Source organism: Cupressus sempervirens, chromosome 1 (assembly GCF_028749045.1).
Source record: "Cupressus sempervirens isolate cs-2001-9-10 chromosome 1, ASM2874904v1, whole genome shotgun sequence".
NCBI classification, from domain to species: Eukaryota; Viridiplantae; Streptophyta; class Pinopsida; order Cupressales; family Cupressaceae; genus Cupressus; species Cupressus sempervirens.
In genome coordinates, this window is record NC_143118.1 from 832,897,300 (window position 1) to 832,969,388 (window position 72,089).

Consider the following 72,089-nt stretch of genomic DNA (forward strand, 5'->3'; position numbering starts at 1 on the left):
ATTTGTGGAAACTTATTATTTTTAGTAAGTGGGTCATACAATCTTGAAATGTTTTGAATTCATAGGTGGACGTTCATCTTAAATCATACCAACCTGCATGTGATGTTGCATTGTCATACCATATGTATTACACAAGTTATTAAGGTTTTTGGGTAGAAAACCTTTGAATTTAGATTATAAGGTCTAAGAGGCTCCAAAATGAGGTTTTTCCTAGGTTGACTAGTGCTTACACATGTCAAAAGTTATAGTTCAGAATCTAACAATTCTAAAAATTTCTTATATTTGAAAATTAGACACATGGTTTGAAAGTTACGACCTCCAAAAGTTAGGGTACCTAAAAACATAATATTGGTCAACCCTATGCAGTACATTAGGAAATAATTTTTAATTAGAGTTTTGTCGACATCAAGGGCTAGAGTTAATGTCTAGAACCTTCTCAATAGGTGAAAATTTTCCTATATGAGGAAGGCATGTAGTGATATTTAGGCACTTTTGGGTGATAGTCAAAGCTCTATTTTACAAACTATAGTAAGGAAGGCGCCCATGTGGGTTTGCATATTGTAATTTGTAAATTCGCATTTGCAGCGACAACAAAAAGCCCATATTTTTTTCTCTCAAATTGTGTTGTTTCTTTTTTTTTTTGTTGTGTGTTGTGGTATTAAGGAGAGAACCATTAATCAATATGTAGCTACCTAATGCATTTTGTGTAATTACGTTCGATATCTTCTAAGGAGAATTTTTGTGTTAGATATTTCCAAAATCCTTTATTGTTGTAATATTTGTTAAGGAGCATTCGGTCAAGGATTGTATTGTAAAAAATGTTGTTGCTAATAATCTAATTGAGTCTAGTTTTTGGAGGTTGAGAAAAAAAATTTGTGAAATGATTTTCTCATATATGTCTAGTGCTATGAGTTTATTTTCTTAAATATAATTTTGTATGGGTTTACAATAGTTTAAGGGTTTGTAAGAAATTTCGACATCATCTCTCCTATTAGATTCAACATTTGAAAGCATTATTTTGTGCTTTGGCTTCCTTTCACATACCAATGATGACTATTACTTGATTTTATGGGTTGTTAAGAAGCCTTGCATGTCTTTAAATTTGAAATCAATGCCTACTGGATGTGAATCTTTGGGAAGAAGACTAGTTCTCTTCAATGGTATAGATGCCTCTGGGATTTTTATATCCACTTCACATATCTTGGAAATCTCTAAAGTGTATTTCCAACCTTTTGTTTCATAGCAAAGGCAATCTTTGAACATGTCTCCAAATTAATCCTAAATTGAAGTGAATAAGAAATCAAGAGTTTAAGTTCTATATGAAGCTCGGGTGTAGGGAGAAAATCATAATGCAGTGAAAGAGAACAACTAATTTTAAATAAAATTAAAACTAATTTAAAACCCAAAAAAACCATAGTAACAAATAGTGAAGCTCTACTTATTAGATGTGTTGAATTTTTTGCCAAAGAAGAGTAGAGGGTTGATCTTCATTCATCCATCTTCTCTTTGTTGATTCTCTCCTTTTTTTCATTCTTAGAAAATGCATCTTTATAATAATTAATTATATAAATTAATTTAATTAACCATTTAATAATTATTTTAACAAATTATAAATTACAAAAAGAAATACAAAATATAAAAATTATAAATGAACATGATAAATTATAATTTGATCTATACTATTTATTTTAATAATAAAATAAATTCATAATTTATTTATTAGAAGAATATTAGCATAACAACAAATATTAAAATACAATATTTATAAATATTTTATATTAAACTTTACTTTAAAAAATAAAATAATACTATTGCATTCACTTAGTCCAAATTCTAATTAGTTTTCACCAATCACAAGGAACTATTTTCATATAATTGAAACATTTCAAAAGTTTTAAAATTAATTTATTAATTATATATATTATAGAAATTGTATGATTGGGAGATTTGATTTGTGTTATAGGAGCCTTTTTTTGGAGGGTTCTCCATATTACATTTTTCTCAATCAATTTTTTGGCTACAAACAAATGAAAGAATTTTAATTTTATAGATTATAAAGATTTAATTATATTAACAACATCTACAGTTTTAAATATAAATTTAAAAAACTTTAATTACCTCATAGCTTAACCTTACTACAATTTGAATAAAATAGTTAAAATAAAATCTATATTTTAAAATTAAAATAAGCAACCAATAAATTCTTGTTATAATAGTTTAATAAAAATCAATAATTCATATGACTAAATAACCAAATTTGAAATAATTTGTAAATGAATCGTTCAAAAACTAATATAAAAATACATTTTTCAATTTTTCAACCATTCCACTATTTTTAATTTCTTAGAAAGTACTTCTAATCATTTATTTAAATAATTATAAAATAGAACAATGGTATTCTATTTAAATATTTATAAAATATAACAATGTAAGTCTTATAGATTGTTAAAAGTTTAATTAATTAACAACATCTAAGTTTCTCAATCTAAAATTTAGAACATTAATTATCTTGTAGCTTAAATAATGTACGTTGAACTCCTTAGAACAATTTGAATAAAATATCACGCTTGAAATAAAATTTAGATTTTAAAATCACAATAAACAATCAATTAATCCTTTTGATAATACATCAATAAAAATCAAGACTAAATAATCAACAATAAAATAATTTTTTAACTATATCACTTAAAAATTAATATAAAAACATTTTTTCATTTCTATAAAATATAACAATGTTAATCTATTTAAATAATTATAAAATCTAACAATGTTAGTTACTATTAATTTTGCATTATAAAACTACAACACAGTTGTTAAATTTATATTCATGAACATTATTTACAAATAATATTTACCTTCACTAAAATTGAATTCAACATGATAAGTAGGAGATAAATTCAACATCTTGTGGTCCTTAAATTTTTATAATAATATAATGATAGCAAAATTCACAAGTTAATCCCATCTCAAAATGGTTAGGTGGAAATTATAGCTCTATTTTATTTAGAATATTCTCCACCTTCCTTCAATCTTTTGAATTGCTTGGCTATATCTCCATAATTGTTAAGTGGGGGTTTATGGCTTTGATTTTGTTATGATATTTTTTGCCTTCCTTCAATGTTTTTAAGAGTTTCTTAGCCGTCCAAGGTGAATAACTAAACTTTTCAAACATTCCAATGCTCTAAACTTTTTCAAAGCAGGTAATTCATCCAATAGGGACAAATCCTCAAGACATGCCATTGCTCCCTCCTCCAATTACGGGAACTCCTCTAAGTTGAGCAAGTTAGCAAGCCTTAAAAAATGGAGGAGTGGAAATGCACAAGATTTTCCAAACACCTTTGGCAATTTGATGCACCCTCTATTCCCATCCAACACCAACTTCAACAGATTAGCTTGTCTCTTATCAATCTCTTTCCCCATGATCGAAACTATTGGGTAATATGTTTTGTCGAGTATTTTTATCATCTTGCACTCTATTCAAGGCACATTTTTAAAAAAATTGAAACAAAGAATAACACCTACAGAAGGTAGCTGGAAGAGAGATTCCTCATACAAAACAAATCACTACAAAACAAGTAATAGCTGGCATTACATTAAGAAGGCATGATGAAAGTCATTGGTTAGACACCTAATCCCATGAAGCCATCTTCCACTCAACCCATGTTAATGTACTAGTTAGTATTAATTAAGGCATTAGTGAATGTGCACTTGACTTTAGTTGCAGTTAACATGTTGCAGCTATACTTGTACATCATGGAAAGCTCAGCATTGACCCCACAACATTTTCTCTACAACTTCTCATATCTTCACCTGCTTCTACTTTTCTTCACATGCTATCTACTTTTCTTTACATGGTTTCTTTCACTCAAGTTTCGAGACAAGTCCTTTCGACAAAGGTGCCGACTATCCTTTTGATAAATTGCATCTAAAAGTTATAATATATTGTTTTTTCTAAGATCTCTGAAAACACAGATTTTCTTACTACTAGCAATCGCACCTTAGTGTGCAATAGGTATGCCGAAGATATATTGAAGATAGAATAGGAAAAAATATATAAACATGAGAGGGGTAGAGAGAAGAAAATAACATTAGTCTTTGTGAATAACTATCTCTCTCTAGCTATTTCTATAACTCTATCTACCTCTCTACATGTATTTACCTTTGTCTAGCTATCTCTATCCTTGTAGCTCTAGCTACATCTCTCTATATCGCACTATCTCTTTTTATTATATATGTCATACTTGTATAAAAAGAGCTTAGGGTTAGGGTTATTTCATAGTTGTGATGCAAAGTTGGTTCTTGCGGTAGTATTGAGCTGTAAGGGATTACAGATTGCATACTGGATCATAATATATTGGACTTGTTGTTTGGTGGACGTAGCCCAAGGATTGGGTGAACCATGTTAAATCTTGGTGCCTTGTGTTCTTTTCTGTGTGATCTATTTATGTTATTGGTTATATTGCATGTAATTGTTATTTCTATCCGTGGTTTAATCATAACAATATTTTATTTTCTCTTGAAGAATACTAGATTATAAATGCAATTATTACTTGTCATAATGGGAGGAATTATGTATCACTAAATATAAAGAAAAATAAATGATTATCAATATATTTGTACCTTTACCTCTCAATCTATGTATCAATTTTCTCTCATCGTCAAACTTTATATTCCTCTCTCTCTCTCTCTCTCTCTCTCTCTCTCTCTCTCTCTCTCTCTCTCTCTCTCTCTCTCTACATCTCCATGTTTCCCTCTCTCTCTATCTCTATCTTTTTATCTCTGCGTCGGGCTATATATCTCCCCCATTAAGATAGTCTCTCTACATCCATCTTTCTCTCCCTCTTAGTACCTCCCCATCTCTCTATACCCTATAATTATCTCATCTCTACCTCTCCATACATCACTTCATATGTATTTCTTTATATATTTAATGTAAATTCAAAAGCATATTAATTGATAATTTTGACTTGTTTTCCTTTTTTTAGCAGATCTTTTTAATGGTATTTTTTTTTTTACAATTTTTCTATGTCAAATTTTCTCCTATTCTCAATCGAATTAATAGTATTGTCATGGAGATTTTGGTCTCCATAGACTTATTTTGACTTCTTAGTACTAAGATTATAGTTGTATTTAGTTTTAGGTTACATTGTCTACTTTTTAGTTGAGTTGTAGGTAGCTCATGTTTCTATTTTCTAGTCTGTTTGAACTTTGTTGTTTACTCACTTAAAAAATTATTTAGACTTTGGTCATTTGGTTTAAAACAAAAATAAAAAATTCTTTCATTATTCATTCAAGAAAAGAACTTAGTTCAATGCCATGAACTCATTTGAATATTAATACTAAACAATATATAAAATAGTAGTGATCTCAATTTTGAATAACCAAAAAAAAGTAATATATTTTGATAAGGTTAAAATTATATAAAACATTTAAGAAGTTTGACTTCTCCTCTTGTTCTAGAATATAAATCATTTTACATTCCAAGCTGAAGCTCCCCAATTATTTATTTATTATCAAGTGGGAACGCTTTTGGCCGATTTATCCTACACAGTCTGAACGAAATTTATGTCAGTTTATATGCAAGCCATTTTTAAGCATAAGTAATTCTTTGAAACAGAACGATTGTAGGGTTCGAGATTAACCGACACATTTATATTTACATAAAACATCTTCTAGTACTATAATAAGAAGAAGTTCAACCAAATAAAATGCCCAAACCTTGCCTCCAAGCTTCATAGAGTAGAGAAGACGAGAAAACCTAAGTTGTGTAAAAGCAGAAAATAAAAACAAGATAGCATAATAGCCTTTGTCAAATAATCTCTCTCTCTCTCTCTCTCTCTCTCTCTCTCTCTACTTCTCTCTCATCCTCACTCTATTTTCTTCTTTATGTTTATCTTCCTCCACCTTCCATATCCCTCCATTGGTCAATCTTCATCTTCATCTCTGTAACTCTCTCTATCTCCTTACTCTCTTACTTTTCCCTCTACACCTCTCCCTCTTCCTATCCTCATCTCTCCCTATCTCTACCCCCACCCCCTCCATATCTCTCTTTCTCTACTCATCTAGCTCCAATTCTCTATCTCCATATTTATCTCGTTATCTATTCTCTCTCTATATATTTGCTCCTTTTCATTTTCTAATGTCCCCTAATTATTCCTTTCTTTTAAAATAATTTAACTTGTGCAAAAATAAATGTTCTCTTTTTCTTTGGAAGGGAAAGCCATTATTGCTAGCTCTTTTTCCTCTATTTCTTATCCTTGGGATGAAAAATCCCTACTGAGACGAATGTGAAAAGTGCAAAATAGACTATTGGTGAGGCAAAGGGCACATGCTAGTGGTAGCCACCATAAACTAAGATATTATTGAAGTAACTTGTGCAATTTCATACTAATGAGCAATTGTAGTGGATGACTTGCCCAAATGTCCATCTTATTGGGTTATAAATTGCACTGCCTACTATAGGTCCTAGGGTTTTCTTGTACATACAGTGTGTTCAATAAAATAGGAGGACTACATTTTTGAGTGGGATTCTCATTTGAATCATTGCTCCCAGCACTCTGATCCACCAACAAGAAGAATTGCTCTTATAATTCAAAATGATTGTTATTTCCAAGAACACCACTACTCTCCCAAGTGGACTTCACAAATTCAACGGGACTGGTCTTATTTGTCACTCCAAATCCCCTTTGTCTACTTTATCAGTTTAACTCAAATGAGTTTATACAACATTATTTCTCATGTGTTGGGGAATCTCTCCTCTCTGTGATCCCTTGCTCTCTCTGGATATTACCTCATTAGTACTATTCCACCTCAATTCCACCTACTCTCAAATCTCTTGATATGCATCTTGAATGACAATTAAAAAAGGGAACCACCATGTCTACTCTCTGCTCTTGCTGAAATTTTATGTCACGTATTATTTGAAAAATTAGGCTAATTTTAGAGATCTACAATTCCTAGCATGAAAGACACTCTTTGGGGCAGAATTCCACCCGCACTATGAAAATTGGAAGCCTCTTGTAGATGGGTGAGAATTAAGAAAGAACAAGGATCTCAGGAGCCCACTACAAACCCTGGCTCGACTCTCCAAATACTCCGATAAGAGCTGAGAAATATCTATTTTGGGCACTAGAAATCCATCTCTTTTTGGAGCGCTAAATTGGGCTTTTGTAGGGTATGGAATTCAGATACAGTAGGGGTTCGGAAATAGACGCGCTTACAATTGGTGATATATTCAATGGTCAAAATGATAAGGACGTGTAGTTGGAGGATAGATGAACTTGTTGGCAGAGTCAAGAAAGCGTTAATGACTGAGGAGAAAACTTTTTTAGGAATAAATATTAATCTATGGTTGACGATTGTGCAATGGTCGTCCACTGCCTCCCATGGACTATTGCTTATCGATGTTTTGTATGAGCTTCTCAATCTCATATAGGGAATGCCTTTGGCATAATTAACATTTGAAAATAAATTAAAATTTATATTGAAAGTTTAGTAAAAATTCTTTTTATTTTCACAAATAGACAAATCTGCCAATTCCCCTCTATCTTTCACATTTTCCTTGTACATTTTTATATTGATGGAGGGTGATTACCAGTAGACACAGTGTACCCATTTTAATGGAATTCATTGTAATCCGGAAAACTTCCTGTCATATGACAATATTTTACATTATTTAACAAATAAAATATAAAATATAATTTGATTTGATTTTTAATTTAACGTTTGTCATAAAAAGTTGCTGATTTAATATTTATATTAGTTAATTTAATATCAAATTTATTTCTTATAGCATTGCACTTATAATTGTGATTTAAAAACATCTATTACAATGATGATTGTTCATAACTGAATGAAATGTGATATTAGTTGTTAAAAAATGACAGTCTTATTATTTTTTTAACCCTTTCAGACATCTTACCAAAAAATAAGATTTCTAAAAGCACAAAGTTAAGGCACTCAAGTACTATTTAGATCCATTTCCCCACATTATATTTCATTTGGACTCCCAATACTAGGGAAGAAGACCCTGCACTTGAGCACCTTAACTTCAAGCTTATCAAAATCCTATGGAATTTCTAAATCACTCACAATCTTTTGCAATAGCAAGTAGTCTACTTATTACTATGGTTTAAAGTCCACATCATTAATTATGATGCCTCCTCAACATATTTTTTGCCAAGATATCGAAACCAACCCAAATCAAAAGTGAGACTAATGGTCATGCAAAAAGGGTACCCATACTTGCATATTTGATATGATATCACATCATTGGTTGTCTTTCACAATGAATGGTACAATTCTTTCAATTATAGGTAACCAACTTTGTGCTAACAACTTTGAAATCACAACTATTGGAACAAGGTTGTCAAAATTAGGCATTGTAGAAAGCTTATTGAGGTGATTTTATATTTTAATGATTATCACATTTGAAATCGAGAAGTTCTACTATGCAAGATGTGATGTGTAGGCATTTCAATTAGTGAAAATTGGTAATTTTGCTTAGTTTCCATCACCAACAATTTTTTGGAATTTGTAAAAATCTCGTTGAAATGATTTTGGTATTTATGATTATTGTTTTTGTAATCCAAAAGACTCGCTATGAAGATGTAATGTATAGTCATGCTATGAAGATGTAATGTGTAGTCATTTCAATTAGTGGGAATTGGCAGTTTTGTTTGACTCCTGTCAGTATCAATATTTGGAATTTAGAATCTTATGGAAATGATTTTGTTTTTTTAATGAATTGTCCCTTCTCTTATGGAAATGGTTTTGTTTTTTATTATTATTGCATTTGAAGATCAGAAGTTTTAATGTGCAAGGTGTGACCTGTAATCATTTCAATTAATAAAAATTGGTAGTTCTATTTGATTCAGTAGCCCTCATTATATAGAATTTTAAAAATCTTACAGATATGAATTTTTTTTTTTTTTAAAATGGTACAGAGATGATTCCTTTTTTTAATGATTATTGCATTTGGAATTCAGAAGCTTTTGTGTGCAAGATGTGTAGTCACTTAATTGTTTTCTATTATTCTCAAGTTTTTAGAATTATAAGCATTTTATTGAAATGGTTTTTTGTTTCATGATTATTGCACTTGGAGTTTTACGAAGCACGATGTGAACGTGGTCTTTTAATAGTAGAGATTGATAGTTTTGCTTCATTTATGTCACTGTTAATCTTTTGGAATTCGTAAAAATCTGATAGGATTTTTTTATTATGATTATTGTATTAGGGGTGCAAAAGTCTGCAAATGCAATGTGTAATCCTTTTAATTAGTAGGAATAAACAGTACGCCCTCAAATTTTTTAAATTGTAAATTTTTCAATATTTTAGTATGATTATTGCATTTGAATCTAGTCAAGATGTCAGGTCTAGTCATTTCAGTCATAGAGATGTGCTAGAGTGGTGAGGAACTCATCTATATCCATCAAGATGAAATACAGGATATGACAGATGAATCACGCATGGACCGGGGATCAGGACCAGGGGAAGAAATTCTGGGATTGATCGCCATCGACATAAAATTTAGGAATTCATTGCTTAAACCAGAGAAGGGGCAGATTTTCTCTTTGATGTTGGAGTAAATTTGCTTTGGTCAAAGATGCAATATGATGGGCGGCAGATGGACTCCACTACCTTAAGTGGGGAAATAGTTGAAAAAGAAATGAACTACGAAAAGGGAAAGGAACACACAACCTTTCAAGCAAAAAAAGCCGAGTGTGGAGTCAATATCTATCTCAAATTTTTGGAATTGTCCTGGAATCTTTTCAAGATGGTTTTGTTTTTTATAATTATTGCTTTTGGTGTCAAGAAGATTTTTTGTGCAAGATGGGACATATATTTAGTCACCTAAATTACGCTTGAATTCCAGTAAGATGTAAGATGTGCCAGAGACGTGTTGAAATATTAGATTGTTTCTATTATTGAAAAGTAAAAGAGCTTTCTTTTCTAATTTATTCTTTTCTAAACTATTCTTTCTTTTCTGTAGCTTTCCTGCAGCTGTTTCCTTTCCAGTAACTTTATGGATTTGGCACAAATCTATTTATGTACCTATACAGTTTTATGTGAATACAATGAATAAAAATACTTTTCTGTATTTCTAATTTTCAAGTTGGTATCAGAGCTTTGAAGCTTGAATTATTTGTATCCTTTCATTGAACTATGGCAGATTTAAATTCGGAAGTATTTGAGAACAAATTTGCTCCCATTATTATTCAATCCGAAGGTTCATCGTTCAAGGCAAGGATTACACTCGATGAAGCAAACTATGATTTGTGGTCTCAAATCATGGAGATGCATATTGCTGAGAAGGAGAAACTCTCTTTCATTCGTGGTAACTCACAACCACCTACCGAGAAGGATGATGGATATGAGAAGTGGTATGCAGACAATCAAAAAGTCAAAAGATGGATGTTGATATCTATGTCCTCAGAAATTATGAAGTGATACATTCGCTTACCCACTGCTCGAGATATTTGGAAAGCCCTTTCTAAGGCTTTTTATGATGGAGCAAATGAATTGCAGGTGTTTATCTTGAATTAGAGAGCTTTCTCTGCCAAACAGAATGGTAGAACACTCTTTGTGTTTTATGGAGAATTAACTGAGATTTTTGGTGAGTTGGATCATCATGATAAAGTGATCATGGAAAGTGAGAACGACGTTGAATCTTACCAAAAATCAGTTCAGCGACAAAGGGTGCATATTTTGAGAAAGGATCCTATTCTAGAATTAGAAGCATGCTATGCATTGGTCTACCGTGAATCTGTTCGACACATAACAATGATTGGAGAACTAGAAAAGGCTGAAGCTTCAGCCATGGTGACTTGAAATCGGTCTAATCAGAATGGGCCTTCTCAAAATCCGCCTAAGATCACCAACGGTGCTGATAAATCCACCTACAAATGCACCCATTGCAATCAAACTGGTCATACCAAAAGTCACTGCTTTGAACTTGTTGGGTATCCAAAATGGTGGGATCGTAGCCGCGATTCACGGAAGAAGAATTCCAAAAAGGCCACCAGTGTAGCATTTGTTGAAACAAAGACAAAGGATAATGTTGATGGACAGATCTTGGCATTAGCAACAACGATAGGTAATGGTGGTAAGTCTTTAAATATGTCTAAACTTGTTTCTAATAGTGCATGGATAATTGATTCCGGTGCTACGGATCATATGACATTTGATTCTAGACAGGTCTCATCCCTTAAACCATCCTCACAAAATTTATTTCCACTGTCAATGGCTCTCCGACCCCAGTTATTGGAGAAGGATCCTTACCTCTCACTGATACTTTGAATCTAGATTCTGTTTTAGTGGTTCTATCTTTGGATTATAATTTGTTGTCAGTTTCCCAAATCACCACTACTTTACTTTGTTTTGTAATTTTTTGGCCTGATTTTTGTGTGTTTAAGGACATCCAAATGAGGCAAACAATTGGTTGTGGTGTTAGGCGAGGAAAGTTGTATTACTTGGACTTGGTGTCAAAGAGTTCAGACAAGCTATGTCAAGCTCTAGTGATGGATGGCTCTAAGGGGGACAAACAAAAATCTGAAATCTAGTTATGGTATCGATGTCTGGGACATGCTTCCTTTGGTTACTTGAAGAAATTATTTCCTAATTTATTTACAAAATTTGATGTTTCTAGCTTCCGGTGTGAAGTTTGTGAACTTGCAAAAAGCCATTGTGCTTCTTTTCCATTAACTTTGAATAGAAGTCCAGTTCCATTTATGATCATACATTCTGATGTTTGGGGTCCATCCAAAGTCACTACCTTGGGTGGATCACGTTGGTTTGTTACTTTTATTGATGATTGTACTAGGATGACTTAGGTATGCTTAATGAAGTCTAAAAGTGATGTTAACTTGTAATTTCAAAAAATTTATAACATGATTCGTACTCAGTATAATGCACAAGTTCAAGTTCTTCGTAGTGATAATAGAGGCAAATATTTGAGTTCTAAACTTTAGCAGTATCTAGAAATAGACGAAATTATTCATTAAACTACTTGTTCCAATACACCTCAGCAGAATGGGGTATCCGAAAAAAAAAATCGTCACTTGTTGGAGGTTGTCTGTGCTTCTCTGATAAAAGCCCATATGCCATTATCCTATTGGGGCGAAGCACTTACCTCTATAACATATTTGATCAACCGGGTACCCTCTAGCACTATTGATTTCCAGAAACCATCTCAGGCTCTTGCTGAGGCAATTGTTGCTCCTACTATCCCAAATGTACCTCCTCACGTCTTTGGTTGTGTAGCCTTCATACACCTCCCTAAGCATCAGCGCAACAAGTTATCTCCTCGAGCACTATGATGTGTCTTTCTAGGATATGCTTCTTATCAAAAGGGGTATCGATGCTATTATCCTCCAACTCAACAAATATTTATTACATTGGATGTAGTTTTTCATGAAGACTCGATGTATTTATCCTCTGCGCCTGAACTTTAGGGGGAGTACTAGAAGGAAATTTAGACTTTAGATTATGATGATCACATCTCTGAAGATGTGGATGCTCACATCTCTCAAGATGTAGGTAGCTTGAATGACTTTGAAGATGTGGATAACACCTTTGAAGATGTGGATGTTCACATTCCTAAAGATGTGAGTAGGTTGGACATCTCTAAAGAAGGGGAACTCTCTAAAACTATTAATCAAGAAGTAGGTGAAACTTTGGATCAAAATAGTGATGAACACTCAGAAATTGAAGCTATGGGTCCACCTCCATCCGAGTTCCTCACACCACACCAATCGCTTATCGAGGATGTTCCTGAACCATCTAGAAAACTACTACCTCAATGTCTCACAAGAGGTATCCCTAATTCCACATATGAACCTGAACTTTCTAGTAAAGTTAAATATCCTATGAGTCATTATGTGTCTAACCATTGTTTGTCAGAATCAGATCAGTCATTTGTAAATCAATTATCTATTGTATCTATTCTTAACAATGTGCAGGAAGCCTTAGCTGATCCAAGGTGGAAAGCTGCTATGAATGAGGAGATGAAATCATTATAGGAAAATAATACCTGGGAACTTGTTGATCATCCACCAGGAAAGAAACCAATTAGATGTCGATGGGTTTATACTGTTAAGTACAAAGAAGATGGTACAATTGAATGCTTTAAGGCGAGACTAGTGGCAAAAGGGTACACCCAAACCTATGCGATCGATTACACAGAGACATTTGCACCTATAGCTAAAATTAATACAGTACAAGTCTTGTTGTCTCTAGCTACAAACTTGGGTTGGCCATTACAACAGTTTGATGTGAAGAACGCCTTTCTACATGGAGAGTTGTCCGAAGAAGTCTACATGGAACTCCCACCCGACTGCATGATACCAGAAATACATAGTCTGAAGGTGTGCAAATTAAAGAAGTCATTATATGGGTTGAAAAAATCTCCAAGGGCATGGTTTGGAAGATCACAAAGTCAATGAAAGCCTTTGGTTACCATTAGAGAAATTCAGACCATACTTTATTCATAAAGAATCAGCAGGGTAAGATCACTGTACTTATTGTGTATGTGGATGACATGATAGTTATAGGAAATGATCCTCAAGAAAGGAGGGCTCTCAAGGATTACTTGTTCAAAGAATTTGAAATGAAAGATCTCGGTCCTTTAAAATATTTCCTTGGGATCGAAGTATCTCGATCTGATGAAGGGATCTTTCTGTCTCAAAGAAAGTATGCCTTAGACTTGTTACAAGAAATTGATATGTCAGCTTGCCAACCCATTGATGCACCTATGGAAGAAGGATTGAAGTTATGTATTGACTCTAATAAGGTACCAATTGATAAAGGAAGATACTAGAGACTCGTAGGAAGATTGATGTACTTAGCACACACAAGGCCAAACCTTGCTTATGCATTAAGTATTGTTAGCCAGTTTATGCATAATCCTGGAGGGCAACATATGAATGTAGTTATGTGCATTTTGAGGTATTTGAAGTTTACTCTTGGAAAAGGAATTTTATTCACTAAAAATGAGGATTATCAAAGTGTGGATGCATACACTGATGCTGACTAGGCTGGAGCAACAGATGATAGGCGTTCTACTTCAAGCTATTTTACCTTTGTAAAAGGTAATCTTGTTACATGGAGAAGCAAAAAATAAAATGTTGTTGCATGATCAAGTGCGGAGGTAGAATTTTGAAGTATGGCACTTGCAGTATGTGAAGCGTTGTGGCTAAGACTTCTTCTAAGAGATTTGGGTTGTCCGCCTACGCAGCCAATTCAACTATATTGTGACAATAAAGCAGCATGTGATATTGCTCATATCCGGTTCAACATGATCATACAAAGCATGTGGAGGTAGACAGATTCTTTATTAAGGAGAAATTGGATGAGAAGATTGTGGAGCTTCCTAAGATTCGATCAGAAGATCAACTAGCTGATATTCTTACCAAATTAGTTTCAAGTCGAGTGTTCTCAAAGTTTTTCGGCAAGTTGAGCATGTGGGATATCTATGCACCGACTTGAGGGGGAGTGTTGAAATATTAGATTGTTTCTATTATTGAAAAGGAAAAGAGCTTTCTTTCCTAAACTATTCTTTCCTTTGCTGTAGCTTTCCTGTAGTTGTTTCCTTTCCAATAGCTTTATGGATTTGGTACAAAGCTATTTATGTACCTGTATAGTTTTATGTGAATATAATGAATGAAAATATTCTTCTGTATTTATGATTTTCAAGTAGACGTAGGGAATTCAATTAGTCTATATCCAGTGAAATACAGACGCACTCCAAAAAATTGATCGAAAAGGATATCATAAATGGACCAAGGAAAGAAATTTGGCAATCGATCGCCTTCAACAGAAATGAGGGGAGGACCATTTCTTTTCGCACGTTGCTTGGTGGAAGGCAGATGGAATGGTAAATGGTTAAAAAATGGCAAGCACATCTTGCGATTATAGAAATCTTATGGAATGTTGTTGAAATATTTATTGTTGATTGAGGTTTGTCCCTAGAGCCAAACCCCCACCTACCACCCCTAATGGATTGCAGAACAGTCATAAACATGAATGTGGTAGGTGAGTTTCAAAAATCAGAAAAGAGGGGGAAAATATTTTTGTTGAAGACAAAAAGAATATTTTATTATTCATTTTATAGATTTTCAAAGAGCAAAGAATCGAGTTCAGCACTCAAGCATAGTAGAGAGAAGTTGCAGAGAAAGTGATCAGCAAATCCAGTTGTTGCAGAGACAAGAGAAAGCTTATTTCATGATTGCAGATGCATGTGCTTTTTTGTGTTATTTTATAAGTTAATAGTTTGTTATTTGATTCGACCTATTGAAGCAGTGATTGATCTAGGCATTGTAGTGTGTAGTAATTAGAGCTGTAAGTTTGAAATTTTTCCGGTCCGAAGTTTCAAGGTTATTTTAGGATTTTTCTGGTTGAAGCCGAATGCTCCTAGATTTTGTAATGATTTAACCTAAGTTGAATAAAAAGCAAGCAGGCATACTTATCCATTGTTCTTCTTCTTCTATTCCTTGCATTTGAAAAGTTTATTTGAAAGCTTAAAGTTTTGGCTCTCTGGTTTTAATAGTGAAATTTATTCACGTTATAAGTCGTCACTCGGTCAAGTCTTGTTAAAGATTTTATCTCTGTAGTGTCTACTGAGTACACTCAGTGCCTTCCTCTACCGAGTGCCTTCTTCTATCGAGCTCCACCCTGCAGTGATTACCGAGCTCACTCCATATCCTTTGGCTACCGAGTTGTTGTCCTTCATTTATTGAGATCACTCGATAAACTCTCTTGTCATTTGGTTCCTTTGGTTACCGAGTAATATTGGCACTTGGTAATTTAGTGTTTAACGAGCAATATTTTTTGGGTGGTAAAATAAATTTATGGGTTTTTCAAGACATATTTAGGGTTTTTTTTTTGGGATTATATTTCTCACATGGTATCAAAGCTTTGAGGCCCCACATCCACAGTGAGTTAAGGTATTTGTTTTTTTTGGGATATTTGACTTGGCAGCATATACAGGAAAGATATGGCAATAGCCACCACCCTTTAATGGGTAAAATTATGATACATGGGCAAAGAAGATGAAGACCATTATGGTTGCAAATGATTTGTGGGAGTTTATAATTAATGGGTTCAATGATGTGACAGACCCAACTAAGTATGCTGCTCTCACCAACAATCAAAAGACTCAGTTGAAGGAGTTAAGAAGGAAGGATGCTAAGGCATTAAGCTTGATTGAAGCAGCAATGATAGAGACAATATTTTCCAAGATTGTAGCAGAAAATTATGCAAAGGAAGCATGGGATATCCTTGAGACAAACTTCAAGGGAACTGATAAAGTTCATATAGTAAAGCTACAAAATATAAGGAGGGAGTTTGAGAACCTTTAGATGAAGGAAAATGAATCAATTGCAGATTTTAGTTCAAGGACATCCAATGTGATGAACCAATTGAAATCAAATGGAGAAGACTATCAAGAGCAAACGATAGTGGAAAAGATATTGAGGAGCTTACCTCATGAATATGACAATTTGGTCATGACCATAGAAGAGGCAAAAGACCTCACTGTTTTAACAATGGATGAGTTGATGGGTACTCTTTAGACGATGAGCATAAGATCATCGGATCTACATCTTCTTCTACCCAAGAGCAAGCATTCAAGGCTTAGTCAAATCCAAGAGAAAGGGGGAGAGGAAGAAATGACTCAGGCAGAAACTCTAGAGGCAGAGGCCGAGATAATGGAGGACAAAGAAATGTTGCAGCAGAAAGCTCAAGAAGAGTAGATGGAGCAAGTAGCTCACAAAATACTTCAAGAGGAGGTAAGAAAAACTACAACTCAAATAGGAGTAATGTAGAATGCTACTACTATCATAAATATGGGCATTATGCAAGTGAATGTTGGAAGAAGCAGAAAGATCAGTCAGGACAAGCAAATGTGGTTGATGTTAATATGGGAAGTGAAAACATTGCCTTCATCATGTGTAATTTTGGTGAAGAGGGAAGCCCTGAGGTTTGGTACCTCGACAATGGATGTAGCAACCACATGAGTGGTAATGAAACCTTGTTTTCATTCATTGACAAGAGTTTCAAATCTAAGATTAAAATGGGTAACAATGGAACTCTACCAGTTGTGGGCAAAGGATCTATTATGGTCCGCACCAAGAAAGGTGAGAAGAAGGAAATACAAAATGTGTATTTTGCCCCTGGTATGAAACACAATTTGATGAGCATTGGTCAGCTCATTCAAAATGGATACAAAGTGTTGATGGAGAATGACAGGTGTGTCATCAAAGAAAATGATGGGAGCAAGAACTTACTTGCAGCAGTTCAAATGACAAAAAATAGAATGTTTCCCTTGAGAATAGAGACATGTTTCTCATCTCAAGTTGGTGCTGCACCTCCCACATAATCAGCTCTAAGGAGTGTGATTGAAGACCCCTCACGGCTATGGCACTTCAAGTATGGTCATCTTGGCTATGCTGGCTTAAATTTGTTGTCAAATGAAAAAATGGTAGATGGTTTTCCATGTGTAGAAAATTCTTGTGACAAGTGTGAGGCTTGTATTTTGGGTAAGCAACATAGACTTTCCTTTAATTCTAGAAATTCTAGGAGGGCTAGATATCCATTAGAGTTAGTGCATACTAACCTAGTCGGTCCTATGCAAGTTACTTCCATTGGGGAGAGTACTTATTTTATGACATTTATTGATGATTTCAATCATAGGACATAGGTGTATTTCTTAGAGAATAAATCTGAAGCATTTGATAAATTTGTAGAATTTAAAGCCCAAGCTAAAAGAGAATGTGGACATTATATCAGGGTCCTAAGATCAGATAGAGGAGAGGAGTATACCTTCAATTATTTTGTAAATTTTTGCATGAAACATGGCATAAAGAAAGAGCTCACAGCTAGCTATACACCACAGCAGAATGGAGTGGTTGAAAAATGGAACAGGACCATTGTTGAAATGGCAAAGAGCATGATGAAAGAGAAAGGTCTCCCGACTGAATTTTTGGGAGAGGCTGTGGCAACAACAATTTACCTAATTAATAGGTGTCCTACAAAGGCAGTCCGGGATAGAATTTCAATGGAAGCATGGTCACAAGGAAGATGGACAGTTGAACATCTAAGGGTGTTTGAATGTATTGCATATGCACATATGCCTAAAGAGCAAAGACAAAAATTGGATGACAAAGGTGTGAGATGCATCTTCATAGGGTACAACTTAGAATCTTACGCATACAGATTGTATGACCCATTGAACAACAAGATGATTCTCTCAAGAGATGTGGAATTTTTTGAAAATCAGTCTTGGTATGGGCAAACTGATGTATCACTGAGCACTTCAAGTAAAGTGTCAATTATGAGTGAAGAAGATGTTGATGAACAACAAGAAGGAGCTGATAGAAGAAAAGGCAAGCAGATTGAGTCATTATCGAGCTCCTCTAGGCATGACTGAGTGTCAGTGCCGAGTACTAGTGAAGACCAAGCTAGTCAACAATACAACAGCAGTGAAGATTTTGATCCCACACTCTCCTCCCTATTACCAAGAAAGACCAAGAGTCTTACGGAGATTTACCAAGATGAAAGGTATGAAGATTATGATGAGAGTGTTAATTTTGCATTATTTTCTCATAGTGATCCTATATATTTTGAAAAAGCAATCAAGGAGAAGAAATGATGTAAGGCCATGGATGAGGAGATAGATGCAATAGAAAGAAATGAGACATGGGATCTAACTGATTTGCCTCCAACAAAGCAAGTGATTGGAGTGAAATGGGTCTACAAGACCAAATGTAATGCTGAAGGCAAGATTGATAGGCATAAGGCAAGGTTGGTAGTCAAGGGCTATAAACAACAGTATGGAAGAGATTATGATGAAACATATGCCCCAGTTGCAAGAATGGAAACCATGTGTGCTGTCATAGCAATTGTAGCTCAGCACAAGTGGAAGGTATTTCAAATGGATGTGAAGTTTGCCTTCCTTAATGGTGTACTGAAAGAAGAAGTATATGTGGAGCAGCCACCTGGTGATAAAGTTGCAAGTGAGGAACACAAGATATATAGATTGAAGAGAGCTCTTTATAGGCTCAAGCAAGCTCCACGGGCATGGTATAGTAGGATTGACTCATACTTGATGAGCAATGGCTTTAGCAAAAGCAATGGTGATCCCACTCTCACATCAAGGCAGCAGATGGTAATGTATTGATTGTTGTCTTGTATGTAGATGACTTGATTTTTACTAGTAATGACAAGGCTCTAATTGGTAAATTCAAAGGGGCCATGAAAAGTGAATTTGAAATGACAAACTTAGGTCTCTTGAAATATTTTCTAGGCATAGAAGTAAAATAAATGCATAATGGCATCTTTATCTCTCAAGAAAAATATGCAGGGTAGATCTTGGAGAGATTTAAAATGCAAAATAGTAAGGCAGCCCCCACACCAAGAGCAGTAGGTCTAAAGTTGAGCAAGGAAGACTCTAGCAAGAGAGTGGATCCAACACTATACAAGAGCATGGTTGGAAGTCTAATGTATTTAACTACAATTCGGCTAGACCTAATGCATGTAGTAAGTTGGATTTTCAAATTTATTGAAACACCAAGGGTTTCCCATTGGCAAGCGGGAAAGAGGATCCTAAGGTATGTGAAAGGTACCAAGGGATTTGGAATTTTGTATACTACAAATGATAATTTCAAGTTGGTTGGTTATACAGATAGTGATTGGGCTGAAAGTTTAGATGATAGGAAGAGCACTTCCGGATACATGTTTCATATGGGATTGGGTGCAATTTCATGGGCATCCAAGAAGCAACCCATTGTTGCTCAATCTACAGCAGAAGCTGAATACATAACAGCAAATGCAACAGCATGTCAAGCTATTTGGTTAAGAAGGATCTTGAATGATTTTAATGAAAGGCAAGAGGATGGAACCACAATTTATTGTGACAACATCTCATCAATTGCATTATCTAAGAATCCAGTCTTCCATGGGAGAAGCAAGCATATAGAGATTAGATATCACTTCATCAGAGAGTTGGTGGAGAATAGGGATATCAAGTTGGAGTTTTGCAAGTCTGAGTAGCAGCTAGTAGACATATTCACCAAGCCATTAGGCATTGGATCTTTTGTACACCTAAGAGAGTGTTTTGCTGTAGTTGATGTGGATCAGCAGTGTTCATTGTTTGTTTGGCTTGGGACAAAGGGGAGGGTTGAAATATTTATTGCTGACTAACATTTGCCCTTGGAGCCAAATGCCCACCTACCACCCCTGATGGATTGCAAAACAGTCATAAACATGAATGCAGTAGGTAAGTTTCAAAAATCAAAAAAGAGGGGGAAAATATTTTTGCTGAAGACAAAAGGAATATTTTATTATTCATTTTATAGATTTTCAGAGAGCAGAGAATCGAGTTCAGCGTTTAAGCATAGCAAAGAGAAGTTGCAGAGAAAGTGATCAGCAGATCCAGTTGTTGCAGAGATAGAAGAAAGCTTATTTCGTGATTGCAGATGCACGTGTTTTTTTGTGTTATTCTGTAAGTTAATAGTTTGTTATTTGATTCGACCTGTTGAAGCAATGATTGCTCCAAGCATTGTAGTGTGCAACCATTAGAGCTATAAGTTTGAAGTTTTTCCAGTTTGAAGTTTTAAGATTATTTTAGAGTTTTTCTAGTTGAAGCTGAATACTCCCAGATTTTGTAATGATTTAACCTAAGTTGAATAGAAAGCAAGCAGGCATACTTATCCATTGTTCTTCTTCTTCTATTCCTTGCATTTGAAAAGTTTATTTGAAAGCTTCAAGTTCTGGCACTCTGGTTTAATGGTGAAATTTATTCACGTTATAAGTCGTCACTCGGTCAAGTCTTGTTAAAGATTTTATCTCTATAATGTCTACCGAGTACACTCAATGCCTTCCTCTACCAAGTGCCTTCTTCTACCGAGCTCCACCTTGCAGTGATTACCGAGCTCACTCGGTATCCTTTGGCTACTAAGTTGTTGTCCTTCATTTATCGAAATCAATCGGTAAACTCTCCTGTCATTTGGTTCCTTTGGTTACCGAGCAATAATATGCTCTGCATTTCACACTTGAAGTGTGACAAACTTCATCAACTCGATATATTCTCCATGGAGCTTGGTTGATGTCTCACCATCTATTGGCACTTGGTAATAGTGTTTACTGAGCAATATTTTTTGAGTGGTAAAATTAATTTATGGGTTCTGCAAGACATATTTAGGATTTGTGTTTTGTGATTATATTTCTCACAATGTGATTATAGCGTTTCGAGTAGAGGTGAATTATGTACAAGATGGAACATAATGTCGGTCCAACTAGCGATAGATTCTATTGATGGAAATAAACTCCAAACACTACAATCCCAAAAGACACAAAAGCCTTCCTTCTCATAAAGCAGCTTGAAAGGACTCCAGTCACCCCAGTCCCACCCAGCAAAGCCAAGCGTACTTTGTGCTTAAAAGTATCGTATAATGTAAAAATCTTAAGGAAAAGATTTTGTGCATTTTAGTATTTGGAGCCAAGCGTTTTCTAATTTTCAAGATGGAAAATATTGGTGGAACAATTATGTAGATAGGATTCCATTAAAAAGGTTATGCCGTGGCACAGTAGTGGTCATGGATGGGACGGTCGAGAACCCCACACCCAGCGAAGCAACCGCATTTTGCACGCTGGTCCTGATTTTTCCTGTAGCATCTTGACCATAGCTAAAGTATAACACTGTAATTCACAAAGGCGCCGACTATTCTTTTGACAAATTGCATCTAAAAGTTATAATGTATTGTTTCTTCTCAGATCTCTGAAAACACAGATTTTCTTACTATTAACATTTAAAAATTAATAAAAATTCATACTGAAATTTTAGTAAAAATTCTCTTTATTTTCACAAATAGACAAATCTGCCAATTCGCTTCTGTCTTTCACTACATTTCCTTGAAAGTCTGAGTTATATTCCAGTCCTGTTATAAAGCCTTCAAATTTCTGTAGTTTTATTACATAGTCGACTCCACACTCGCTCACATTTGCCATCCATCTTTTCTACTTGAGTTCATGGCGTCTTCCTCGTCTTTTCAACTTGAAAGCGGAACGTTCATAGGGTCCAAAAAATCATATGATGCATTTATCAATCACAGAGGCCCTGACACCAAAGAAACTTTGGCTTTTTCTCTTTACGATACCTTGGAGGAAAAGGGATTTACGACATTTCTTGATGTTGAAGAATTACAATTGGGAGATTCACTTGAGCCCACCATAAAAAATGCCATTTCCTCCTCCTCTGTTCAAATTGCTATCTTCTCACCAAGATATGCAGAGTCTCCATGGTGTCTAAATGAGTTGGTTGACATGCTGAAAACCAATGCTCTGTTTATTCCTTTGTTTTGTGATGTGAAGCCTTTCGATGTTCGATACCCTCAAAAAGGAGTTTACAAAGATGCATTCGCTAAGCATGAAGAGAAGGGTAGATTTAGCAAAGAGAGGCTGGATGACTGGAAATCAGCCCTCCACTCTTCTTCGCTCATCTCTGGCGATGAATTCAGCACATCCAAGGAGTAAGGCTTAGCTTATGTTTTACCAGATTTTTTTCCCTAAACCAGTTTTTATAGTTTTTGTTTCAGCTGTTTGCTTGAAACACTTTTTTTTTAATGTTTTTTTAAAAACAAAAGGCGTAAGCCTACATATATTTAAATCCGGTAACAATATACAAAGTGTTATGATTCTGAGTCTTTTAAGTTTTTTTTTTTTTAATCCGGTCCTTACTCAAGCTCCATATTGAAGTTGATCTCTTTTGATTTCTTATTCGCTTCAAATTGGGCAGTAATGTGGAGGTGCTGTGTTCAAAGGTTGTCTTGGCTGTGCAACAAAAGGTTGGAGATACATTTCTGGGCTTTCCAAGATATGTGGAAGATACAAAGCTTCCAGAGGCATCTGCTCCGGCGAAGAAAAGTAGTCTTCTTCCCAGAGATTCACATCCAGTGGGCATCGATTCCAAATTTGAAGACATGGAAGGCTTGTTGAACAACCCAGAAATTCAAGTAATAGCCGTCGTCGGTATGGGCGGCTTGGGGAAGACTTTTCTTCTCCAATTTGTCTTCAATGTCTTGAAATCCAGGTATCATCATTCTATTTGGCTCTCTATTTCGAAATCTTTTTCTGTCAAGAGTTTACAAAAGGATATTGCCTCCCACATAGGTTTTAAAAGTGGAATTGTGGACATAGCTGATGTAACTGAAGAGAGAGCAGCTGTATTGATTTGTGACTGTCTGCAAGGGAAAAAATGTCTTATTGTGCTGGATGATCTGTGGACGTTGTCTACAGAAGATAATCTATTAGACAAACTTGGTCTGCCAGCTGATGAAGATTGTAAAGTTCTGGTGAGCTCAAGAAATAGAGAGGTTGCTGTAAGTTTGAAAGCTCACATTTATGAGCTCGGAGCCTTGTCAGAGAAAGAAAGTTGGGAACTGTTCTGCTTTTATGCATTTCCGGATTGTAAAGAAAATAGAGCGCCATCAAAGACGTTGAAAGAGGTGGGACATGAGATTGTAAAACAGTGTGGAAATTTACCCCTGGCTATCAAGACGACAGCAGCATCATTGGCCAAGACTAAATCTCTGACCGAATGGGAGTCCAAGCGCCGTCAGCTGGAAAAGGCAGTTATCCCCTTTGGTGGGGATAATCCTGTGATGGACATATTAAGATTGAGTTACGATTCCTTGCCGGCACATCTCAAACCCTGCTTTGATTATCTCTCTTTCTTTCCCGAGGATGAGAGAATAACTTGTCAATATTTGATTTATTTATGGATAGGAGAAGGGTTTGTCCCATCAGGAGAGGAGCAGTGGGATATGGCCTGGAATTGGTTGGACCAACTTGCCCAGCTGTGTCTCCTTCAACTATGGGAAGAGCGGGAAGAAAATTCTTTTAATGGAAATGTGACAAAATATTGTGCAATTCATGACCTGTTGCACGATTTAGCCATAAACATTTCTAGGGAAAAAAATTGTGTGTTTTCTCTTGAGGAAGCCTCTATGCATGCAGGTGGTAGAACTAGTGGATGGTGTCGGATTTTATTGGCCAAGAAAGATATAAATGACAACGCTTTCTCATAGAGGCAGATTCCTGCTTATCTCCGTACGTTGTCACTATCAGAGAACACTGAGATGCGAAGCATTCCGGAGAACTTGTTTACTGCAATTAGAGGACTTCGCGTTCTGGACTTGAGTCAGACAAATATTTCTACATTGCCCGAGTCCGTTGGAAAGATGATACTACTTAGAGTGATCAATCTAAAGTATACGAGGATAAGAAAGGTACCAGATTGTGTGAGATATCTGAAAAGTCTCTTGTTTCTTGCACTGCCTATCGGCTGCTTTGGATTACCAGAATGGATAACTGAACTTAGATGTCTTCAGCACTTGGATTGCTGGAGTGTTGACCGCGTACCAGAGGGAACATCAAAGCTGGTCTCTTTAAGAACGTTGCTAACAACTGGGGTGCACTTGGAATCGATAGAAGAGGATTTGGCGTGTATGACTCAGCTTGAGGAAATAAGTTTAAGAGTTACGCGGGAGAGGGATGTGAAGAGGATCGAAGGGCTCCTTGCGCACCTGGTTAAGATGCGTCATCTGGTAGTAAAGAATAATATTGGAGACTCGAGAGTAGAGCAGCTGCTTCTGCCGCTTCCGGAGACGATAAGAGAAATGAAACATCTGGAAAGACTTGCATTATGGAAATTTGGGGTGCCAAGTTGGATCTGTAATTTGGAAAATCTGAGGGAATTGGAGTTATATCAATGTCACTGCAATAATTATCCAGAGTTGGATGGAATGCCTAATCTAGTGAAATTGGCGTTGAGTAAGAACGACTTGTGCAGAGAATTGCCAGAGGCATTTGGAAAGCCCGGTGCGTTCCCACGCCTCCGCTTCTTCGATATTTCCGACTTCAAAAAATTGAAGTTTCCGAAGTTGGAAGAGGGAGCGATGCCATGTCTTGAAAAATTAGGATTATATGATTGTCACTGTATTAAATTTCCTGCATTGGAATGTTTGAAAAGTTTGAAGAAGTTCACGTATACTTGTGAGGGGCTAGATCACGAGGACATATTAAAGGAGGGCGGAGAATACCGTAACAAAATCAAAGCTGTAAATCCCCGCTTAACTATTATCGAAGTATAGCTAATTTTTGAGCAATTGTTACTCTATTAAAAGATAGTTAATTTATATTTTTTATGAATTTTATTTTATCTGTATCATGATAAGAGTTGACGATGGTGGAGAATATTCAAACAAAAATAAAGTCATAATTCCCCACAAACTTTTTTTAGATGGCATCAATTTGTTAATTTTTATTTTATTATAAGAATATAAGCAAGGTGCAGAATATTCTTAGAAGAACAAAGTTACAATTCTCATCTAATTATTTTGTATTTGTTCTTTATGATACTACTTTTGTAATAAATAAATTATGAATTTGTAAATCTATTCCTTTTTATAGGTAATGAGCTCAAGCCTAAATTAATTATTATTGTGTGTTAAGTTCAAGTAGACTCAAACCTAAGACCTCTCATATAAGAGGTTCACAAATTACCACTATGTTGTAGGCTCTTGCCTAAGATAGTAGGCCCAGTTTTGAATTGGACCTAGTTACTTAGAAAAAATAAATTGTAATAATGAATTTCATTGACTCACAACAACTTGTGAGTACTCAACAAAGCTCATAAAAAAATATTATTATTTGGACAATAAATCGTAATGATATCCTCTTTAATTGTACCATTATAATCATGCATATTCTTCTTCTTGTATTAATGCCTATGTCAATTATTTAATTATGTTTTGTTCTTATATTAGGTAACTACAATCTATAGGGTAATAACTTGTCTAACCTTTTTCGTGAAGCTCTTAATAATTTATCCTTCAACTCAAGGGTATTCATGAGCTATTAGTGGCGATGCATTGCAACTTCATTATTGTTCTTCCAATAGCTAATACTCAACACAAATTCACCTCTTTATGGCATTGATTATGTTGTGTAGTGCAAATAATAATATGCATTTCATCTATGTGTATAACATGCAATCATTGTGGTGCAGTAGCACCTTTATTTTGGCTTGTATTTTGGTTTAGCCAACCATAAGGTAATAAGAACTAAGTTATGAAGTCCCAATTTGTTTGTGTGTCTAGATAGCTATAGGGTTGAGTTGAGTCAACTGTTTTGAGTGGTCATTTAGGATCTAGGTGTTTAAGTCGTAGAAAGTCAATAAAGGGTCAAACTTTGACCATGACTCCCAAATGGAGGGGTTTTGGAGATTTTGATTTGTTTAGTAGTTCAAGATCTTATGTAATGGTTTAAAGTCAAGTTGAACCATTGAGGTTAGTAGTTTGACAAAATTGCAAAAGATGTAGAAGTTGCATAATGACAACTTTGCAATTTTGTAAAGTTGTCATTACAACATTTCCTTAAACCTGGAAAAGGGCTTTAATGGTGCCCAAATTTTGACCTAAGGGTCCAAACATGTGGGAACAAGATATATAATAATAATCAAACCGTAATCTGATAGTTAATGAATAGATTGTACGAATTGAGGTTTGGGAAGAGCAAGAAAGGACTATAATTCCATGACAAAGCCTTTGAATCTAGTCATATATGGATTGAAAGGACAAAACTAATGCATTGAGACTTTAGTATATGTTTTTTTCTTACCTTCTATAGCACTGGTTTTTTTTTTGACAGATTTGTTATCATTTTGTTAAATTTGTGTGCCTTGTTGATTCACTGGTTGGTCCAGAGCCAATTGTGCAAATATGCCTCCTACTTGAGTTCTCATGGTTGAACTACTATGGCCTCTTGGAAATAAGTATGAGACTGTGTAAATAGTGTATATATGGAGTGTAGATTCATTTCTTGTAGGGGAACTATTTTACTACCAAAATGACAATCAATTATGCATTCTTAGGGTTTGGAAAGTCTTTATACCTCTTCCTATGTCTTTTCAATTCTTCCTTGGGGTTTGTATCGGCCTCTTTAAAGTTTTAAAAGGAAAATCCATAATTTCTTGCAAAATCAACATTTTTGCAAAAATTGCAAAATTTCAATAGAGCAACGTTTGCAATTTTTCTTGTTTGCTCATTTTAAAAATTCTAACTTGTGAGTTAGGCTATCCCTTAGAAATTCCATGCTAAGGACCCTTCCCTAAGCTAATGAATCATCCCTTAGGTTGCTCATTTCCCTATGGCAACGTATGCTTTGACTTTTAGGCCAACTAGTGACGCTTCCAAAGACATTTTGACTTCCTACACCCTTGCTATCACACCTAGGTCTAATGACCCTTATTAAAACTTACAAAATCTCTCTTCTAACAAAACACAAAAAAATTGTAAAGGTGAGGGGCCTATTTTTCAAGGTTCCCCTGCACCATATTCCCTACCAAAGAAGTTAAGTCCCCTTTGGAGACAAAAGGTGGAGATCTATGCCCTTCAACTTGAACTAATTCTCAAGAATCCATGTAGCCTCTGAGTTTGGTTTACCATGGCATTTGGCAAGGTGCTCTTTCTATGTGCCATGTTTTTTTTTTTTGTATGAATCCGAGAATCAAAAATCTTTTCTGCTTGAAGCTTTGGCTTAGGAGGTAAAGCTGTTGTTTGAGCATCCTTTTGAGCTTCCTCCACATGTTGATCCACCTTAGTAAGAAGGCCTTTATACCTGAACATGCTACATTAAAAATGGGAGAAATAACTAGATCCTCTGGTAATCCAATCTTGTAAGCATTCTACCCATACTTGGCTAGTATTGGACATGGGCCAATTCTTCTCATTTGCAACTTTGTAGAGGTTACCTTATCCATCATTTCCTTGTTAAGGTGAACCATGGCTAAGTCCCCTACACCAAATTGTACTTCTCTCTTCTTAAGGTCATCTTTATCGTTTATCTTTTTGGTGTTGTCAATGAGGGACTGTTTTACTTGTTCGTGCTTCCTTCATAGATTGACTGAAATCTTCAGCATAACCACTAATAGATACTTGTCCATCTAGGTTTCTCAGCTCACATAAACCCCTAGGATGTATCCCATACACAATCTCAAAGTGACACTTGACCATAGTTCTATTAATTCTATCATTATAATAAACCACTTCTTGATGAAGGACCAAATCCCATGTCAAACCATACTCCTTGGTTAAGCATCTTAGCAAGTTTCCAAGTGTTTTGTTGACCACTTCAGCCTAATCATTAGTTTGAGGATGGCAGGCTGAACTAAAAGAGAGATTGGTACCCAACCTTTTCCATAAGGATTTCCAAAAATGTCCCATAAATTTTCTATTTCTATCATATACAATGCTAGTTGGAAAACCATGAATTCTCACAACTTCATTGAAAAACAAGTAGACAATATGATTTGCATCATGAGTGACCTTGCACAGAATAAAATGACTCATTTTGCTAAATCTATCCACTATTACATAGATTCTATCAAAACCATTCTTTTTTCTAGGTAAACCAACCACAAAATCCATACTTACACATTCCCATGGTCTTCTTAGTATTGGGAGAGGTTGATAAAGTCCTGCATTTGTAGAAGTCCCCTTTTTTTTTTGACATATGATGCATTTCTCAACATAAACTTTAACATATCGCTACATTTTAGGCCAATAGTAGTACCTTTGAACCAACTCCAAGGTCTTATTCAAGCCAAAATGGCCACTCAAACTTCCATTGTGTTTTTCTTATATAAGGTTTTTCCTTATGGAACCTTTGGGCACACATAGCTATCCACCTTTGAAGAGTAATCCATTCTGCAATGTAAAGTCTGCAAACTCACCATGAAAGTGATTTCGGTGCTCTTCACACACCTAATATACTGCTACAAAATCATTATCAGTTTGATAGAGTTCTTCAAAATTATCCAACCTTATGCTCCTTACTTGGATTTCTTGAACTATAAGCAACCTCCTACTCAAAGCATCAGCTAACTTATTGAGCTGCCCCTTCTTGTGATTTATGGTGAAGGTATAAGACTATAGATACTCCACCCACTTGACATGTCTATGGCTTAGCTTGTCTTGAGAGTTAAGAAAACTCAAAGCTTGGGTATGTGTGAACACTACAAACTCCTTGGGCAAGAGATAAGACCTTCACTACCTAAGGAATTGAACAAGAACATAGAGTTCCAAATCATAGGAATAGTACTTTTATTTTGTTGCATTTAGCTTTTCACTAAAGAAAGCCACTGGTCTATCGCTTTGGCTTAAGACTCCTCCCATTGCTATATTACTTGCATCACGTTCTACAACAAAAGGTTCGTTGAAAGTATGCAACTTAAGAATAGGCTTAGTAGCTACCTCATTCTTTAATGTTTAAGATATAAAAAAACTAGTTTCCACTAGAACATTAATAACTTCCATAAATATAATTGAAAATGATTCAAACAAAAAGGAAATAAAATTAGATTCAAATATCTATTGAATGAATCTATTTAGAGGTCATAACTATTCCATATGCGTCAATACCAAGTGCTGCAACATGACTGCTATCAAGAAATCCAAAATTTGTAAATAACCACTTTCACTAAAATATGCATAACTTCTTCAAAACCAAATGAAACTAATCCAAACCAAAAAGAGAAGGAATATTATTCAGCCCTCTATCCAAAAATATAGATCATACATGGTTTCCTTGTCATACAGGTCTGTACAAGGCCTAGAACCAACACTAAAATTGAAAAGTCAATCAAAATAACAACTCATAATTTCACGAAATTTGTTTCAAATGTGAATGTTACCTTCCATTCTTCTTTGTTTTGACCATACATCCATTTTTATGTTTTTTTTGGTTGGTAAAAACTTCAAACCACCTTTTAAACCATCTCCTTGCATTATTTTAAATCATTATGCATCTTTGACAATATTTATGCATTTTCCCATTACAACTTTTGCAAGTGTAAGTCCAATTCAACAAATATTTGCATGGATAGTTGAATAACCCTAAAATGGACTCAAATGGAAATTTTACATCAAATTAACCATTTGTAAGTAATTCTTTCATATTCTTACCTTCTTGACCAATTTGGGACCTCCTCGTACAATTTTGACACTTATTACAAATGGCTTCTCTAGCCTATACATTTCAATTTATGGACTCAAACACATTATAAATATCTTTAAAATTATATTTAATATATTATATAAGGAATTTGAACCTCCTTTTTCTCTTTTAATTTAAGTTCTCCTACAAACAAGATTTACTCCATGCTTTTGCTGCTCACTCTAATGTTGTAATTGACTCCATCTCTCACAATGTTGCATAACTATGAACCATCCATCTTACCCAACAACAAACTTAGTCTAGTGATGCACTTCCCACTCTCACTCAATGGTTGTTTTTGGCACCCTACTCCAAATGTATCTCTTTCAGAGAATGGTCAGGACATAACTTACTTGCCTACCCAAAAACTCTTCAAGAACTTCTTTCCTTCTTGCAATTATATGGGTCGAGTTCTTTCCTCACAATCTTTGTCTACCCAGATCTTTTGCTCGCTCTAGTACCAATTTGATGTAAAAAAGATTTCAAAAAAATCCAAATCTACATATCATTGACATAAAACATTCAACATAGAGACATTTTATGAGGTTAAACACAACCAAGCTTAATATTCTCTCATTCCCATAGCCTAGTTTCTATTTCAGGTTCCATTATTCATAACATTTGTTACAAAAACTCTCTTGCCAAAAAATTTGGAGTAATTATTTAAAACTATTCCTTCTAGATCATATCCAAATCTGATCCCAATCCAAAAATCCAATTATAATTTATGATCTTTGTATCAAGACCCAATTTTACTATAAAAATGTAGAAGTAAAACTCATAACCTTTTCTAGCGAATCTGATATCTTTCTCACGTAAACTCTAAATGAAACCAAAATAATTTAAAAATGAATAATTTTGATTCTACTTTTCAAATATATAAGTCATTGATTATTTCAATCTATAAATCATTACATGCATGCAAATATATGCCTGTAACTCCATTGAAGATATAAAAAACTAGCTTCCACTAAAACATTCTTAACTTCCATAAATATGATTGAAGATGGCTTAAATGAAAAGGAAATGAAGTTAGAGTCAAATATCTATCCAATGTATCTATTAAGAGATTGTAACTATTCCATATATGTTAGTACCAAGTGGTGCAACATGACTACTGTCAAGAAATCTGAAATCTGTAAATAATCACTTTCACTAAAATATGCATAACTTCTTCAAAAGCAAATGAAACTAATCCAAACCAAAAAGATAAAGAAGATTATTGATGTAAATAGGATTTAAATTAAATCCAAATCTACATATCACTGACATAAAACACTCAATATAGAGGCATTTTATGAGGTTAAACACAACCAAGCTTAATATTCTCTCATTTTCATAGCCTAGTTTCTATTTCAAGTTTCATTATTCATAACATTTGTTCCAAACAATTTCTTGAAAAAAAATTTGGAGTAATTATTTAAACTATTCCTTCTAAATCATATCAAAATATTTTCCCAATCCAACAACTCAATTATAATTTATGATCTTTGTATCAAGACCCAATTTTATTGTAAAAATGCAAAAGTAAAACTCAAAACCATGCCTAGGGAATCTGATATCTTTCTCATGTAAAATCTAAATGAAAAAAAACTAATTTAAAAATGACAAATTTTGATTCTATTTTTCAAATATGTAAATCATCAATCATTTCAATCTATAAATCATTACATGCATGCAAATCTATGCCTACAACTTCATTGATGATATAAAAAAACTAGTTTCCACTAAAACGTTCATAACTTCCATAAATATGATTGAAAACAACTCAAACCAAAATGAAATAAAGTTAGATTCAAATATCTATCCAATGAATCTATTTATAGGTCATAACTATTATATATGTGTTAGTACCAAGCGCTGCAATATGACTGTTGTCAAGAAATCCAAAATATGTAAATAACTACTTTCACTAAAATATGCATAACTTCTTTAAAACCAAATGAAACTAATCCAAACAAAAATGAGAAGAAATACTGTTCAAACCTGTATCCAAAAATACATATTATACATAGTTTACAGGTCATACATCATTTTACAAGACTTGGAACCAACACTAAAACTAAAAAGCCAATCAAAATAACAACTCAAAATTTCACGAAATCTATTTGAAACGTGAAAGTTTCCTTCCATTTTTCTCTGATTCAACCATACATCAATTTTTTTTGTTTTTTTGTTTTTTCATAACTTCCAAACCACCTTTTAAACCATCTCCTTTCATTCTTTTAAATCATTATGCAACTTTGACAATATTTATGCAGTTTATGCATTTTCCCCTTACAACTTTTGCAAGTGTAAGTCTAATTTGACAAATATTTGCATGGACACTTGAATAACCCTAAAATAGATTTAAATGGACATTTTACATCAAATTAATCATTTATAATGCATTATTTCATGTTTTTACCTTATTGACCAATTTGAGACATCCTTGCACAATTTTGACACTTATTATAAATGGCTTCTCTAGCCTTTACATTTCAACTTATGGAATTAAACACATTATAAATGTCTTAAAATTATATTTAATATATGATATAAGGACTCTCAACCTCATTTTTCTCTTTTACTTTAGGTGCTTCTGCACTACTTATTCAACCCTCTATCTAAAAATATAGATTATACATGATTTTTAGGTTGTACATGGTTGTACAAGACTTGGAACCAACACAAAAACTAAAAATTCATTCAAAATAACAACTCAAAATTTTATGAAATTTGTTTCAAATGTGAATGTTTCCTTCTATTATTGTTTGGTTTGACCATACATCCATTTTTATAGTTTTTGTGGTTGGTTATAGCTTCCAAAATACCTTTTAAACCATTTCCTTGCATTCTTTTAAATCATTATGCAACTTTGACAATATTTATGCACTTTATGCATTTTCCCATTACAACTTTTGCAAGTGTAAGTCCAATTTGACAAATATTTGCATGGATAGTTGAATAACCCTAAAATAGATTTAAATGGACATTTTACATCAAATTAATCATTTATAAGACATTCTTTCATATTTTTACCTTCTTGACCAATTTGAGGCCCCCTTGCACAATTTTGACACTTATTAGAAATGGCTTCTCTAGCCTTTACATTTAAACTTATGGACTCAAACACATAATAAATTTCTTAAAAAATATTTAATATATGATATAAGGACTCTTAACCTCCTCGTGCTCTTGTACTTTAGGTGCTCCTGCACCACTTAGAGTCTATCAAGATGGATTGAAAACCAATAAGTAATAGAGGGAAAAACTATTCCTATCACCAAGAGTAGTTTGGGAGGAAAAGTGGCTAGTTAATCCCATGAGTTCATAGGTTGAAGGTGAGGTATAGTTGAAGTTTCAAGTTGGTGGAGAGTTCTAAAAAGGGATAGATATCCTAAAAGTGATCTCTAAGTAGGGTAAGGAGACTACCCTAGCAAGGCCTAAGGATAGGGCTTAGGGAAAACTAGAAGAGCTCTTGAGGAGTAATAAAATATCCCCATCAAAGTGGTACCATATCCTAGTTAAAGGCTTGTGTAGTACAGATTGCATATCAGAGGTAAGTGAATCCATAGGAGAAAGCACCATGGTGACCAATGCAGAGTTGACAAGGGATTTGATATAACAACAAGAGAAGAAAATGCTTCTTGAGGAAGTTGTGAAAGAGATGAAGAAAAAACTAGAGGAAGTTGTTGAAACTATAAGTAAGATAAAAGAGTAGTTAGAAGTGGATAAGGACAAGGGAAAGAATCAGGCAGAAGAGGGAATAGAACTTGAACCAGACCCTCCAATGGTAGAAGAACCTTTCCTCAAAGCTTTAAAGGCACTAAGTGGCAAAACACTAGAAGGAATTCCTATATTTACTAGAAGAATGGATGCAGAGTTAGTTATGGAGTGGGTTGAGGGCATGGAAAATCACTTTGAATGTGATGGAGTAATAGATGCAAAAAAGGTGAAAATAGCTAAACCAAGGATAAGAGGACGAGCAGTTACTTAGTGTAAATTCTTGTAAGTAGAAAGAGAGAAGGAAGGAAAGAAGCCAATAAAAAATTGGAAGACAATGGTGGCTAAAGCAAAGGAGAACTATCTACCTAAGGATTGTGACATACAATTACATAAGAAGAGACAAAATATCAAATAGAGAGAACTAGATCTAGCTTCCTATACAAAAGAGTTCCAAAAAATAAACCTAAGGTCTAGATTCCAAGCACTTGAATGTTGGTGTTAAGTTTCAATATTTTTTCCTTGCATGTTTATTTCAATTCCTAGTTAAGTCTATAGTAGAAATTTAACATGGTATCAAAGCTTCAGATTTTCATGCCCCTGTTCTATTCTTGAGAGATTTGGCATCAGTTTTCATATTCGAGTTTTCTCTTTGAGAGAGTTTTAGTTTTCAAAAAAAATTTGTATTGGATTAGCGGGACATATTTTTGAAGCATCTTGAGCCCAAACGAACATCATCATTGAGATCAGAGCATTCAAAAACCCCCATTTTCATATAAAATACATCTTATTTGGATATTGTTGAAATCTAAGGCAAAAAATTACACCTAGGTCATTTTGATGAGGTCGTGATTGGACTAAAAAATTGACATTGTTTTAGAGGTTCTTTTATTTCATTTATAAAAAAAAAAATCAGATGCATTTACTGAGACTACTGTGTTGTTCCATGATTTCCCATTGAAGAAAATCATTTTAGAATATTTTTTTGATTTCGAGTTTGAACTATATTCAATAACCCTTGAAGTTTTTTATCACATGAATCATTATTAGTACCATCTTTAAGACTATAATCAAGAATCCCTTTGAGCCCCAATTCCCACATGCACTATAGAGTAGCAAAGGCCTCCTTCACATTTTCTTCAATGTAAAAATGTAAATACGTAATTTTTTTAACAACCTGAAACATAGGAATTTTGACCACCACGTGTTTGATTAAGGGGAACTTAAGCACCTTAATACTTAGATCAACCAAGGTCTTGCAGCCAACCAAATAAAGATTGAAAATTGTTGATAAAAGTTCCTTGGGTTACCTATTTGGCATGTGATTTTCTTGGTCTGCATTTTACGAAGGAGGATGACATTTTTTTGTTGTGCTCCTGTAGTTACATTCATCTCTTAAGCTTGTGCCTTTTGTGTGGTGGATTGGTTGGATAGTTGGCAATTTTTTTGATTTAGAGGCGGATTTTCCAAGACCATTTTGTGTGTGCCAAACTCCTGCATCATGTAGCATAATTTTAAGGAAACTCTTTGTTTGGAGGTATTTTTTTCTTTGGATGTTGAGTATGAGTTTGGGAAAGATATTATTGGTTGTGCATGGTTGGATAGTTGTCAATTTTTCTGATTTAGAGGTGGATTTTCCAAGACCATTTTGTGTGTGCCAAACTCTTGCATCATGTAGCATAATTTTAAGGAAACTCTTTGTTTGGAGGTCGTTTTTACTTTGATCTCCACAAGTGCTTTTTTCTTTGGATGTTGAGTATGATTTTGGGAAAGATATTATTAGATGTGCATGGTTTTTGACAACTATACCCACCTGTGATCCAAGATTTGGAGTTAGGCAAGCTATTTGGTAGGCTATTTGGAGGTTTGGTGCTACGATTGTGCTACTAGTTTCGGGTGGTTTCTTGCCAATGAAAGCATCATTTTCCATGACCTTATGTGTACCAGGACATGTGTTCTTTTTTTTTGGAGAGGAGATTTGGCTCTAATTGATGCATAATATCAAAGATTGACATACCTCCTATTTCCCATCACCACTTATCTTTCAGGTGAAATGTAGGCCATCATTTTATGGAGATTGTAGATTGAATCTTTAACGCTAAATTAGCCTTCACTCTTTGTTTCCACAGGCACCTTTTGTGGGATTAATTGGGACATGTGTGTGTGTATTTGTGGAGAGATTTTTTTTTGGGACTCTGAACTACACCTTCTTTGATTGCATGTACTTGTGGCCCACTAATCACGGTTTATTGAAGGTATATTTTGGCTCTCTGATGGTCATTTATTTTTTCCTTATTTGGGAAATTTTAAACACATGCACATGTTTTATTGGTCATCATAAATTTTTTTGGCACTGACTCTTTTCTCAGCATATGTTTCAGATGACTAATTTTTTCTAGCAGGGGTCATTTTTCAGGCATTTTTTTGCCTCGATGGTCATTTGATTGTCAAATTTGGGCTCATAAATTGTTGGAGTCAGACCATGTCAGCTTTACATCATCAACATGTTTTCCCTTCAAGCTCTGTTTGAACCTACTTTCATGGTTTTCCTCATAACTCGGGCATACAAACTCTATTTTATACAAATGAGATATCATCAGGTTTTCGAACCTATCACAATGGTGTAGGTGTTTTTTTAGTTTTCATACAATTTTTATGGTTTTTTCTATTGTCAAGGTTAGGGGTAAAGTTTTGCACTCTGGAGGACATATCTTGAGGATCCGATCTCCAATTTGAGAATTCTTTTTATCGTTGGAAATATTTTTACAAGCTCTTTCTAATATGCTAGTTGTTTTTCCATATTCTACTATATGCACATTCTATTTAGTCTTTTTCATTTTTATTCTAGGGATATCTTGGTTGTTTCAGGTCTAGGAATTGATTTCATTGCTTTATATTATTCATCATGGCTTGTACTATCCATTATATTAGTCTTATGTCTCTTCTGGCCCATTTAACATCATTTGTATGCATTCCTACAAACACACTGAGATAAAGTGTCATGTTGCATCTTTAAGTTGTTTTGACTTCTGATTTGAGTAGTGATGTCCAAGGACACTCATGCAGATTATTGTATTCTTAGGATTCACCATATCTTATGCCTTATTGTACATGCACTACTATGATTAAAGTGCCATGATGGGTTGATGTTTTTCCTTTGTCCAATTAGTGTCACTTTCATGACATTATCCTCATGATGTGTCTAAGATTGATCACCTCAATACACACATAAGTACTCTTTTGTGCATCTTGATTGTGGTTCCTTGACATGCAGTTCTTTTGGCCCATTTTTCCAATTTCTTGTCACCTCACCCCTGTCTACATTAGGGGGGTCTTCTATTGGTTCTCATTCTTTCTTGGTTTAATTGATCATCTCTCCAAGATTTGGTGCTTCATGTCATCTTTATCTTTGAGTTTAGTTGTTTTCCTTTGTGTGCCTCCTAATTTGATGTAGATTATAGTCTTCTCTACCTAGTCAAGTTCTATTTCAGTGGAATATTTTTAGATCAACAATTAATTTAGATAGAGCTTTGGAGCTTCTACATGCTTCACTGGTGTTCTTCATGATCATCTTTTTCTCCTATCTTTTGGGAAATTCCCTATATTGGAGGCTTCTTTAGTCCTTCACTAATTTCTCTCAACGTATTTTTCTATCTCTTTTTGGAGTAGTATTTTTTTTGTGTGGTTTTCTCTATTTCTCCTCTTTTCAAAGATTTGGTTGTGCTTGGATACCTCATTGGGATTTTTTTTTCAGGACCCATTTCTACTTTTAATAGTAGTTTCTAGGTTTTTAGCTACTCCCTAAGTTTATCTTAAGGTGGGGGTTGTTAAAGTAATCAGATATTTCCTAATTCACTCTATTCTACTTAAGCTAAACTTTAGGCATCTAATAGTTAATTATTTTATTAATAATTATGATGCAACCTAGGTTAGACCTTTTTTGGGTTTTGATCTGCTTTATAAGGATGATCTCTCTTTGTAATAATTAACCAATTCACTTTTTATTATAGAAATTTCTCTTTTTGCTCATCAAGAATGTCTCAACTATGGATCTAGGAATTCTAGCCTCCATAGCTTTTAATTCTATTTTTCTATGATGGGTGTTTACATAAAATTGAGTCTTGGGAGCCGTGGGATTGATATTTCATCAACTTCAACATTGAAAACATTAAAATGGGAAAGGTACCTAAATGGAATTAGATGGAACATTCAAGAAGAGTTGAATCTCTTTACACTTACTACCTTTCATAGATGTTATCAGATGGCTATTAAAGTGGAAGAAAATCTCAAGAAGATTCAAGACTCCAATACCAACTGTAGAGGGAGAGGCAGAGACACTAAAGGTGGTTCAAGTGGAAGAGGTAATGATAATAGGAGCCAAGGTGACTCTAAGCTTTCAAAGAAAGTACATGAGCCAAATACCAGAGGTAGAATTTCCTATAATAGTGGTAGAGGTAGATCAGTTTGTTTTGGAAGGAGTTACCACTTCTCTACCATGAAGTGCTATAATTTTGGGTAGCTGGGTCACCCAGCTTATAGGTTTCCTGATAAACCATCATCTTCACAATGTGACAAAAAGATTTCCTATGCCAAAAAAGAGGATTGTTCAAAAAAATCAAAGGTGAGCCTAGATTCAGAGAAAGGAGAGAATATTATGTTGAGGAGAATCTTGATCAAGACACCCACTCAAGATCAACATAAATAGAGAAGGACACTTTTTAGAGTCAAGTAAAAGATATTGGGAAAAGTGTGAAAAGTCATCATTGATTTAGGATTGATTAACAATGTTATATCAGAAGAGGTGGTGCAAGGAACATCTTGTTTCAAAGAGATTTTCACAGGTTGAGGGTATTAATTACTCTAAGACATTTTCTCTTGTTGCCAAATGTATTCTATTTGTCTTGTACTCTCTCTTGCAGCTTCTTAAGATGGACAATATTTAATATGGATGTGAAGAGTGCCTTTTTACATGGATACCTACATGAGGATATCTATATGAAGTAGCCTCATGGTTTTGTGTAGGACTCTTATTTGGTATGTAGGCTTTGGAAGTCTTTATATGGTCTCAAACAAGCCCCTTGGTCTTGGTATGAGAAGATAGATTCCTTCTTGCTTGCTTCATAGTTAACTTGATGTCATTCAGATCCTATAGTATACATTCAATGTCATTGGGTTGACTTATTAATACTTGTGCTTTATGTAGATAGGTAGCTCATCCTCTATGATTCAGAGAGTTCAATGAGCTTTGAGAGAGCAATTTGAGATGAAAGATCTTATACTTATGCACTATTTTTTGGGCCTACAAGTTGTTTAGTCTTCATATGGGATAGCCATACTCTAGAAGAAGTACACTCTTTCTATGATTTAGAGATTTAACATGCTTGATTGCAAATGTACTCCTACACCTTTTCATTCAGGTGTTGTTTTATTTACCATTTGCACTATGCCTACAGTGGATTCCACTTTATACAGATAGGTTGTGGGTATTTTGTTGTACCTAACACACATAGGTCTTGATATTTCCTTTATCGTTGGACTATTCTCTAAATTATCACATGATCCACATGAGAGTCATTGGAAAGCTTCCAAATGTATCTTGAGGTATATCTAGGGTACTACATATTATGACATTCACTACATATTTGGGGATCCTCACAATGTTGATTAAACAAACTCAGATTGGGATGGTGATATTGATGATTAAAAATCTACTTCAGGATTTATTTTATATCTTGGTTCTGGCCCTACCACATGGTCTTGCAAGAAGTAGCATGCTTACACACTAGTAAATTTTGACCCTTTTTTTGACAAAACTTGGTCAAAATTTTCACCCATGTTGGTCGAATTCGTGACCAAGCAGTGTGTCGCAAATTTTTTGGTCAAAATTTTGAGAAAACCTCGAATTGGTCAAAAATTTGACCAAATACTTGGTCGAAATGGACCACATTTGGTATGAGCATTATTGGTGGCCATTGGTTGAAATTTTGACCAATCTTGGTTGAAATGCTAGCCAAGATTGGTCAAAATTTTAACAAAGCTTAATTGAAAATGCCACAATCAAATTTAAGAAAAATTTAAAATTTAAAAAAAGTGGTCAAAATTTTGACCAAGTTTGGTCGAAAATTCAAATAGTTGGCATCCTTGATCAACTAGGATGCCAAACCCACGACGACATCCTTGTTGATGAATTGGTCAAAAATTCAACCAAGTCATACTAGCATTGGTCAAATTTTTTACCAACCTAATTCGTTTGAAAAAAAGAAGAAGTTTGGATTGAAGATGATTCTAGAAAAAGTGAGATTTTTCCTTGATATAGAGCCCCCTATGGATGTCATTGGACTTAACTCTTTCTTGGACACATTGGGTACTTCAAAAATTTTGTTAAGAACTTTTCATAATAATCCTATTAGTTGGATACATTGACTCGAAACGGCAAGCCATACACATGGGAGATTGCACAAGGAGAGGCCTTCGAGGAGCTCAAACAAGGGTAGTATGTATGCCCATTTTGGTATATCTAAATTGGGATAAGGATTTCTATGTTGATGTGGATGCCTCTAACATAAAAATCCTTGTCCCAATTCAGATATGCCAAAATGGGTGTACACATTAGTCTTGTTTGAGCTCCTTGAAGAACCCTCCTTATGCAATCTCCCATGCATATGGCTTGCCATTTTGAGTCAACTTATCCTAAGTCCAGTGACATCCATAGGGGGCTCCATATCAAGGACAAATCTCATTTTTTTTGGAATCATCTTCAATCCAATTATCTTACACACAATGATTTTCTCACTTGGGAAATTATTATGCAAACTCTAGTTTTAATTAAGCCAAATTCACAATGTTATGGGAGTTATTTAGTTTTCAATAGTTATATGTTTAGTTTCTTTTCATAAATTTTTTATTTGTTCTACACATACTTGCATGATATCTGGTCGAGTATATCTACTTCAAATTTGCGATAGAAAGATTGATTTCTAGGTGAGTATGGAAGACTTATATAGCATTAGATACATCATTCTAAACCAAAAGTTGACCTTTTTCCCATCATTTCACTACGTAAGAAATTTTATTGCATTCTAACATTATTGTAGTCAGAAGGAGTTTAAATCTCAAAATTTATCCCTCTCATATTTAGTTTGCAAGACATCTATTTGTATTAATGTCTACCTACATATTTACATAGTGTGGATCATCCATATGCATTCAAAAGTTTTTAAAAAAATTGCATCTTCATTATGGTTCTTTACATAGAAATCTTAGTAACAATTTGAGAGCATTTAAAACTCATTTGACATCATTTCAAGAAATCATTAACAGACTGAAACATTGAAACAACATGTACAAAGATTATTTGCAATGTATTTAATGAAGTTCCTCTAGTCTCTAATTTTGAGGCTAAATTTGGAAAGGGATCTTTTAGTGATATAAGTTTGTGATCTTGCTAGCTTGTAGGTTAAAGAACAATACTTCCCCGTAACATGGGGATTCATTGTCCTCCAAATCAATATGCAAGTCACTTCCAAACTTTCCCTATTAAGAGGAAGCAAAATGATACTTCAATCAAGATATAATAATCTTGATCAATATATCAGTTCAAATATAAAAAGAAAAAAATCTTTGAGCTTCACAATAAGATACAACCATAGGATAATAAATAACAAACTAGATCCGTTTTTAGAAGATTATATTTTCTCAATATACTTGAAACAATATTTTAAGGATTCACAACATTTAAGCACATGTCTACAAGCTCCAAAGTAGGAGCAAAAATACCATGCAAATTAAAAAACCAAGTTTAAACTTACCATTAAGGAAAGAAGTCCTATTAGAATGTTGTACCCATTTGTTTACAATAAACAATATTAAGTTAATCACAATATTGGCACATAAATGAACTGTACTTGATTCCCCAAATCAGACACGTATAAAATTCATGTAAACATAATCATTTATTAATATTGAATCAAAATTAATATATACCTTGAGACAGACCACATGGAATTCCACATTTCTAGATGAACTGGACAATACACAAGTAAAGACAATAATCAAATTTCCAAATAAATTTGTAATATTCTAGAAAGTATAAGAATAAGAAAAGATTGTAACAAATCAGATCATGCATAAAACCATTATAAAAACTTACAATCATTCATAGACATGAATATCCTCTTTTGAGTTGCAAAGCACCCACTTGGTGTAATCATGTTGCAAGGGAGGTGAACAGAAACATTGTAATTAATGCATCAATTTATTGTGAATTCAAAGAATCAACTATTATTAAATTGCATTCGTCAACAACTAAGTTTCATGTACAAGGATGTCACATTTCATAGGAGAAGATAAGAAAGATACTTGATGTCTGGTGGCTGATATGGGTACTCGGGTGGAAATTTAATTTTTCCATAATTTACTCCTCATGATAAAATTTAAAGTGAACCATGTATGCCATAAGGAATATGATAAATATTAAATATCTTTGCTAAATAATGTTCAATATCTTGGGCAATAAATGTCTACAATTAGGCCAAGCAACAAGAGAGTTTAAGCCATCTAAAATAAGCCCACAAAAAAGTGCATGAATAATCTATAGGTGCATGTGTCGAGCAAACACTAATTGTGATACACAAATAGAGAAATTTAAGAAGAACGAAACCCATGTGTCAATCCCACATTGTATTCCCAAAACCACATTAGACATATAATAGTAAACCAACATAGAAAATTACACCACCATATCTATGTTTCAGTTCAATAGGATATTAATTGCATCATTCAACCATATATACAACATGATACACTCATTTAACAAGATGCATGAAACATATCTCCATATCAAGGATAAAATATGAAAATGAAGGAATCATAAAAAAATATTGAAAGAATAAAAGAATGAATCATCTTTTATTCACCATTATAGACAAGGGAGCAACAAAAATGGCTACTAAAAAAACCACCCCAATGATCCCAACAAATAATTCTTGTCCTGTGCATGAAAAGCCAAAACAAGAATTGCAATAATTGCATCAAACAAAACCACAACTCCAATGAACAGCCTCAAAATTTTCATTTGCTACATCTAAACAAAACACAAACATATAATTAAAATTATCATATTTGTACAATCTATTAATAAATATCAATTTGTTTCTAAATTTGATTATGCATATTTTTAATATCAATATTTCAAATCACATTTTGTGATCCATCATCAAGAAGAGAGAGTGCAAGAATGGAAATTTTTTAATTCTTTAGAATAACAAGGGGGGATGAATTAGTTATCCAAGGTCTAGGTGTACAATTAAAACTTTTCATAGCTTAGTGAACCCATATCCATAAAACATTTTCATCATGCATGCATCCATTAGATATACATTCACTTAAACATGCAGGTTACTGTCAAATCAACTTTGCAGAAATGTAATATGAAACATAATAGATTCAACAACACATTTGACACAATGATTTAATATTGAAACCCGATTTGGGAAAAACTACTAGTAACATGCTACTCATTCTCACTCTTCTGAAGTGATGCCCTATGAAAAGCCAACCTTGTTAAAGGTTACAATGCACACTATTAAATGTGACCCGTTGGATTTCAATCAACATGTTAGGAGTGAGTCTTGTTAGAGGACTTTAGATCATTCACTTGGAATGTCACTTGGTTAAAGGATTTACAAATGATAGTTATGTCAACCTTAATCCAAAGGATTTACCCTAGATTGGTACAATGATTATAAAGTAATAGTAAGGCATGATCTTATAACAACTTATAATTCCATTTGTAGATTATAGATCTCTATTTTTAGTCCTTCATTCTACTTGTCTTTGACACACTTTAGCTCTGATAGCTTGTTCACCCTTAAAGCATCCCTACCCTTAAGCTTTCTTTCTTTGCTTGTGAATGCAAACATTTCTCTTATGTCACTAAATGAAGCAATACCCTAGACTCCATTTCTTCCTTAGTTTCTCGTGCATGACAACCTTTGCTTCTAACTAGAAATCTCTATAAATAGAGAATTAGGATATTTTGATGTTCATCCTCCATCATCTATTTTAGGGTTAGGTTAGATTAGGTAGGATTCAATGAATCTACCCTTCTTTTCATTTCATCCCCTTCTAGAAACTTCTCCTTCAATCCTCCTTGAATTCACCTCAAAATGGTTCATCATTAATTTTTTGCCACTAGCTCATCAAACTTATATTTGACACAATTCACACAATCCAAGAAATCAAACTTGTCAGCTCAGATTCATCAAATTCATAATCTTTCTAATAATGTTGACACTAGGCATTAATTGGCATCTAATTCTTGACACATACTGTGTTGCTTGACATCTACTATCAAATCACTCAACACGAGCTAAAGTTTGATGGTGCTCGACATCAACTAAACTTTACTTAGCTTATACTATATTGTTGGTAAAAAGATTTGTTCTTTCTGATTTTAACCCTTCAATGCCCTAATTTGTGAACAACATCTGATTACGACAGTTGGAAGTTGCTTCTATGAAGACTTACTTTCCTCTAAATTGTTAGGTATAGCTCCCTGTTGTGAAATTTGCAACAAATTTTGTTTACTCCTAAATCTAAATAGTGTATGTTCTTAACCAGAGAACAAGAGAGGTAACTAAGCCAAACCTATAAGGGATTTAGCTCAGACAAGAAATGATATTTCGAGGGTAATTAGTTGAGTCTATGAACTCACACATATTATGAAATCATAGCTAATATGCACTAAAACTAATTAATCTATCTAGAAACTAAATTATAGAGGAAGATTATATTGAATGAAAACATCTAAAGGATCTCTTTAAGCTTATGGTGACAATTCCTATCATATTCAACTCATTGTATTAAAATAGGGGGAATAAAAATCTATTCATTCCTCATTTTAATTCAAGATAAAGAGAAACAACAAGCAACTAACAATTATTCAAATTGGAACATAAAATAATTGATACATAACTACCATTTAATTGACTCTACAACATCAACTGCTTCACATGAAATTGTTTTCGACCATTTATTAATCTTTCATTATCACATATATAGGATTCATAGATGGTCATTACAATGGAAGTTCAATCAGTTTATCTCTTCAAAATGATAAATGGAAAAGAGTTAGTTCATCTATTACAATGATTACATTAAAAAAATGGAAAAGTTGTAATAGGAATCACTTCACCTTCTTTCCTTTTTCTGTCTTTGTCCTATAGGCTTTGGTGGCAATAATGATCAGAATTAGCTCCTTATGTTTATGGACATGCACATTGGTATATCTCAAGAGCCATTTAGAATGATCCTAGGATAGATCCTTGACAATGCCTAATCAATTTTGTACTTCTTCCATGGCCATGTGCACACATCTACCAAGCTTCTAACATTCCAACCTTCATTTACTATATCATCTTGAAAATGTGTATTAGTGGGTGCTAATGATTTATGTTGCCAATCTTCAACCCATTATGTATTCTTGCATTCTTCCCATTGACCTACTAGACAAAATTGAAAAAAATAAGTAGTCTCCCTTGTCCATATAGTCCAAGTGTTAGAGTCTGAACTTCTAAATGAATGCCATTTAGCTGACCCACTAATTGTGTCATAGTCATATCTTGAAAGGATATTCTTCTCTTCAACTATGCAGAAGAAATGTCTAATTGTAGAGTTTTGACTTGACCCTGTGTATATATATTTCTTACACCATTCCACAATCTCATGTGCATTTTTGAGTTTGGTCATTTCCTCATAATTTAATTGCTCTTATACATGGTGTGAATGCATATTCATGAAACTTTAGTGTAGAATGCAAATAGACTGATGTCGAACTAGACTAGACCCAAGATATCATCATCAGAATGTAATCCCTACAAGTGTCTCATGTTTCCCTAACTAAAAATGTTAAAATAGCTCTCAGACTAGCATCTTAGTGATAGTTCTAGAATGGAAGTATGCTAAAAATGCAGATCTATAAGAATGCATACAAGATCTATGACTAAAATGCAGATTATATGCTATCAAAATGGATATGTAACAAGCTAACATGCAATAAATGATGTTAAATAACATAAAAGCAATATTGAAATGCTATGAACTTGCTAAAATGCTAATGCTAAAATGATGAATCAAAATATGCCTATAGTGTAGATGTCTAAAAATTGGGTCCTTTGCCTCTTGGATTTCCCTCCTATTTATAGGATTTTGGAAGGGGTTGGGGTAAGAATCAAGATTTTTACCTTTGACTGATAGGTGAAGGTGAAACTAAAAATATCTCATACTCATAAGAGGCCAGGAGGAAGAGTCCAATAGACTTGGTTTTGAGGATAATTGAGGATAATTTTAATTCTTTTAAAATGAAAAAGGAAGATTTTAAATTTTGTGAGGATAAATGATTTCTTTGATTTAATAAATGTCTTATTTACTCTCAACACTTTGTCTTTTTCTCCTCCCTTTTTGAATTCCATTTTATGAATTTAAATTATTTTTCTCCTCTTTTAAAGTTGATTTACATCTTGTTGATTTGATAGATAATTAATGACCTGATGTGATTTTTTATTGGAAAGTCTATTGTGTTTCTTCAAATTTTCACTTTAATTTGCACTGATTGATTAGAATTGTGTGGTTTAGGTTTTTGCTAATTTTTGGGTCTCTACAAATGCCCCTCTTTGAGCTAATATGTGAAGCATATTAGTTCAAAGATTATCTTTATTTTTTGATTTTAGGTCAACTTCTGATGATTGGATATTTGTTCAATGATATTTTGGCATTTTTTCATCGTTGTGGTGTCTATCTGTTGAAGGTTTGATATCTGATCGTTGATGATTTGATGTTTTGATTGTCATTGATTTGGTGTTGCAATATTTTTGTTTAGATACCCTAGTTTTGGTAGTCTTGATATTTGAAATTTTTGGTTGGGCAAGCCATTTTTTTTTTATAGAAAATTTGGATGACCTTGAATGCCCCAGTTTGATATGGATATACTGCCCCATCAAAAATGAAATTGGAAGAAAATATGGGAGTGTAAAAGTTAATTAGGTTCCAATTTTATTTATGAAATGTTAGAAATTTGATGGGAAAGGATGTTTGATACAATACCCAATTCATGAAAGGGAGAAAAAGATTCGAATGGTGGGTAGATAGGCTGAAGGAGTAATATAAATGCCCCTTAGGGGGGTTTAAAAGGTCAAACAGATCTTTCACCCTTATCATTTTCACACTTCCCTTTTGCTTTTGGTGATTTGGAGCTCTGAATCAACGAGGATGATGGTCCCTTTATGAGAGCACAAATTTGAGAGGGGTCATAGATATGAGCATCTAGTAGACTATAGTGCCCCAGTAAGTCATTGAGATCCACCCTTTTTGAGATTTTTGCATTTGTACCTATATTTTGGAGTTTTTTTCTGCATGAATTTTTAGGATAAATGTGGTAATTTTAGCCTTTTAGTGCATTTATATGTTCTTTCAGTGCATTTGAGTAATGTTTTAGCACATTTATAAGGTGAATCAGGGCATATAAAACCCTGGATAGTAGGCAAATTAGTGCATATGATAAAACAATAGCGCATATAGGGGTTTTAATGGTGCATTTGAAAGTTTTAGCTCATCCAAGTGCTTTTATAGTGCATATGTTATACATTTGAACACTTTTTCACTAAATAGCACTTATTCCCCATTAAATTGTGCATATGACCATTTTATTAGTGTATATACACTTTATACTGCATATGATGTATAAAAGAGCACTTCTGAATGTTAAAGTAACACATTTTCCTGTTTCAACGCATTGAATAGATTTGGTAGCGCATATGTCCTAGGAAATAGTGCAAAAGAGTAGCAAAGTGCAAAAATTGGGTGTAGGTCCTCCGTTGAGCATAAGATAATGCAAAAGGCTAGATTTAAGTCTATCAGCCAGGAATCACGAAAATAAGTAAACAATAGTAATCAAGTATTCTTGAACTGATATTGTAGGATCAATTTGATAATAGATAGGTGATGCCCCAACTCAGGATACAGAGTAGGGAAGATAAGAAAGTCTAACTCAGGATAGAGAAAGATGAGTAACAGGTCCAAGATAGAACCATTAGCTAGGTAGATCGGTATGAATATGAGATTGATGTCTGATGATCACTTTGTGATGAAAACTAACATTTTTGTTTTTCTGATGAAAAAAAGGTTTCTAGGTGAAAGCTCATGGTAAGAGGATTTTATTCATAGCCCTTAGAGGTTGCTTGACAAGCACAAAACACCGGGTGATAGATAGATGTGGGTTGACATATTTATTATAGATGCCCTTGTTCTGAGTGAACAGGGGATTACTGACAATAATGGTCAAGCGGTGGCATTCAAACCACAACACCTTTCATTTGCCAATGTGGGACATGAGAGTGACTTCCTAGGATGTATACAAGATATTTCAAATCCCAACAATATGGGATTTGGTTTATTATGATCAGACTTCCGATGGTGTTGCATTTTGAGACTTGTTTGGGGATGACAACATTGGTGATGAAAGTGTATCGTGGTTTCAGATGTTGTAGTATGATGCATTGTTGGTAGTTTTGGCTAGTTTGATAGGGGGATTTTTGTTGCCAGACCACTGATGGTGAGGTTTTCTAGCTGGATGGGGCTGATTGATATAGGATGTGATCAATGAGCCATGGAGATTTACATGGGGCAATTGCATTTTGGCCCACTTATATCATGATCTACATCAAGTTGTGTATTCTAATGCATCATCATTATCAGCAGGGGTGATTTTGTTACAGTTGTGGACATGGGAGCATTTTCCCATTACTCATATAGTGTGTGTGTTCCAGTGGCCTCAAGGTATGCCATTCATGTATGCATATTTGGTCTATTGTTGCAACCCCATTTGGGCAAGATAGAGTATTAGCGATAGATTTTGGATGATGTTAACGAGGTCGTGTGGAGACTATACAGGTTCACAGAGCCATCGATAGAGGATGATGATGAGATGGTGTATTGCTTTAGCCTGAGGTATTTTCTTGGTCAGATTCTTGCCATGATAGAGTGGTTTTGTTTCAGGTGGGTGGTAAGAGAATTTGATCAAAAATAGGGCATGCCACAAGGGACAACACATTATGCCTAGGTACAATCAAAGAGGGCAGTGTGGGGCCTGACTCTAGAGTATGAGGCTTGTCTAGAGGTCTTCGTACAGATGATAGACATGCCACAACCATGGGCATTGTGAGATGGGATCACAGATGTAGTGATGGAGGGAGATTATGCATGTTGGTTTTGGGATCATCCCTTCCTGAGATATATAGATCTGGCCAAGCCTATTCCAGGGATTGATGAGCTATCAAGAAAAGGAGAGGATGATGATGATGAGGGTGGTCGGAGGAGAGGCAAAGGGAGACAATGGGCTAGAGGCAAGGTGAGAGGTGTGGGTAGAGCACGGGGGAGGCGAGGTCGAGTAGCCATGGTATTACCATAGAGGGGAGTTGTATGAGGCCCAGTGCAAGGATCGGTGGATGCAAGGAGTTTCAGGAGGATTCAAGGTCAAGGTGGTGCATGGGTGAGAGGAGGGATGGTTGGTGGAGCAATGGGTGGTTAGAAAGATAGAGAGTTAGAGTGAGCTAGAGTAGAGTAGGTGAGGGTCAAGTTGCCAGAGGATGTGTAGTTTTTCCAGTGCTAGAGGCTACAGGTACAAGGTCTGATTAGAGATCTATTAGGTGCATAGCCACAAGGATAGCAATAGGTACCACGAGATGTACAGCCATGGGTAGAGCAGTCAGTACCACCAGAGGCATACCCACCACTAGGGAGGCTAGGGTGATCGATCGATTTGGAGGTGCAAATGAGTGCCATAGAGGCTTGGATGGGTGAGGTGTTGAGTACCTTATAAACATTCATGTCTATGATGACACCAGGGCCACCATTGCCACCAAGCATAGATGGGGCATCAATGAGTCTGACTGTTGTAATTGGACAGGTTGCACCATCGGTAGATGTGATAGAGTAGGTGCCCCAAGAGGGAACAAGTGCCCCCAGTGAGAAGGGACCGTCGGATCAGGCACCTACTCATGGATGAGTGTATATTATGTATTACGGCCTCACTCCTCATTATGTATGATTATTCTTTTGATGTTCATTGGACATTTGTGCTGATGTACTTAGTTGATCCTTGACTTATGGACATTTATGTTATATGATCATTTGATGTTCATGTTGATGCATTTTATCTGATATTCATGTGATTATAGCCCTTTGATGGATTGTTTGATTGTGATATTTCTTTATGAGATATCCGAGTGTATTGATGTTTTAGATGTGTATACTCATGATATCATGGACTTAGATGGGCATGTGATTGTTTGATTTGATGGATACAGTAGCAGTAGATGTGGATGTGTGTATATATATGTGAATGATTAACGTAGCATGACATATGGATGATGATTAGAATAGATGGTATTTCACTAATGATATAATGACATGAAATGAAATGTGATATAATGAAATTGGTCATAAAAGAATGTAATAAAATGAAATATAATGAAACGTAACATGATGCAATGTGATGTAATAAAATGAGTTGTAAGGTAATGTAATGGAATTAATCATGAAAAATGAATCATAATGTAATGAAATGTAATGAAAATTTGATAAAATGAAGTGATATGTGATGTAATCACCATGTGAGGTAATGAAATGAAAATAAAATGAAATAGGTAATGAAATGGAATGAAATGTCTAATGAATGAGATGATATGTGGTGACATGAGTGGTAATGAAATGAAATGGGTAATGAAATGAAATGAAATGAAATGCAATAGGTAATGAAATGGAATGAAATGCAATAGGGAATGGATTGTAATAGGTAACGAAATAAAATGAAATGAAATAGGTAATGAAATAGAATGAAATGTCTAATGAAAAAAATGTTATGTGATGACATGATAGGTAATGAAATGAAATGAAATGGGTAATGAAATGTAATGAAATAGGTAATGAAATGGAATGGAATGCAATAGGGAATGGATCGTAATAGGTAAAAAAAAGAAATGAAATGAAATAGGTAATGAAATAGAATGAAATGTCTAATGAACGAAATGATATGTGATGGCATGATAGGTAATGAAATGAAATGAAAATGAATGAGATGATATGTGGTGACATGATAGGTAATGAAATGAAAATGAAATAAAGTAAAATGAAATAGGTAATGAAAGAGAATGAAATGAAATGGGTAATGAAGTGGAATAGGTAACGATACGAAATGATAGAAATGATATGTAATGGAATGATCAGAGCTATTGTAATGAAATGTAAAGAAATTGGTCAGTGAATAAAAAATGTGATGAAATGGAAAGGAAATGGAAATGATATGATGTAATGAAGTATGATACGAGATATGATAAAAATAGGATGGTATTTAATGGAATAGGAATTAATGTAATGCGATGTAATGTAATGATATGGAATGAAATGAAATATGTTGTGATGCAATGAAATGTAATGTAATGATATGAAAATAAAATGAAAGTGTGAATGAAAATAAAAGTGTAAATGAATGAATGTGTGGCAAGGTGTCATGGAATGGAAAATGATGAAATGAGGATAAAAAGAAGGAATGTAAATGTGTGAAGATGGCATGAAAATGTGATAAAATGGGATGTGACAAATGAAGTGTGAGTGAAGGTGAAGGATGGAAGGAAATGAAATTGTCTGAGATTCAAAGGCTATGAGGTGGAGTGTCAACGTTTGAGATTCAAAAGCCACCAAATGCATGGATGATATGGTGAAATGAAAGGAGATGAAGTGTGAGAAAAGATGATGCAGTGAATTAGATGAGATAGAATGTGGTTAAACAAGATTGTTTGAGATTCAAAAGCCATGCAAAGGCAGCAGATGAGGTGGTTAAATTGGATAGTGACTAAATTTGTTTGAGATTCAAAAGCCACATAACACCATGAATGGAATGAAAAGGTGAACTCGTGAAGTGTAATGCTGGTGTGAATGTTGCGAAGAGACTAAGTCCATGATAGTTGAGCACTAGAAGCTTGTCTTGATGTTGACATTGATGTTATTGTTCGTTATTCGGTAACCAATCATGAATTCGCTGACTAATATTTGTGAATTGCATCCCGATTTGTGTGTCAGCCATTTTTTTTCAAGGAACCCAAGATGAAAATGCAAACTAGATGAATGCAACTAACTGTCACTTTTGTTTAAGGAGATGCAAACTAATTGTCATCATAGAGCATGTGATAAAAAGTGACTAAGTACAACCACCACTAGCTCAGCTAAAGTGATATGAATACTATGTCACACTAATAAATATTGGCAAAGATGAACAATGTACATGAAAATATGACAACTACTAGAAAACAAAAACTATAGCCGCAGAAGAATAAAAAATAGGCATTCAAATAGTCACATGTCAGATAGAAGACCTCACCTAAGATAGCACAAACAATTGGTCAAGGTACACATGGCTCTCCAAATGAGAGGAGGCACTTACAAGTGGACACCAATAAAGCATGAAACCAAAGGATCAGGGTATGTGCAGGATCATTGTCAACCAAACTATGTTCTTAAGTGGCAATAAAAAATTAGAAAATCAGGGTTATGACAACTTGACATGCAATTTTTTACTTGTTATTAACTTTATATCAAAAATTTGATTGAAAAGAATCTCTAGAGAATTGAATCTAGTTTCTAAACTACTATGACTTATCTCAAAAAAAATAAAAATTGATTGGTCAAAATTTTGAATTTTAATGCAATATTACAAAAATTTCAAAACAAAAATAAGAAGTAGACGTATGTCTGACCACCTTAATTGAAATCAAATGGTAATATTTTTTGATAATATTCTAGATATAAGTAGTAGACTCATGCCTAGATGTGACACATATTTTTGGGTATTTTTATTCTAAATAAATAATTAATAATTAATTTTTTACTTTAGTATTTTTGGAATTAAAAAAACTCTTGTGTCTGACCACCTAACTAATTCAAAACTCTACAAAATCCAATTTCTCATTTTTTTTCCTTATAGTAGAAGAAACATAGAATGTGATGCATCTTTTGGATTTAAAAAATGTTGTACCATTTGAAAGTTATAGTCATTTTTCAAGCAGTGTGTCAGTTAGTAGTTTATACGTAACTCCATTAGAAAATAAGTAATAATTCCTTACTTAACTCATAATTTGACAAACCTTACATTTATGGAAAGATAAGAATATTCTTAAGGAACCCTTTTCATTTCATCAAATTTTGGTAAAACAAAAGTCATCAGCTACATGTTTGAATTATAAATCACATAAAAACAGGCCAAAAGCACATTTTAAGGATGTTTTTAAAGTTGACCATATAGGTTTGGTATCAAAAGATATAGTAGACCTTATAAAGATATTAATTGTTTTCATTTAGTATCAGGGTGGGTGGGAAAAAAGTTAATATAGATTTTGAAATGGTTTGAGATATTTTAGAACTACAGATTTTTCTGATTGCCACTTTTTGGCACACCATGATCTTGCACATACCCATCATTGGAGTTAAATAGTGAAAAACAAATAAAAATATCATGACTTCATCCTGGTACCTCTAGTCAAGCACATTATTGAGGTACTAAAAGCTCATGATAGCATAGAAAACCATTATTTGTGGACCAAGCATGCTTCCAATTGTGCCTAATAGTATCAAGTTTGTTCAATTATGCCAGGAAGCAACTATTGTACCAGGAAGATAAGAAAGCATGGGATGTGTAAGTGGTGATTTAGCAATGAACTCTGATGGGCGATGTGTGTCGACAGGAATTTGGGTGGCTAAATATCAGAGCCAAGGGTCAAGTGTACCAGGTACCAGTGTGGTGGGAATGTAGAGAGAGGATATGTGGAAGACTAGTAAAGAACAATTCTCAGGTGAGTGATGGCTATAAGTAAGAAGATAACATGGGAATGGATCAAGGTGAGGTGAAGAGTAGAATGCAATTATTGGATGTATTAAGAAGTTGCAGGAATCGCACAAGTGAAAGTATGTCAGGCTCACTGAATTAGTCATACCAAGAAGGTGATGCTAGTAAGGGAAGGTGGATGAGGTAAGGGTGAAGAGAAAAATGCATTCGACGAACCTTTGAGGATTTGGTGGATCAGTTAGAACTCCAAGTGTTAATTTTGAGGCTAAGGGAGGCAAACCATGTGGGACAAGGGTCAGCACAACATGAAGAGGTGGGGATTAGGGTAGAGGAAATACCCTTGTTGGGTTTGATGATGTTGTCAGGGACTATAGCAAAATAGGTGTTGTAGGTGATATTAGACATCGAGCCAATGATGTAGGTGGAGAATAGTCCACCCAAGGAGATAAAGAGTATGTTAGAACCGGAGGAGGAGGTGGGAGAAATAAAATATCCTGAAAAGTCCATGGGAGAAGCTTCAAAGTATGCAGGAGGCATTTTTAGGGGTGAAGTAGTGAGTGGGATGCATTGATTGATTAATCTCAAGATACCAAGATAGGGGACAACAGAAGGGGGGACAAGCAGTTTAAATGTGGAGGAGCCACGACTAGAGGTGGGAGGCAAAGATCAATCATCATGGGACATGGAGGAATTATAGAGAATGTTAGCCGCTAAGAGAGGCCGAGTAGAGAATGCAGAACAAGAGGTCACATTTTTGTTGGATTGATGGAGAAAGCACAAGAAGATGGGGCACCAATGGAGGGAAAGCGGCTACAAATGGTGGTGGAGAAAGAGTGGGTAAGGGCACAATCACTTGAAATGGAACTGCATGTGGAACACATGCGAGTGGAGGAAAGTGATGTGGGGATGCAGGTGGAATGGTCACAAGCTTAGTGGTTGTAGGAATCATTAAAGATGGCTCAAGTGGGTTTAGAGAGCACTTGGAATGAACTGGTGTTGTTGTAGTTGTAGTCTAAGTCATTTAGGAAGGCAATTGCAAAAGCAAACTCCTTGGCATTGAAGTTGCAAGAGTGGTTAGGATTAAGTAAGGTGAAGGTGAGACAATTGCAGCAACATTTGGGCAAGGCAAAAGCAGACATGGAGCACTGGTGAATGATGACTAATTAGATGTAAAAGGAGTGAGATGTGGCCCAATGGGCGATTAATGCACTAGGGGTAAACAAGTTGGTGGAGAATGTGTTTGTGGAAATGCACTTGATAGCGAAGGTACACTAGAAAATAGCTTATTAGGCGGGATGTTATCATTAGGCATTCTTGAATGAGGACCAGTAAGAGATGCAGTTCATAGATAGGGAATATACGTAGTTATTGAACATGCAATTATGTAGTGGGAGGTTTCCAATTCCCATGGATGCGGTGTGGGCATGAAGGGTGTTACACCAGGGGCTTCTTCTTTTGGAGCTAGGCTAGAAGAGACACCATTGATTGGACACCCTATTGGCCAGAATAAATAATCTGCTAAGCATTGTTTAAATGTAATGTTGTCGTTGCCATTGTAGAAGAATAAAATTCGGTGCTTGTTATTGTGGCAATCAAAGGAACAACTGATGGTGATTGTAATGCCTTGTCATGTTTCCTTTTGGCATTTTGTGAAATATATAAATGTTTTGGATTTTTTATAGGTATTTGAATGTTTTTGCGTTTTGTGATAAATATTGGAATGGTTTTAATCTCTATAAAAGTATGAACAATACGATCTGTAGAGTAAGGATAACCATTACTTGTGGGCAAGAATGTCTATTTGGGCTTGTAAATGAGGAGGAATATAGATTTATGCCATATATGGGGAGCCATGATGGGTAAGGCATAATTCTGCATATATTAATAGTCATTATAGATCATTATAAAGCTAATGTATTGATATTCCTCTAGGTATGTATCAAGATAGAGGTTTATGAGGCTTGTAAAAAGGCGCTTGGGCCTAAAAAGGCACTGGAGAAGTCCAAAAAGGACACTTGGGCCTTGAAAATGGCACTCGAGGGGCCTGAAAAAGCATTTTGGGCCTAAAAAGGTGCTAGAGGGGCCTAAAAAGGCATTTGGGGCTAAAAAGGCACTGGAGGTGTCTGAAAAGGACACTCGAGCCTTGAAAAAAGTGCTTGATGGGCCTAATTAGGTGATTTGGCCCTAAAAAGGTGCTGGAGAGGCCTAAAAAGGTGTTTGAAGGGCCTGAAAAGGTGCTTTGGGCCTAAAAAAGTGATTTGGGCCTAAAAAGGCACTAGACGGGCCTAAAAAGGTGTTTGAAGGGCCTAAAAAGGAACTTTGGGCCTAAAAAGGCATTTGAAGGGCCTAAAAAGGTGCTTTGGGCCTAAAAGGGCAATTTGGGCCTAAAAAGGCATTTGAAGGGGCCTAAAAAGGCATTGTGGGCCTAAAAAGGCATTGGAGGGGTCCAAAAAGGACACTTGGGCCTTGAAAAAGGTGCTTGAGGGGGGACAAACTCTCACGCTTATGCTTAGTTATTATGTGCCCCCAATTAAGTGAGGATGAAAGAGTTTGACGAATATCTGGGCTTGCGAGATAGCATTGATATATTTGTTGAAAGGGGCTAGACTAAGCATGGCCACTGCAACATAAATAAGACTAATGATCTGTTGGGAATTGTTGCTTATGACAAGAGGAAGGAAACAGGGGCACCTCTTGTGCTATCCACATTGTGCCAGATTTTCCAAAGTCTAATGAAATGTTTCAAGACACGACCACTGCTTCTTAATATCAGCGAGGCATGTTGGTTTCAAATATTTTATGTCCTACTAATTTTGAATGCTTTTCAAAAAATTTGAATTTTTTTGATAATTTTAGGCAATTTTTGAATTTTTTGGTAATTTTTTGCAATTTTTGAAAACAAAATTGGGAGCAGAATGAGGATATGAGTGAGATTTTTTGGAATACAGGGGTAACCATGACCATTTGAGGTACCTAAAGAGGAAAGGAGACCAAAATGGACCAAAAGGTAGGAACATGGACATGGATGGTGATGTTTGGGATGTGGGGGGGTAATGAAAGGAGTTTGGGACATCAAATGGGTTAAAAGAGGGCTAAAATAAGCATTTGAGATTGTTGGTCAAGGTGGATAGCTGAGATGTGCATTGATTTTCCTATAATTCATGTCTATGGTATCCCAATACATAATCAGACTCCCTATTTTGTTGAGTTATTTGTGCTCCCCTTTGTCGCTCTCATACTAGCTATCTCTATTGTTGTAAACTACATCTAATGCCAAAGAACCATGGAACTATGACCCCCTAGTGTTCCTCAATTGGGTATGTGCGAAATTAACTTGGTTGTGTTAGATGAGCCTCAAACAAGCAAAATTTGTCCAGAGGTGGTTGCTTGAGGGTTGTCTTGACTTTTTTTCAGCATTGAAGGACTTGTGTTGTTCAGGGAAGTCCAAAGGTGTTGCCTCTCGCCCCTTTTCAACCCAAGGCTAGCATTCCCACTTCTTTTCTACCATTTTTTTTTAAATTTTGGTATTTTTTAGTGTTTTTGATTTTTTTTGGTCTTTTTGATGTGTTTCTCAAGGCTCTAAACATAAAGTCTCTTGAGATGAATGTTATTGATGGGTTCTACTAAGTCTGTGCCTTCACAATCTGAAAGTCTATAAGTACTAGTCCCAAAGGACTTCGTGATAGTGTAAGGACCAATCTGATTGGCCTCCGATTTTCCTTTCTTTTCTCTAGCCACTTGGCTCTTAGGGTTTTCTCGAAGCACTAGGTCACCAATCTGAAAAACACGGGGTTTGACCTTTTTGTTGTAATGTCTTGATAACCTATTCTGATACACTTTGAGATGTTCATGTGCTACATGTTGGTGTTCTAACAACTCTAGTTATTCTAGATGGGCCACTCTATAATCCTCATCTAATAGGACATCTCAAAGAGTAACTCTCAAGGATGGGATGTCAACTTCTAAAGGAAGAATGGCTTCACAACCATAGACCAAGGAGAAGGGTTTCATGCCTATAGGTGTCCTGGCACTTGTCATGTAGGCCCATAGGGCATGGTTCAACTGTAAGTGCCAATCTCTAACAAAATCATGGATAGTTCTTTTGAGGATGTTGATAATGGTTTTGTTGGTGGCCTCTGCTTGGCCATTGCCTTGGGGATAATAAATTGATGAGGAATGGTGCTTAATGTGAAACTTTTCACATAATTCATCAATTATTTAATTTTTAAAGTACAAGGTATTGTTCATGAGGATGGCATGGGGTATGCCAAACTGAAAAATGATATGGTTGAGAATGAAAGAAGAGATTTGTTTTCCTATAGAGTCCGCAAGTGGCGCTTCTTTGACCCACTTGGTGAAGTATTCTATGGCGATGATAATCCATTTATGTCTACCAGAGTATGGGGGATGGATGGCTCCAATTAAATCAAAGTCCCACTGATAAAAAGACCATGCTGTGGCCAAAGGGTTGATCTCTTGGGCTAGTGCATGAACAAGGTTACCATGGATTTGACATTTTTTGTAGGTTTTGACATAGTTGACAGAATCCTTTTCCATGGTTAGCCAAAAATAGCCCATCCTAAGAATATTCTTTGCTAGTGTGAACCCACTGGAGTGCAACCCAAAAATCCCTACATGGACTTCCTACAGAGTGACTCTAGACTTGTCCTTCTTGAGACATCTAAATAAAGTACCATCAAAACCTTTCCTATATAATGTATCAGCCACCAAGGTGTAACATGAGGGTTTTTGAATGAAATTTTGTTTTTCATTACATGAGAGGTCAGATGGAATGGTGTTATCATGGAGGTAAGTGATGATGGGGCTATACCAAAGGGAATCGAGAGTGTCTAAGTGGTAAATGCTAAGGGAATCAGGTTGAATAAACATGTGTTGAACCACCTCTTCTACTAAGAACTCATACCACTCGTGTTGCTCTAGGAGCTGGAGTAAGTAGGCCAGGGTGGCCATAGCATCTACTGCTCCATTCTTCTCTCTGGGAATTTTCTCAAAAGTAATGTGAACAAAACATGCCTTGAGTCTATCAACCATATGTTTATAAGGTAATAATTTTTCATCTTTGGTCTGATAAGTGTCGGTGACTTGATTGATGATCAAATAGGAGTCTCCATAAAACTCTAATGTTGTCAGTTTCCATTCTAAAGCTAGCTTAAGACCCAAGACCATAGCTTCATATTAGGCCATGTTTTTGGTGCAAGGGAAAATTAGTTTTTAAGACTTAGGGATTCAACCACCTAGTGGCATGATGAACAAGATACTGGCACCTAATCCATGGTGTGTGTAGGAGCCATCAAAATAGAATTTCCATGTTATTGGATCTATCTGAAGAATGTGCATATCTAGAAAATCCACTAGGATAGGATTTGAACTCTCTATAGGCACATCCACCAATTGATCAGCGATGGCCTACCCTTTGATTGCCTTCCTATCAACATAGCCAATGTCAAACTTGCTTAGGATCATCACCCATTTAGCCAATCAACTAGTTAATGTTGTTTTCTTGAGAAGATACTTGAGGGGGTCAATTTTGAATATGAGCTTGACTTTGTGTGTTAGGAGGTAGTGATGTATCTTTTGGCAAGAAAAAACTTTGACTAGACAAGCCTTCTCAATAAAAGAGTAATTGATCTCAAAATTGACCAAGGTATGACTGATGTAATAGATAGCCTATTATTTTCTTGCACCAGGAGGGCTCTGATTGATTTATCCATTACTAAAATGTATAATAACAAAGGTTTGTATGGTATGGGAGGTACTAACATGGGTGGATTCATCAAGTAGGTTTTGAGTAAATTCAAAAGCCTTCTAGCATTGGTCATACAACTTAAAATTTATATCTTTTTGTAGCAAGTGTGTGAAAGGTATACACTTCTCTGCCAACTGAGAAATGAACTAATGAACTGACTAAAGCCTACCTTGAAGAGAGAATAACTGACTTAGGTCCTTTGGAGGTGGTATATTTATTATGTCTTGTACCTTTTTGGGGTCAACTTCTATCCCTTTGGCTAAGACAATGTATCTAAAGAGCTTGCCTAATTTGATGCCAAAAGTGCATTTCTTGGGATTGAGTCTAACTTTGAATACTTCTAGGCAGGTGAATATTTTTGCATGTATCGGGAGACATTTTTCTCAGCTATGGGATTTGGAAAGAATTTCATCCACATAATCTTCCATAAAAATATGCATCATATTGTAAAAGATAGTGGTCATGGCCCATTGGTAGGTAGCCCCAGCATTCTTTAGTCTAGAGGGAATCATATTCCAACAAAATGTACCAGACACACAAGTAAAAGTTGTTTTCTCTTGATCTTCTAGTCTTATCCTGATCTAATTATACCCTAAAAACTCATCCATGAGTGAAAACATAGAATGACCTACTATTAGATTGACAATGGTGTTAATGTTGGGAAGGGGGAAATCATCTTTGGAACATGCTTTGTTTAAATCTTTGAAATTGATGCCAATGCGTATGCTACCATTCTTCTTTGATATCTACCATTCTTCTTTGATATGGGAACAATGTTGGATATCCATGACACATACACCAAGGGCCAGATGAAATTGGTGTTGATTAACTTTTCTAACACTACTTTGACTAACAGAGCTATATGGGGATACATATTTATAAGCTTTTGTTTTACTAGCTTGGCCTCTAGAGAAATGTTGAGATGATGGAGGATTAAATTCAAGTCTAAGCTAGGCATGTCTGTGTAAGACCATGCAAAGTTTATTTTTCTTTCCTCAAAGAAGTGAATGAATGTCTTTCTTTCCCCTATGCTTAAGGACTATGCTAAATAAATGACCCTTGGTTCTTGCTCTATGTTGATGTTGGTTGGTTTTGTTGGTACAATAAAAATAGAAGACCTTTCCTTGGAGTGTTTGGGTAAAGTATCAATCACCCCATTTGTAGGTCCCGCAATTAGGTTTTCACTTTGGGATGTGTCACTTCTATTTGTTTCCATTTTTTTCTCGAGGTCAGCCACAACTCAATAGTGATCATTTAGGTTGTAGAATGCTTGACCTATTCTAGTGTGACTGAGGTAATTGATACCAGACTTGACTATATTCCTATCTTCTATTCTTTGTTGATGAGATGGTTCAACGGCGTTAAGGTAGATGAAGACATTATGGTCAATGCTAAAATGAGGGATGTGGTGAGGCTCAGTTGTATCCTAGTTAATGAGTTCAAGATGGACTAGGGAGAGCAATTCATAATATAGAAAGGGTTTGGTAGTGTTTAAAGACATGATTTCATTGGGTGGCTCATACACTATATTGGTTAGATCTATGACATGAGCTTCTTCTAGAGTATTGGGAAAAGTAGAGCTTGCAAGAGGCTCATGGTAGTCATCTTCAACTTCTACTAGAAAGAAGTCAAGGAATAGGGTTTGAAATTGAAATCCTTCGACATGTTCATCATCTTCTAAGCTGCTCTATTGTACCCTGATTCTTGGTGAAGTGGCTCTCAGACTAGAGATTGTTCCTTATGTAGCCAAACTATCAGGTGTGGGTATGTTAACTGCATCACATTCCTTATCATGAGGAGGCTCCTCAGATAATGACTCAAATTCCTATTTAGTGGAATCGTCATCATCTTCGTTATTAGTGGTGTTTATAGATGGTTCTCTTGTGGGATATGAGCCTAAGAGGGATAGGTTCTCATTTATGATGTCAGTTGTTTTCTAGCTATAACCATCCTTTTGTTTAGGTACCCATGCCAAGGTGGAAGAGGAGGAACCACTATGCTTAGGATGAGCTTCGGAAGAGGCTTCTGCCTTATCTTGTTCATCATTTACTACGCCCATTTTGGACTTGTTGGACCTGAATTGTGCCAGTAGAGGTTCAATAATGCATGTCCCTTTCCCTAAAGGACCATCTCCTATGTTTCCCATCTTTTTCATTAGGTTAAATCCTTTTCTTTGTAGGTGGGGGGAGATGTCAATATTTTTTTGACTGATTTCTACCACTGAACTTGGAGATGTGCTACTTGCTTTGATAAAATGCCCATGATAAGGCTTGGTAGATGATGTTTTTCCATGAGATCTCAGAGAAAGCAAGGGATCAAATAGGGAAACTGAGTACTCACCCACCCCTTTGTGATGCAATTTAAACTTTCTATCAAATTCTTTCATCAATCAATCCATTTCTTCATAGTGTGACCATTTAGGGTCTTTAGATGATGATGGTGAAGGAACAAAAGGACCCAAACAACCCACTTTCTCCTTACCCTTAGTTGATGTTAATGAGTGGTTTTTGTTTCAATTAGTAGAGCATGAAGTGTCTATAGTTGTAGACTGGCTAATGTCATCTATTGGTGTGCTAGTTTCTTCCCTATTGTGAGGGACAAGGGAATTACAATATTGGACAAAGTGTTGATCTCCTGGTATGGTCATCTCTTGACCCGTGTAAAGAAATTTAAGACACTGATGATAAGTAGAAGGAATGGCTTGCATGTCATAAATCCACAATCTTCCTAATAGGATGTTATAAGTCAATTTTAGGTCTAAGACCTAACAAATAGTCTCTTTTACAATTGGTCCTACTCTGATTGGAAAAATAACCATTCCTTTGGAGGATCTTTCCTCGTCATCATAAGCTTTGATGGTAATTTTCTTTCTTGGGTCAACAACATCCTCTATATACCCTAGGGATTTTACTAAATTGAGCATGCAAATATTGAGGCCTGCTCCACCATCGACTAATGCTCACTTAACTTTGTTTCTATGGATAAAGACTTCAATATGCAAAGGAAATTTTAGGGGCTGGATGACAGACATGTCATCTTGGGCTGAAAAAGATATGCAGTGAAGGGCAACCAAGTTGCTGACCATGTTCTAAAATCTACTCACATCCAGGTCAATTGTCACTAGGGATTTGGTAAGTATTTCTTTATGTTCTAGGGAAATTTGTAATAGTTCAAAAATGGAGATATGGGCCAGAGTCTTATGTAATTGGTTGACCAGGTTGTACTTGGGAAAGGAGGATCTTGTAGTTGCATGATTAGGATTTGTCACAAGTCTTGGTAGGATAACTTTAGAGGCTTGGCCTCAGGTAATAGCGTTTGAGGATTGTTTTTTATTTTTATCTTTAACTATGACGGCATTTACAGTGTCATCAAAGCTAGAAATCATGTTAATGTTATTGTTATAATGATGTGCATAATTAATCTTAGTGTGAGGGGGTGCATTCTGATTAGCTTTGGAGGATTCACCCCTTTCATGACTCATGAAGGGGTTCTTGAAGGTTGTATGGTATTGATTATTGCTAAGGTTGTTTACTTTGATGACCCCATCATTGATTAATTTTTGGATTGCCCCCTATTTCGATGGTAGGTACAAATGTGCTTGTCATTCCACCATTTTAGTTTGACTCAAGCTTCATAGAGTTTGGCCTCGGGAAGTACAATGAGCTTATCAGCCTAGAGGGTTTGCAAGGCACTCTCATAGGACACCCCAATAGGAGTATACATCATGGGTATATCAGAGGATTGATATTTGCAGGGAGGAGGAGCTTGATTGTAAGCAACTTTTTGATTGGTCATCGAGGGAGTTTCTGCATTGCATCGATAGAATGGGCAGGCATTGTCTTCTTGGGGTGTGTTTGGGTTAGTGTTGTTGACAAAAAGATATGATTGGTTTTGAGGTTTGACATGGTTGGCTTCAACCATCCCATCATTAATAGTGTTCTTGTTGTTGTTTTGCAACCATGACTTTTGTTTATCGGTGGCCCAATTGGAGGAATTATGAGTCTACATGGAGTTGTTTGAAAAGCCCTTACCATCTTTTGATAGTTTAATAATTTCATTATTTAGTAAGGTCTCTTCCACCTTAGTGGCATTTTCTAAGGTAGTCTTAAAATCTTTAGGCCCTTAGAGTTGGAGCCAATAATTCATTGGTTTGGAGAGACTATTAATGAAGATGTTAGACTTCTCTTTATTGAGTATATCTCTGTGATACTTAGTGGAAGTTTGTCTCCACCATTGTAAGAAAGTTTTGAATGACTTGTCGGGAAGTTTTTTCATGTTGCATAAGTAGATCATCATAACTTCCCTTTTGATATTGTAGGAATATTGGGAGATGAACACAAAAGCTAGTTGGTCAAAGGTTTTGATATTGGAGGGTAGCTTGGAGAGCTACTCCATGGCTTGCCCTCCAAGGCTTCTAGGAAATAGTCACATCAAGTACATCGTGTCATGGAAAAATTCAATACTCAAGGTATATAATTGTCTGAGGTGGTCTTGTGGATCTAATCTGCCAAAATACTTATCATACTTTGGAAATTGTACATTTTTTGGGAAAGACATGAAGGTAATGGTCTTATCAAAGGGGAGAGGACACACCTTTTTGAAGCTAAATTCTATGGGTTGTGTTCTTCGTCTCTTCATTCTTTCCATTTTTATTTGTAGGTCTTGTAGTTTTTGTGTGACAATGTCTAGGGGTGACTCTTCTTCATCTCATTTTAAGTTAGTCCCATCAAAGTCAGATGGCAATTTTTCACCTTGTTGTGCTAATGCTAGTATCCAACGTTCCTTATATTTCTTGAGTATCTTGTCCATGATGTCAACAAGCTTGAGATTTTGTTGAAAATCATCGATCTTAGTTTCAATACTTCTGTCATCCCATATGTTAGATGAACCCACAATGGCTATGGATCCCAAGTTTTTATTGAACAAGGGTGACTTGTGAATAGTTGTGTTCTATGGGCTATCTATTGTTGTAGCAGGCTTGAGGAGATTCAAAGGTTTTGTGTGCTTGATGGTTCTATTGGCTATTCTAGCACTCACTTGTATAGGCGATTGCTTCTGTTTTGTAGTTGTACCAATTTTATGCGGTGACATGAAACATGAATTGGATTCCTTTAGTTCTTATGCATTTTTGGAATGTGAGAGTTTCTATTGACTGCAATTTATCTGTAGTAACAAGCTAGATTAGACAAGGTGTTTACTAATGTTGATAGGATGAGGTTCACTTTCGCGAAGTCCGGTAAGGGATGGATATGTGTCTCCAAACATTTTTGCTTGATGTGTGAAAGGAAGTGATGATAACTATTGGGTTGATAATGGTTTTTGTAGATTTTCTTACTTCAAAAAGATTTTTTTGGTCAGATATGGAATTTCTCAGACTTTGTAAAATACCAGCAAGGAAAAGGGTATCCAAATTGGTAGTTTGTTTGCAATTATTATGCATGCAGATGGCCTCTATTTTATGTTTTTTCTCAAATGCATCATAGGAATGGTCAAATGCATTGTTTAATTGATCATATGTGATGTTTAAATGTTTAGATGCATTATTTGAATTGTCATATGTGTTGTTTCATAGTTCAAATGCATTGTTCTGCTGGGCAAATGCATTGTTTAAAATGAATATGTGTTATAAAAGAGATCAAAAGCATTACAAGAATTTTCAAAAGTGTTGTTTTATGTATTATATGTGCTACTTTTAGGATTATTTAGCAATGGTTTTAGATTATGGTGACTGATCAGGAAAGTACTATACATACTTCACCATTCGTAGAAATTTTTTTGGTACTATTCGCCATTCATAGATTCGCCACTAAATTTATGGCTGACATATGGCCGACATGTTGTAACCCTAAAACAACATAAAATACTTGTATAAAAGGGTTTAGGGTTAGGTATTTTTTCAATATGTTGTGATGCCAAATTGGTTCTTGCGGCGGTATTGAGTTGTAAGGGATTATAGATTGTAATCAGGTTGTAATCACTGGATTGTAATAAGATCGGACTTGTTGTTTCATGGACGTAGCCTAGGGATTGGGTGAACCACGTTAAATCTTGGTGCCTTGTGTTCATTTCTGTGTGTTCTATTATTTTTTGTTATTGGTTATATTTGCATGTAGTTTTTTATTTGTGTCCATGGTTTATCCTAACAAGTGGTATCAGAGCCAGGTTGTCTTTCAATTTTTCTCTATAGGAAAGTCTCACAGTTAAGTGGGAGTCTCACAGTTGAGTGGGAGAAATGGAAAATGAGGGTAAGCTGAGGGTTGATAGGTTTAATGGGCAGAACTTCTAGTTATGGAAGATGCAAATGGAAGACTATCTTTATCAGAAGGATTTATGGAAGCCGTTGGAAGGCAAAGCCAAGAATCAGGGAACTATGTCAGAGGCTGAATGGGATCTTTTGGACAGAAAGGCACTTGAAAGCATTCGGTTATGCTTGGCACCATTGGTGGCATTTAATATTATAAAAGCAAAGACGACAGAAGATTTGATGAAAATCCTAGCGACACTATGTGAAAAGCCCTTCGCTTCAAACAAGGTATTTCTAATGAATCATTTATTTAATATGAAAATGGTAGAAGGTGGATCTGTTGCAGATCATTTAAATGAGTTTAATACTATTACTAGTTAGTTATCTTCTTGGGTATCAATTTTGATGAAGAAATTAGGGCTCTCTTGATTTTGTGTTCTTTGCCTGAAAGTTGGAATGGCTTGGTAATGGCTGTGAGTAATTATGTTCCTAGATCTAGTACCCTAAAATATGATGATGTGATCGGTGTTGTTTTGAGTGAGGAAACTCGTAGGAAATCCTCAAGTGGATCTACATTAGGAAGTGCTTTGAATGCACAAAGCAAGGGAAGAACAACTGAGAGAGGAAGTAACTCTAGAAATTGTGGGAAATCAAGAGGAAAGTCAAAGGGGAAGAGGTCTCAATCAAGAGGACCAAACGATTGCTGGTACTGTGGGAAATGAGGTCATAAAAAGAAAGATTGTTGGAATCATAAGAATAATGAAGGAGACAAATTAGATGGAGACAAGGAGGAAAATTTGGTAAGGAACAAAACCAATGAGGATGCTTTGCTTCTCTCTTTAGAAAGTGTTGATGATTCATGGGTTTTAGATTCTGTTGCTTCATTTCATGCTACACCTCATAGAGGTTATTTCACTGATTATGTCCAAGGGGATTTTGGGCTTGTTTATTTGGGGGATAATGAACCCTGTCAGATTGTTGGAAAGGGAAAAAGTAAGATTAAGTTGTAGAATGGGAATCATTGGCTACTACATGAGGTAAGACATGTTCCAAGGTTGAGTAGGAATTTAATTTCAGCGGGGCAACTCGATGATGAGGGTTGTGTAGTTACTTTTAATGATAAAAATTGGAAGGTTTCAAAGGGTTCCCTTGTCGTAGAAAAAGGTGTGAAAGTAGGCACCTTATATCTTTGTACAGGTCATATTGTTCCTTCCACTTTGATTATTTCAAAGAAAAATGAATGTTTAGGAACAATTGCTGCAGTTGAGCAGAGAGAAAAAATAGCTACTGTAGATTATGATACAGCGTTGTGGCACAATAGACTTGGGCACATGAGTGAGAAAGGTATGAAAGTACTTCATTCAATGAAAGTTTTACTAGGTCTGAAATGTGTGAATATGGATTTCTGTGAAAGTTGTGTGTATGGAAAAAAAAAGAGAGTGAGTTTTGTAAAGAATGGGAAGGAAAACAAAAAGGAGAAATTAGAGCTTGTGCATATAGATGTATGGGGACCAGCTCAGGTATCTTCCCTTGGTGGCTCTCATTATTATGTTACATTTATTGATGACACAACTAGAAAGTATGGGTTTATTTCCTTAGACAAAAATCTGATGTATTTCAAACTTTTAAGAAATGGAAATGCTTGGTTGAAAATGAGACTGGTAAGAAATTAAAATTTCTTAGATCTGATAATGGTGGTGAGTATTGCAGTCATGAATTTGAAGATTATTCCTCCACTAATGGTATTCATAGATAAAAAACTGTTCCAAGGACTCCACAGGAAAATGGAGTGGCTGAACGCATGAACATGACTATAATGGAGCGCGCAAGGAGCATGAGGTTGCATGTTGGGTTGCCCTTACACATGTGGGTGGAGGCTGTCAATACTATAGTATATTTGATTAATAGAGGTCCCTCTACTCCTTTGGGCTATGGTATTCCAGAGGAGGCATGGACTGGGAAGAAGGTGAGTTATTCTTTTCTCAAGACCTTCGGTTGTGAAGCTTTTTCTCATATAGACTCTGAAAATAGAACCAAGCTAGAAGCTAAGTCAAAGAAATGTGTCTTTGTTGGATATGGCATTAATGAATTTGGTTATAGGCTTTGGGATTTTGAAAATCATAAAATTATAAGAAGTCGAGATGTCATATTCAATGAGAAAGTGTTGTACAAAGATCTGTTGCAGCAACATGAGAAGAAAGAAGATGATTATGTAGTGCTGGATGATACTCCAAAAGCTGATGTTTGAGCCATTCCTCATGATGTAAAATAATCGCAACAACAAATACCACACACACCAGTGAATGTTAGACGGTCAACAAGGAAAATTAGACCTCCACAAATATTTTCTCCCTCTTTGTATTCTATTTTACTTACTAATGTTGGTGAACCTAAAAGTTATGATGAAGCTGTGCAGGTGGATACTAAGATTCAGTGGGAGTCTGCAATGAACGATAAAATGGACTCTTTGCTGAAGAATAAGACATGGGATTTGTGCAAGTTGCTTGCAGGTAAAAAGGCTTTACAAAATAAGTGGGATTATAGGTTGAAAGAAGAGGAAGGAGGTAAGAAAAGATTTAAGGCCAGGTTAGTTGTAAATGGATTTGCACAAAAAAAGGGAATTGATTTTGATGAGATATTTTCTCCTATTGTTAAAATGACTTCTATCTGTACTGTTTTAAGTCTTGTGGCTATTGAAGATTTTCATTTAGAGTAGCTAGATGTTAAAATAGCCTTTCTTCATGGTGATTTGGATGAAGAAATATATATGGCTCAGCCACAGGGTTTTGAGGTCAAAGGTAAGGAGAACTTAGTGTGCAATTTGAAGAAAAGTTTATATGGCTTGGAGCAAGCACCTCAACAATGGTATCTGAAATTTGACAATTTTATGCATGAGCATGGATATAACAGGTTTCATTCAAATTACTATGTTTATTTTAAGAGGTTGGATGATGATAGCTACATTATTTTATGTTTATATGTTGATGATATGCTTGTAGCTGGGTCTAACATGGATCATATTAAGGGGCTAAAATGCCAGTTAGCACATGCATTTGCTATGAAGGATTTGGGGGTAGCAAAAAAAATCCTTGTTATGAAGATTTGCAGAGATAGGAAGAACAGAACATTGACGCTATCTCAGGCTGATTATGTTGAGAAGGTGTTACAACGTTTCTCTATGGAGAATGCTAAATTTGTTAGCACACCTTTACCTGGTCATTTGAAATTGACTAAGGAGATGTGTCCTAAGACACAGGAAGAGAAGGATAAGATGTCCAAAGTACCTTATGCTTCAGCTATAGGAAGCTTGATGTATGTCATGGTATGCACTAGGCTAGATATTGCACATGATGTGGGAGTCATTAGCAGGTATATGAGTCATCCAAGATTTGAGCATTGGAATGATGTCAAGTGGATTCTCAGATATTTGAGAGGGACATCCAATAAGTGTTTACACTTTGGGGGCTCTACTACTAATTTATAGGGCTATGTTGACTCAGATTTGGCAGGGGATATTGATACCAGGTAGAGTACTATTGGTTATGTCTTTACTATTGGTGGGGCAGCCATGAGTTGGGTTTCTAGGTTACAGAAGATTCATTATTTATCCACTACAGAGGTAGAGTATGTTGCTACTACAAAGGCAACCAAGGAGATGATATGGCTTCAGTTCTTCTTGGAAGAATTGGGACATCCTCAGAAGGATAATTATTTTTTCACAGATAGTCAGAGTGCCATTCATCCTGCCAAGAATTCAGCTCTGCATTCTAAGACCAAACACATATAGTTGCGGTACCATTTCATTTGGTTAGTTTTGGAGGATGGATAGTTAAATCTGGAGAAGATACATACAAATGATAATCCAGCAGATATGTTGACAAAGGTTTTCACAAGGGAGAATCTGAACTCCTCTTCAGCTTCGGTTGGTCTTTTAGACTGAACATGAATAAAAGAATAGTAGAGTCCAGGGTGGTTTGATCCAGTGGGAACCCCGTGCAGTAGTGGTATTGCCACCAGATTAGTCTCCAAGTGGGAGATTGTTGTTTAGTGTGGAGCCTGATCAGTTCCCAAGTGGGAGATTATTAGATTATGGTGACTGATCAGGAAAGTACTGTACAAACTTCATAATTAGTGGGGTTCGGGGCATCACCCTGGAAAAAAATTTTGGTACGATTTTCCATTCATAGAAAATTTTTTGGTACTATTTTCCATTTGTAGATTTGCCACTAAAGTTATGGTCGACATATGGCCGACATGTTGTAACCCTAAAATAGCATAAAATACTTGTATAAAAGGGTTTAGGGTTAGGTATTTTTTCATTATGTTGTGATGCGAAATTGGTTCTTGCAACGGTATTGAGTTGTAAGGGATTACGAATTGTAATTAGGTTGTAATCACTGGATTGTAATAATATCAAACTTTTTGTTTGGTGGACATAGCCCAGAGATTCGGTGAACCACGTTAAATCTTGGTGCCTTGTGTTCATTTTTGTGTGTTATATTATTTTCTATTATTGGTTATATTTGCATGTAGTTTTTTATTTCTATCTATGGTTTATCCTAACAAATGTTTTCATCTTGGACTTGGATTCTTGATACTAGTTTGAAGTTATTCTTTCTAGAAGGATTGTGGTCCACACTGGTGTTTGTTATTAAGTACAAAGCACTTCCAAGCACGATAGCAATAAGATCAAAACAAAATGTAAAACCACACACACCTAGTAAATAGAATAAAATGGCTTCCTAACAAGGTTATCTAAAGCTGATGACTAGTGGGTCTTAGTATTTAACCAACTATGTTTAGATTTACCTCTCTTGTGATAGAGAGCTTCCCACCAATGTTAAGGAGGTTTGGTGCAATCCCTATGGGACTACTCAAGGAAGGTTATGTTTTGAACATGAGTGGCTTGCATTCAATTAGGAATAAAAGATTGGGAGGTAATCCATCTCACCAAGCCTACTAAGGAAATTTGGGAGGTAGCCTTTCTATGGCTAGATAATCATACCTAGTGAAAAGAAAGAAATGGAATCACAAATAGGTTTGTAAATTTGATCACTTGAGGAGAGTGAGAGCATATCCCCACTATTTTGGCTCCCCAAACACAATAGACACAATGGTTTAATCAGCATCCCTTATACTACTAAAGACAGAGGGACTCCTAGTTATGCTATGTATGGATTCTTTCCCTTGTTCAATTGTGACTAATCTTTACAAAAGGTCAAGTATTCTGATCAACTCGAAGGAGTTGAGAGCATAGGCCTACTTCTATTTTGGATCAGCAAGATTGAATGCTTTTATTAAGATATGTTTGGAACTTTAAAATATTGCACTTTGTATTGACAAGAGCTAAGGTCCAATTACCTGATTCAGAGCTAGAAAATGCCAAGCACTTTTAGGAGGGTCTTTATTCCTATCACATGCTATCTACAATCTAGAAGCTTTTCATTAACTCAGAATAGACCTATAAGCAAGTGAGATCTACATCTAGAAGTTAGATTCAGGAAACTGTAAATTTTATCAGATGCACAACAGAAATACTCATATGCATCACAAAAAGCATCATATTTTGGAAAATGAGCTATAAGAAAAGAAAATGCACTCTAAGATGCTTTATATGTGCTTTAGAAATGATCAAATGCATTACAAAAACTTCAAAAGTACTACAAAAAGATTTAAATGTGTTACAAAATAATTTAAATGTGCTTTAAAAGATTCAATGCATTAAAAAAAAGTTTGGAAGTGTTAGAATATCTCTTAAAAGTGTTAAAATAGAGTGTAGAAGCATCAGAAGATTTAGATCCATCTCTTGTGTGCTCGAGGAAAAATTTGGGACATTGTTCTCATTGATATGAGGCCTCTCGAATGTTGTAGAGCTTGTATTCGATTAGATTTGTACAAGAGAATAGCAAGAAACATAGATCTACACTAGAAATGAAAGATTAAACTAGAAAACTTGAAAATAGAGAGGCTTTTAGTTTAGCCCCATGGTGGGCACCATTTTGTACATGGTGTGAATGTGTATTCATGAAACTTTAGTGTAGAATGTAGATAGACTAACAAAGAACTAGACTAGACCCAAGATATCATCATAAGAATGTAATCTCTATGAGCATCTCATGTTTTCCTACCTACAATTGCTAAAATAGCTCTTAGACTAGCATCTTAGTGATAGTTCTAGAATGGAAGTATTCTAAAAATGTAGATCTATAAGAATGCATGCAAGATCTATGACTAGAATGCAAATTATATGCTATCAAAATGGATATCAACAAGCTAACATGCAATAAATGATGATAATAACATAAAAGAAATACTAAAATGCTATGAACTTGTAAAATGCTAATGTTAAAATGATGAATCAAAATGTGCCTATAGTGCAGATCCCTAAAACTTGGGTCCTTTGCCTCTTGGAATTCCCTCCTATTTATAGAATT

The 72,089-nt window shown here is 35.1% G+C and overlaps 2 protein-coding genes across 2 annotated transcripts; both read left to right on the top strand.

Moving 5' to 3' along the window:
* Window positions 1-21,889: 21,889 nt before the first annotated feature.
* LOC149580429 (disease resistance protein Roq1-like) lies at window positions 21,890-25,157 on the top strand. Its single transcript, XM_089813759.1, has 2 exons — window positions 21,890-22,523; window positions 22,790-25,157. The coding sequence occupies exons 1-2, from the start codon at window positions 22,024-22,026 to the stop codon at window positions 24,078-24,080; spliced, it is 1,791 nt and encodes a 596-aa protein (XP_089669885.1). The 5' UTR covers window positions 21,890-22,023; the 3' UTR covers window positions 24,081-25,157.
* LOC149580430 (putative disease resistance protein At1g59620) lies at window positions 24,132-25,211 on the top strand. The gene has a single exon (XM_089813768.1). It carries the CDS (start codon window positions 24,132-24,134, stop codon window positions 25,143-25,145), a length of 1,014 nt encoding a protein of 337 aa, XP_089669894.1. The 3' UTR covers window positions 25,146-25,211.
* The last annotated feature ends 46,878 nt before the right edge of the window (window positions 25,212-72,089 follow it).

Excerpts from the sequence above, each read along its gene's own strand:
- LOC149580429 (XM_089813759.1), top strand. The coding sequence starts at position 22,024 with ATGGCGTCTTCCTCGTCTTTTCAACTTGAAAGCGGAACGTTCATAGGG. Across the intron at positions 22,524-22,789 it reads GAATTCAGCACATCCAAGGA|TAATGTGGAGGTGCTGTGTT; the intron begins GTAAGGCTTAGC and ends CAAATTGGGCAG.
- LOC149580430 (XM_089813768.1), top strand. The coding sequence starts at position 24,132 with ATGCGAAGCATTCCGGAGAACTTGTTTACTGCAATTAGAGGACTTCGC.